A 53133-nucleotide genomic window follows, 5' to 3' on the forward strand; every position below is an offset into this window, starting at 1 on the left:
GGCACATAGTTGGCAATCAATGTTTGTTCTCTATCAAATAATGTTGTTACATAATAAGAACCTGCCATCCCAGAAATACTAAAAATTACATCATTCAGATTCCTCAAAGAACAATTGTCCAAATGGGAACAGTAAAACAGTATACTTGAAAGTTAAGTATACAGCTAGGAAAGGGGGAAAGAAAAGATAGCGAGGAAGATAGAAGTTAAGAAATCATAATGACTGGGCATTTGGTTAAGAGTGACCCTTTGAAATGCACGGTCTGTATAGCCGGTTTCAGGTGACACACACTTACACAGTTCGGATCTTCCAAGTTGTTCCCGATGTCAGTCATCACTGAGAAGCTGTCAAGTAGTCTCTTTCCTCTCTCCATTCTCTACATATTGCAAGAGAACTTGTAGTAATGAATAAAAGTACTGTAAATTAGCCCAAATTTAATTTAAATATCTAATTTTTATAACCATTAAATTTTACCTATCAATCTCCTGGTTCCAGGTGCTAATGGCAAATCCAAATGAAAGTCAAATACAATCATTTGCATAAAAGCATTAGGTGATTAATGGGTATTTTTCATGCAGCTGTGATCAACTCTTCAGTTCTAGAGCTGAATAATTTTTAATTGAAAACATTTATGTATGCTAATCCACATTAAATTTCATAATACCCTTCAGTTTCCCATGCATACAGCTTCAGATGCTTTTCACGTTACTGGGATCACATTTCATATTTCCCGATTTTAAAAGGCATTACTATTTTGTACTTTTGAAAATTAGACTGATTCTAAGTGATCCCATGAATCTTAAAATACAGAATCTTTTGTTATAAAACGAGATTAGAGTTAAACCTACCCGTATTAATAAATCCCCATTTGTGTGTGTTATCTCAGCTTGCTGAATATACGCTAATTACAAGCAGTCTGAACTTGTGGCTCTCTGAGACATAAGTCATGGGATTTAACTAGAAAAGCATTTTCTGAAAAGCCATTTATCTACAATGACTAAAGCTTAAGCATCAGTGGCCTGGCTCCAGTTATGATTGGGAAGACATGTCCAGACTGGTTATCTTATGCCTCTGCAGGAATTTAGGCCATGCATTAATACACTGCAGATAAAATCCACTTGAAAATTTTCTTCCACCAGCAGGACGAGAATAACACTGCCTGTGTGTAGAACTAGCTAGGAGCAATAAAAAAATCAACTGTAAAAGACCGTAAAAAACCAGTGCCCTAAAAACTGTAACCAGTTGTAGACTTCATTGTGGCTGGTCTGTACAATTGAAATCAGATTCTTCAAAGAGGATTAAGGAGCAAAAACTTATTCTAAGAACAAGCATGAAAATTAGTAGGTACTCAAGGACAGAGCATAAAAGCAGAAATCCATAGCATTTTTGCTTTCCCCTCAAAACTGATGGCCCAGGCAGACCTACCTGGTAGTTTGCTGCTACCCTCAAGCTCTAGGTTAGCAAGGTAGTATGGAAAGGCATCATGCCTTTGGCACATGTGGTTCAAGGGATATGACCGCAATAAAATTTAAATATACCGGTCAGACCACGTCTGAAATATTGTTCAGCTCCATTCTGGGTACCATATTGTAGGAAGAACACTCATAAGCTAGAGGAGATGGAGTGAAAACTCCTTACCTCTGAGGAATTAAAAGTCTTGAGGCAGTTTGCTTAAAGACGATATATAGCCTATCTTCAGATACTCCAAAAGCTTATGTGAAAAAGTGAAGATATTCTGCTTCACACCAAAGAGGGCAAGTCCGGTGGGTTCAAGTCACAGAGACTGATTTTTGCTTAGTGAAAGGATAATTTTATTGACAAATGGTGTTGTGTGAAGGCAGTCTGGCATTTTGGGAGTGTTCTTGCCCACCAGACTGCAGAAGGCATTTGAAAGGGAAAGAGAAGCCATGAGAGATTCCTAAAGTCCTTGTGGGAGTGTCCTCTATGAAAAATATACTTGGGCTTGGACAAGCCTCCCTGCCCATCTGCCCTATCTTTGGTCTCCTGAATCTAGAATCTACACCTTTGCCCCACTCTCTTTCTTATATTACTGTGGAGGCAGGGCAGAAATAAAATCCTTTCCCCAAGGTTTAATAAAACCCTCAAATGAAAAAACAAAAACAAAAACAAAAAAAACTGGTGAGGGCATTGGACTAGGTGACCTCTAAGGTTCTCAACACAGATCCTGTGATCTGGTCTACGTGCCAACACTCTGGCTGATGAACTCAGAAGGTACAGCATAACAGAGAATAAAGTAACTATATCATCTGAGCAGCTTCTATAAAAGGACCAAAAATAATTGATATGGGAAAAACAACTAGGATTGGATTTAATGGAGCTAATCATTTACTCCACTGTTAGTAAATGTGGCTCCCCCCCCTCCTCCTCCCCTCCCATCCATCCATCCCCTCTAGGACCTCACTGTCTTTTGGGAGCTCAACAACAGTAGTCAAGCTTGTGAAAAGTCTATGAAATAATTCTCTAAAACAGTGAGGCAAGATGCGGGACAAATTCCTATTGCATTGTGCCTAAGAGCTGAACCAGGAAAGGCGACAGATTCCAGTTAAACTTGTCCAGATTTCATACCTGAGCTGCACAACATTTTAGTGCTGCTTACCAGGCTCTCAACTCATCTCTACTCACTTGCAGCCTGGGGCCCAGAACAAACCTTTAAAATAACAACCTTCCCAGAATAACAAATCACAGCAAAACGAAGAGGAGAACAAATGCAAAATAGGCAAAGAGCATGTAAAATATGTTTTATTGTTCTTTAAAAGGGTTCAGAGTTTGTTTGGAATCAGGTTGCACACCTCTCAATCAGTCCGACATCTCTCTTACCATGTCAAACTAGCTTTAGCTAGCAATACTTCATTAAATTCAAAAGAAAAACTTTTTAATTTCACCAAAAAAAAAAAAAATCCAGTTCTGAGAATAGTTAACATTAGTCTGTAGTTCAAAACAAAAAGAGGGCTAATAGTGACTATAGCCTGTACACCCTTCTATTAGACAAAACACGGAATGTTCTCCTAACTAGGCAAGCACGAATGCTGCTGAACTCTATACTGCCCTACCTCTTAGCAACAATGAAAATAAGTTTTCCAAAGGCAAGAGGTTTATCATGGTATTGATGAAATAACCTTTGAGAAAAATAGACAGTCTTGTCTAAGCTTGGAGGGGTGCTGTTTTGATCTTAGGCCTATGTTAAAAAGGAATCTATTGGCATGTTCTGAAATAATAAATTTTGGATAGTACCATCATTTTTTTTAAACTTTAAAACCCTAGGAACAATTTAAAATGCATTATTTTGTGTTTTCAGGGGAAGGAGGAAGGGGGAAAGAGAATAATCTGCAGTTTTGCATTTAGCTAACAATCAAAACAGAACTCTGGGAACAGGAAAAGAGGCAGTTCACATAGCCAGCATCTGAGGTATCAGTGTGAGACAAGGTGCCGGCCAGTCCATTCCCACTGACCCAGCTGCTCTAAACAAATGAAGTTTTTGGCTCTGCACAGCAAGACACAGCAGGACAAGGCAACCTTAAGCCTGTATCTCAAGCCTCAGAAGTGGAACGATGTTACATATACAATGTTAGGTGAAAAAGTACAAGGGCCCCAGTCAGGACTTTCCAACTGTTCTATCAAACCAGCCTGGCTAGAACTGTTGCCTGGGAAAGAGCAGAAAGTCTAGATTAGCACATGGAACCCAGCAAGGACTATGCACACATGTTACATTGATTCACAAGCAATCCATTCCATATGCCCTAGGCTCCAATTCATTCAAGGTCTCTTCTCTACCCTGCCATGGCCTGTGGACTAAATACTCAATAGGCATTGTTGGTTTTGAACCAGTGATTTTAATCTCAAAAAAGAATCGAGTAAGAAAAGAACAAGGCAATCAGTGGTTAAACTGAAACTGTACACAAGGGCCAGTTTGGGAATACCCACACCAGGCATTTATTTATCCTCAAATCCACATTTGTGGACTGTCTACTCTGACTATCCAAGAAAACTCACCCACAATACACAAACTAATCCTGAAAACAGGCAATTCAAACCATTCATGGGCTCTGACATTGTCCGACATCAAGTCTGAATAATGGCTACAGCTGGCATGTCTTGTAAGGGGTAGAAAAAAGTATGCTAACTCCCTGCCTGGAAGGGCCTCTCCAACAAGAGGACCAGTCTGACTTAGAAGGAGGAGGCCTTTCCTCCCATCTAGTAAACAAGTTCATCTTCCCACATCCACTTAGCTTTTGCTCCATATTCTTACTTAGGCAATAGAAGGAAACAGTTCATCTCTCAGCTAAGATCTTTGGACAAGTATGAATGCACACATAAGATATATTCCTCTTAATACTACCCTCACCTTAATTAAAAAAAAAAAAAAATCCAACACAAAACCAAAAGCCCAACCTTCAAATCACCCTCCCCCTTAAAAGGGTTCCTTGGCCACTCTGCCTAATGGTAGGCTGAATTTTCAGGAAAAGAAAGACTACAAAGAGCATCTTCCTGTTACTCAAGACTAAGAATCAATCCCCCGGGGGCCACAGAACACAAATGCCACTGTTATTTCTAAAAGTGCCCACTTGGGCTTAAGGCTGTCAGACTGTACACACCCAGAGCAAGCAGGGTTCCTCCTAGCCTCTGTGTGTATACACATACACACACACACACACACACACACACACACACACACACACACACTCTCCTTTCTCCTTTCTTTCTCTCTCACTCACACTCTCCTCTCTTTCTCTCTCTCTCTTTCTCTCTCTCTCTCTTTCTCTCTCTCTCACTCTCAAGTACAGATACACAGAAATGGGGGGGGGGAGGGGGGACAAGAGAAAGACAACTAGAGAGGAAATGCCGCAGGGAGGTGGTTGGGCCAGGCCTAGCTGTCAGGTGTGTTCCCCAAACAGATGATTTTTGCACAGGCCAATGTTCTGCTGGTTTTCCTTAGAGACCCAATTTTGAAAAAAGTTTAAAAATACAGGAGGTTTAGAAATGATTCACTCCTGGCAGAAATTCAATCTGCAACATTGGGAGAAAATCATCCTTCACTGAATTCATCCTTTTTTCCCCTCTCTCACTTTTTAAATTTTTTATTTCCATGTTATAGAGGGTTTTCTTTTTGCTTTGTTTTGTTTTTAAAACATTAGGACAGAAGTTGAGGAGCAATGACTCCCATCACTATTTTGATGACATAGATTCCAGATTCACATTTCCAGGTACCAAGAGTCCCCACAAAAAACACAATCAAATTCAGCTTTTTCTCTACTGAACACAGCAATGCCCATTGGTATCTCTGAAGCGTAATCGCATCTTAGGTCGGTACTTCTCAAGGTAAAGCAGCTGTTTGGAATTGAATGCTCCCCTTCTTTTTCTGAAAATAGAAGAATCACAACTTAATATGTGCAAAACTCTTCCTTGCTAATTAAGCTAAATGTGTTGTTGCTGTTTTCAGCCTAAAGCCTTTCTAAAACTCAAGACAACTAAATGCTAGCTGCTTTCTCCTGTGACATAACTTCAAAAAAGAAAAAGTCTGCAATGAAGCGTTATGGTCTTTCCAGTAGAAGAGATGGAAAAATTCCCTTTAAATCTCCATGGGCTGTCCATCAAATGGCTACACTAAGATCAGAATGGCATAGCTTAATAAACTTAAGAAAATAACTTTTGTTCGAGAGTAATATATTACTTCATTAGCTTATAAACTGGTATGCTTATAAACTAGGCGTTTCCTCCTCCCCCTCCCAGTGCAATATCCACTGAAGAATGGGGGAGAAAGAGACATGTTTCAAGATAGGAATAGGGAGTATTTTCTGGGAAGATACACTCCTCTGACCAGACACTGAGGACCATTTCAGGATTCTTGATTTAGTTAGAGAGGGACTATTTGGCTCTTCTGAAGGCTGGCACAATAGTGGCCACCAACATTTCTGGCCAGCATTACAGCACAGTCCAAGATATTAAATTATGAAACAAGACTTAGGTCCTCTCTGAAATAAGCTATAAGTTGCTGCACCCCAATTTCGGGGACAAATAATTGAGGACTGACTATTAACACAGCATCACAATTCTTCATACATAGGTTTGTTTTTTTTTTTAATCTATTCATAATGGTATTAAGAGTCAGTTTCTAGATTATCACAAGCTCTGTTAGAATATGAATGACCTTTACTATTTATTTATACTGTTTCTCTTCATTCAGATCATGTGAATAATCTGAATTTGCTATACAAATTAGAAAGTCCACAAGTCCTCAGGATGATATAGCCTCTGAGAGCTGAAATGTGTTTTTTTTTTTTCAGCCACAACTTTTTTAAGCCAAAGACAGCAAGTTAATATGTATTATAAATGAAATCTCCCTCTCTTCCACACTTCTCCTTAGCCCGTCATTGTGCTCAGGAGGTAAGACCATGAGCTTCTTGCAATAGCTTGCACCACAGGATTGCTAAACACACAATTCCATACTTACTGTCGGATAAATTGAACTGCATCTTCATACTTCATTCCACATTCAATTAAAGCAAGTGCAACCAGCACAGGTGCCCTGCAAAAAGAAACCGTCTGTAAATACCCACAAATGTTTTGGATTAAAGGATTTTTAGACACAGGATTGTCATACTCACTAAAGAAAGCAGCACTTTTTTTGTAGTACACAAAGTACTATAGCATTTCATTTCTTCTTAGCAAAGCACTAAATTTAAGGCTATGTCAAAAGATCTTTGTGTTTGAAATATCATTATTTGTATCGGAAAGCTCTTTAGGTGCACCATCCAAAATGTAAAATACTGGCCCTGACCATTATCAAAACAAAAAAACAAAAAACAAATACATTATCTAATCTTGCAAGAGTGCTTTCTAAATTCTCATTTTCAGGATGGTATTAATACTTCCCTTCACTAGGTGCCCGAAAATTGCTATAATTCTTTTTTGTGAGTTTAGGGAGGGAATACTGAAGGAATGGTAATTGGAAACACATCCCAATGCAACTCCTTTAAATTCAACACAGGTTACCAATTGCCATCCTAGAATTTGAGCACAGAACAGCTACCAAAATCCCAGAACTGAGCTGGAAAGTTCCCCTCAGCTTTAGGGGGCACAGCAGGAAATGCTTTCTAAGCACAACAAGTCTAGGGTTTGAAGAACTGAGTATGAGTCACCTTTATCTTAGGGCAAAAATAACTTCATCTAATGTTCTAAGGCCAAATTCTTATCATAAATAAGTATTTTACTCTGCTGACCAAAAAGGAGCTGAGCATTTTGGGATACTGCAAAAAGGAAAAGGCTTTTAAATCATAATGGTCACTAATCTTCATAAATCTCTTTAGGGAGATTAAAATAAAACTATCCACTCTCTTCTACTTTCTTCATTTAAAGCCAAAAACAATCATCTTTAAAGATGTGATGTAAACCTCTAGCTGAAAACAAGTAATAACTGAATAGTATAACAAATTTAAAATTTAATCATTTGGAAAAATCAAGGGAAGGGGAATGCTGGGAATCTGCAATTTTTTTTTTAATTCAGGGATATAAGGTAACTACATTAAGTTGATGTCACCAACAAAACAACTAATATATCAAACATAATACCAACATTAACCCTAATAGGCAAAATGCTAAAAGTTGAACCCAAACTGATACAACATCATAACACCAACCTTTCTTTACTCATTTTCCAGGGCAATTCAATATTATTTAGTGGTGGTGGTGTTGATGTTCAGGTTTCAGTTGTGTCCAACTCCTTGTGGCCTCATTTGGAGATACTGGAGTGATTTTCTATTTCCTTCTCCAGCTCATTTTATAGATGAAGAAACTGAGGCAGACAGGGTTATGGGACTAGCCTAAGATCACACATACAGTAAGTGTCTAAGACAGATTTGAACTTGGGTCCTTCTGACTCCAGGCCTGGTGCTCTTATCTACTGCACCACCCAACTGCCCATTACTTAGCATAATAAATGACAATTCCTGACAAATAAACCTTCAGCTAACTTACCTCAGCATGCTAATGAATTCATTGAGAAAAGGGTAAGTGCTTACCTTCCCAGCCCTGCAACACAGTGCACAGCAACACAGCAACCCGGCTCTTCTCGAAATTTGCTTTTTAATAGATTTAGCCAATCATCTACGATCTGATTAGGAGGTGGGGCTCCATCATCAAATGGCCAGTCCTTGGAAGTAATAAAATACTTGAACATTAGAGTTTATCCCAGAAAAATATCATACATGATGTGCACACACTACGAACAGGGAAAACTTAGCTACATTAAAAATTATTCTTTTCGTGCATACTACTGATCCCTGCTGGAAAATGGTCTCACCTAAATTACAACAGGTCAAATAAATTAACCTCAGTGTAAATCCAAAAAAAAAGTTAAAAAAAAAAGAGAGAGAGAGAGAGAAAATATGCCAATGATTTTGAAGTGACACACATGTATGAAGTCTGTTGGGTAAAAAGAATTACATGTCTGCAAATATCCTAAAGTCTTTAAATCGCTCTAAGTTATGAAAACAGGCCTCATTTGTACTACTATGACATCTCCAGTGATTCAATGGCTTTAACTAAAACATACTATTATCATGGTCTGCCTTCACCTAAGAGTAAAAGTGCCAAATATTCAAAAAACCCTGCCTGAACTGTGGTTCCTCAGCAGAGGACAGCCATATGGCAGAATCCAATGCAAAGAAGAGAACAATTTTCAAATGGTCCATTCCCTTTTCAAACTAGTCATGCATCTGTCCTGGCTTCAATTAAGAGTCTCCTGGAAACACAAGGGATAGATCAAGGTCTGAGTCTCTTTGCTGCCTTGTGGGAAGGAGTCCTAAGAAAATAAAGCCTGGCAGCTTTACTAGGAAAAGCCCAGTAACAGCCTAACCTGTTTATAAAATCCTTTAAAGTTTACTACAGACATTTCATTTGATCCCCAAAACACCAATCTATAAAGTTTAAAGATACAAGTATGAATCATCTCATTTTACAAATGAGGAGACTGAATAAAGTAGACAGAGGTAAAGGAATTTGTTCTAAGTCACTTATCTACTTGAGGATCATGCAAATCTTGGCCCTTAATTCCAAACACAGCACTCCTTCTCCTATACACTGTCTTCCTAGTGAAGGGGTAGCATGGTATCAGTGACAAAGGCAGAGTGCTGGACTAATTGAGACAAGAGAGATCGAAATTCAAATCCTAGCTGACACCAGTTGTGTGACTAGAGGCAAAACACACTCTAGCACTCAAAAGGTTGATAACAATACATGTAGTTTCTTATTTCTGCCTAGAGCTCTACCATTTTTCTGATCACTCAGGTTCACAACCTTAATGTCCTCACCAATCCCTTATTTTCATTCACCCTACATATCTAATCAATAATAGATATTGAATCAAACTTTTTGTTTCTACCTCCACATTTCTTCCATCCATTCCCAGGTCTCTAGTCAGAAAGGCCTTCCTAACAACTAACCTGCATAACTGGAAGGGCCATTCATTCCCTTAAGGATCCAATGGAAATGCCAAGGTTTGGCACTGAAAGCTCTTCACCGGGTGGCCATGACCTTCTCTTCCAGGCTCACACACTCTGTTCCCTTCTCAGCACACTTTCCACTACTACAGACACAACCAAAATGGCATGACCTCGCCTGTCTCTAGGCCCTGGCTGGCTGCCTCCAGAACTACAATTCAAACCCTTTCTCATCATCACCTAATGGAATACCTTCCTTCTATCATCTGAGAGTAATTGCCCTTATCCTCCATAATCTTGGGAGACTTACACAGGTCATACTGGCTTTCCTCTTTGCCAAAAAGGTACAAATGAAATGGATTTAGAAAAACATAGAGTAGGCAAGGAAAGGGTTTTTAACAATTAACAATGGAAAAAAGAAAGTTCCCTCATGGAATTCACAATTATAACTAGAAGAAAGGGAATATGCCATGGAACAAATGCCCACTGACTGGCAGGCTAAATCCATAGAAGAATTTAGCACCCTAAAAAACGTTAGTTATAAAAAGGAGAAAGATACCATGAGGCATGGGGGAGGAATGGGGTAAGGAGACACCACAAGGCAGAATGCCACGGTGGGCTAACCCAAAAGGGATTCAGCAAAGATGGTAGAGACCATGGACAGATTTATCAGGGAAATTTAACCCTGAGAGTTTGACATAATTTAGCTTTCTGACTGGATACCGTAAAATGGAGTTACCAAGATCTCCACAGGGCATGGGATTGTAAGGTTGGGCTGATGAACATTAGTGCCCTTCCCTGTCTGTCTCAGGGCTTAATTTTATCAGTACTTCCTAGATACCCAAGATCTCATCAGTTATAATAAATGAACTTTTTCTTTGCTTTTATATTCTTAATTATAAGAGATGGTTCTCTGGGAGGAAGGAGAGGTAGAGCTTGTGGGGGAACACAATTAAGCAATTTAGTTAAAAACAAAAGATATTAAAAAAAAAAAAAAAAAAAAAACAAAGCTCCCTAAGGGCAAAAGACTGCTATATAGTAGGTATTTAATAAATCTTTCTTGATAAGGATCAAATGAGCTGAAATATACAAAGTACATGGTAAATTTAAAGTACTTTGGGATTCAACTGGGTGGCAAAATGGACATCAATTTTTTGAACGTTTAAGTCCAAAGACCTCAGGCCTAGTCATGACCTAAGGCAAGTCACTTTAACCTCCATCAGCCTCAATGATCTCATCCATGAAATGGGAATAATCATCTCACCAGCCTCTCAGGGTTATATAATATAACTTTGTAAACTTTAAAGCCTATATAAATGCTATTACTGTTGTTTTGAATCATTTCAATGTTTCAGTCTTATTCCAGTTCTTCGTGACCTCATTTGAAGTTTTCTTAGCAAAGATACTATAGTGCTTTGTCATGTCCTTCTCCAGCTCATTCGACAGAGGACAATGTTATATGATTTGCCCAAGACTACACAACTACTGTCTGAGGTCAGAGCTAAACTCCAGGAGGTGAGTCTTCCTGACTCCAGGACCAGCACTCTATCACTGATCACTGCCTGATCATCATTATCACCAAGCTTTTATAAAATCATCCCAACAGCTTCCTAATTTGGTCTCCCTGTCTCATCTCTCCATTCTCCAACCAATTTCCACAGTTACCAAATTAATATTCCAAAAGCATAGATCTCTCCTCAACGCAAAAAGCTCCAATGCTTACTGCCAAAACTTCTACTTGGCATTTAAACTTGTTCACAAACTGGTTCCATTCTACCTTTCTGGACTTATTACAAATTACTCTTCATTATAAACTTTCTATTCCAGCCAAATGGTCCATTGCTAACCCTCATTTCTAACAACCATGAATAGGCTGTCTCCTACATAGAGAAGACCCACTCTTGCCTCTACCTCTTTCACAAACCTAACAAAGTCCTACCTCCTACCAGAGGCCTTTCTTGTTTGCCATCTTCAACCTTTGATATTACTATGTTAATATTGGATGACTGATCAATTGACACTCAATTATTATGACTCTTCAAGGAGGATAATGGGCAAGAGGCAGGGGGGGAAGATGCAGTATCCTTAAGGACTCTCCAATGACACAACACAAAAAGGCAGAGAGAAACCAAAAAGTAATAAGCCACTGAGACTCACTGCATTCATCACCAGGACCCTTCATTTAGTCTATCAGCCAGGCTGGCACATTACTACAAGCTATCAACTGCTCCCCATAATTAAGGGCCTATAGGAATTCTACTCTTCTAAAATTTTAACTGTATGTAGCCATGCCCCCTATCTTGATTCATTTTTTGTATTTGTCCCCAAAATATACTTAAACATCAACATGAAACACAGTGCACTTGTGCTCTTTTATTCTGAAGCAGTTTCCATCAAAACAGCTTCTCACCATTAAAATAACAATCTCTGAATCTCAAATCATATTTGAAATTATTTTCATTCTACCCTAGTATATCACAAATCTGAAGAATTCTTTAATGGGTTGTAATTTTAAAACTACTATTAACTAATTTTATAGAATTACTTCTAAGGACAACACTCCTCGCAAGTGCACAACAGCACATTGTTAATCAATAGAACCATGAATTATCTTCTGATTCACCTTAAAACAACTAGATTTGAAAAGGAGAGAAATTCTAGACTTTGCTCTCAACATATTTAGTTTTTCAGTTTAAGTTAGGCATTTAATTTTACCTATCACAAATGGTTCCCCCCCCCCCTAAAAAAACTAGCCAGTATCAACCTTTAAAGTAAATTGAAAGAGGCAGCTAGATGGTTCAGTGGATAGAGCATCAGCCCTGAAGTCAGGAGGACCAGAGTTCAAATCTGGTCTCAGACACTTAACACTTCCTAGCTGTGTGACCTTGGGCAAGTCATTTAACCCAATTGCTTCAGTTCCCCCCCCCAAAAAAAAGAGTAGATTGATAACTGCTCTAAACCAGTTTAATTTTAATTTTTTAAAAGATGTTTACCAGAACTACTGATTTAAAAGATGTTTACCAGAACTACTGATTCAAAAGAGCCACAATCAATTCTATCTTCTCACCCTAACTCATGTCAAAAAAAACCCCAAAAACACCTAATTTCCCATACTCCTGGTGTAGATATACTAACAGAGGAGAATAAATTTATAGAGCTCAATTTTGAAGTAAAAAACTAGTCTAATATGTTAAATATTAACATATATAGGACTGCTTGCCATCTAGGGGAGGGGATGGAGGGAGAGAGGGGAAAAATCGGAACAGAAATGAGTGCAAGGGATAATGTTGTAAAAAATTACCCTGGAATGGATTCTGTCAATAAAAAGTTATTATAATATAATAAAAAAACTAGTCTAAAGCACTGTAACTAATTTGATCATGCAATATTTTGTAGTTTAGTTTCTACATTTTAAAAATAAAGTTTTATTGTATTTAAAAATGTAAAAGCCATTCTTTGCTCAAAAAACCAGGCTGCTACATCTTCAACGCAGTAGTTGCTAATTATTGGAATAGCTACATTCTGTTCAGAAGAGTGGCACAGGTGTATGTATAAATTTTTACTTACCTACACATTCTGAGGGAAAAAATTTTTAAACTTTCACATATTAAGTACTGATACATCATTTCATATTGATTACCTAGAGAAAATGTTGCTACTATCATCAACCTTTTCATTTGACAAACGGAGATATCTATATACTGAAAATACAAAGTAACCTAACCTAAGGCCTCCTGCACAAAGCAGAGATTAAGTTCAATCTTGAGAGAAGTAGAGGTGAAAGAAAAGCATTCCAGGCATGGGGGATGGGATAGTTGTAGTTGAGCAAAGATACAAAGATGGGGATTGAATCAACTATCTGAGTAACAGCAAACAAGCCAATGCAGGCTAGACTGAAGAATACATAAAGGAAATAATCGAAGAAGACTAGAGAATGATGAATGGACCAGGCCGTTAAAAGAGCTTTAACTTCTATTTGATCCTAGAAGTAATAAGGACTCAGTAGAGTCCATTAAGCAGGAGGATGCCATAGTAGGATTAGCACTTTAGGACAATTATCTTAATGGCTGTGTAAGATGTGTAGAACAGGGAAAAGCTTAAAGGAGGGAGACCAATAAGGAGACTATTGCAGTAATTTAAACAAGAGGAGATGAGATTTGAATTAGGGAGGTGATTGTGGGTAGGAACAAGTAGACCCATATAAGGCTTGCTGAAGAAATCATATAAAAGACTGGGCTTTGTCTCCTGCCTGCTACAAGAGGCAGCTGTTGCTAAATGGATATAACTAAGATAAGTTCAAATCAAATCCAGCCAACCTCAGATACTCACTAGCTATATACATGGCTTAATGGAGGTAGAGTTGAGGGGAGGGAGGGATAAAGTCAGACTTGTACTTTAGGAAAATCAGTTTGTCAGCTGAGTGGTAAGTGAAGTGGATTGAGGAGAGACTTGACACAAGGTGACCAACTAGCTGCCAATTGTGATTTTCCAGGCATGAAGTGATTAGAAATGCATAAAAAGTCCATAATAAATGTTATATACATATATTTTCCTTCCTCTACCCCACTATGTGAGCTGCAGTCAGAGTAGTATCCTAACTCTTCTGCTCCTATACATGTTAGGACAGTTTTTCATTAAAAGATATTAAAAGTGTCCTAAAGATTTGACTGGTTCCTCTGACTACAGACTTAGGCTACTGACATCACCTCCTGGTCACCTGATATAAGACTTCTTTAAGTGTGTTCTGTTGTCTGTCCTTTGTCTTTGAAGAAGACCATGACATCAGGAAGCTGATACCATGACATGCACATGGATTTTTTTCATGCACATGAATTGGATTTCCATATGGGAGGGCTGTACAAGGTCACCTGCCTCATTTTCTAGAGGCCATCTGGGTCCAGTGGCTAAATAGAGATCAGGGTGGTTGGAAATGGAGACCTAAGCCTTTTAAAGCTAAGGTCTCACTTAACTGAAGCTAGACCTCTTTAACCTAGTCCAAAAAAAAAAAAAAAAATCTAAATAAATAAATAAATCTATGAGGGGAAGACCCTCAGGATTTCTGGCCAAAACCAGAAATTACTGCTATCTGCATTTACTCTGAATCAATTAGGACCCAAACAATGACCAAATAGGGCTTGGTCTGAGACTTAATGTTGGAGGGAAGGAGGAAGGGAGGCAGGAAAGAAGAGAGGGAGAGAGGAAGGAAGGAAAGGAGGGAGGGAGGGAAGAGGCAGAGAGGGAGAAAGGGAAGAAGAAGAGAGGGAGGGAGAAGAAACAAGCTCTACTCACAAAGATTAAGTATGAGGGGCAGATAGATGGTGCAATGGATAGAGCATTAGCCCCTGAAGTCAGGAGGACCTGAGTTCAAATCTGGTCTCAGACACTTAACACTCCCTAGCTGTGTGACCCTGGGCAAGTCACTTAATCCCAATTGCCCCAGCAAAAAAAAAAAAAAAAAAAAAAAAAAAAATCAATACACAGGTAAATGTGTTCTGATGCTAGGCTGGCATACTACATTGGCTAACTTGGGCAGAGGAACTTCACTAAGTCAATCTGCTTGAGCTCTCAAACATACACTTCTTGAATATGCTTCTGTATAGCTAAGTAAATCTTTTACTTAACTACTGAATGACTAGAGTGTTTCATTTCTTTCCAAAATCAAACATAAGCTATTAGCGTACTAGCTTGATTCAAGATCATCTCAGAAGATGAGAATAATGGCTGAGGTATATAGGATGACAATGCAGAGGTGGGGTGGAGTGAGAATATAACTTTATGGACGAATGTAGCTTTAAATACTCAGTTTCAAATACCTTCATCCATGACGCCAGACCAAAGACCTAGGCTAATGGAGATCTGAAGCCATCCTCCATAGGTAAGATAAATCAATCAAAAAGAGCTGTTAAAGAGAGAAGAGACAGGAGGTGGTGCAATAGACAGCTGGTTAGGAGTGAGGAAGACCTGAGTTCAGAACCAGTCTCAGATAACATGTTAGCACGTGTACATGCTATGTACATGAGATAACATGTGTAAAGCACTTATTAGGATTTAGCATAGTAGCTGGCACTTAAATGTAATAAATCCTTCCTTCTTTTGTCAGTCTACCAGTTCAGACTATCATCCTTGCATTTCTATGCAGATATCAAATCAGACTCATTTTTTTTGTTTGTTTGTTTTTGTTTTTCTTTGTATCCCCAGCATTCAGTATAGTACATAGGACATAGTAGGCACTTGTAAATTCTATCTGAATGATGAGCATGGAAATGTTTAGAAGAACTGCATGTTACCCTTTGATCCAACAATGAGTTTATATCCCAAAGATCATTAAAAAAAAGAAGAGGACTTACATGTGCAAAAATGTTTGTGGCAGCCCTTTTTGTAGTGGCAAGAAACTGAAAACTGAGTGGATGCCCATCAATCAGAGAATGGCTGAATAAATTGTGGTATATGAATGTTATGGAATATTATTGTTCTATAAGAAACAATCAGGAGAATGATTTCAGAGACTAAGTGTCTCTGAACATGAACTGTTGCTAAATGAAGTGGGTAGAACAAAGAGAACATTGTACATAGCAATAAGAAGATTATGTGATGATCAACTGTGATGGACATGGCTCTTCTCAACAATGAGATGATTCAGGTCAATTCCAATAGATTTGTGATAGAATCATCTGCACCCAGAAAGAGGACTGTGAGAACTGAGTGTGGATCAAAACATAGCATTTTCACCTTCTTTGCTGTCGTTGGCTTGCTTGCTTTTTTTCTTTCTCATTGACATTTTTTGGTGCAGCATGAGAAATGTGGAAATATGAGAAAATTCCAAAGAACTGCACATGTTTAAACAATATCAGATTACTTGCTGTCTAAAAGAGGGGACAGAGGGAGAAATATATGAATGTTGAAAACTACTTTTGCATGCATTTGGAAAAAAAAAAGCTATTAAAAAAAAAAAAAGTAGAGCATTACAAAAAATAAACGAATTAATTCTAGTTGACTGATTCCCCCTGTGCTGCTATGTACTAAGTTCCCTATCTCTCCTCATTCTGGTCTATCACCTTTCACAAAGCTGCCAAAGTGATATTCCAAAAGCATAGAAAAAAACCAGGTCACTCCCCTGCTCAAAAAGCTCTACTGGCTCCCTATTAACTCTAAGATCTTCACAATTAGATTCTAGCCTCCCTTCAAAGATTTATTACATACTACTCCTTTTCACATACATTCCACATTCCAGTCAAACTGGTTTATCAGCTGTTTCTCCTTCATAACATTCTTTTTTTTTCTATCTCTGTACTATTGTAGAAGTTGGCCCCAATCCTTGGAATGGTTCTTCTCCATCTCTCAGCATCCCTGATTTACTTTAAAAACAAGGTTCAAGCCCTTTCTAAAAAAATGTCTTTTCTGAATCTCCTTGACAGAGTAGTGAATTCTTCCCCTACTGCCTTGTATTTACTTTTGCATTTTTGTTATATTTCCTTATGGAACAGAAATTTCTTAGAGGTAAGAACAGTTTTGTTTTTATCTCTGGATGACCACTAATCAGTCAAGTTCTGGCATAATAGGCTCTTAAGAAATACTAAATTTACTTATTTGTTATGGGTCAGAATTCTGAAACAAGGATTCTTACAAGATGTTAAGTCAATGGAATTGATGATACAATGGTTATCTAGTTTAGCATGGTGATTAATAGTTCTCTAAGTTCAGTATGATTGATTTAATCTTACAACAAATAATAGTTTCCTAGTGATATAATGATTGGTTTATAACTCAGTATAGAGAATATGAGCTGGGAGCTCAAGCTCTCGGAGGTGGGAGGGGGAAGCAGAGAGAGATTCAATTCCATCTTCATCAGCCTTGTGATGTCCTCCTGCATTTTCTCCACTGAAACCTAGTCCTCTCCGAAGGCCACAAGAAAACTAGCTGAGCACCAAGCGAAGGAGACAATAAAGACTTTTGGACTTTAACACCTGGCTATTCTTGTGGTGACTGCTCTACTGAAAAGAAGGCTGCCCCAAAGAACTCCAGAAAACCAAACAAGAACATTACACTTATTGGTTAACAGGGACCCATGTAAGCTCTAACAAGGATTCTGAAAGGTAGGAATTCTTTCAAGGTATAGGGGAGGTGATGGAATTTCAGATTCAGGGGCCAATTTAACTGGAATGTAGACTATATGAAGTGGAATGTGAAACAAGACTGATGAGAAAGGCAAGATAAAACCAGACTGGTACGGGGCCTTAAGTGTCTGAGTAGGAAGTTTGTATTTTTCCCTAGAAGAAATGAGAAGCCACTGAAGGTTTATTTTGATCAATTGATTGACATGCAGAAGTATGCTTTAGAAAGATATTCTCAAATCTGTGGGAAGGATGGATTGGAGGAGAGACTAGAGGCCGAGGATTCAATTATGAAAGCCTGTACTGGGGTGGTAGTCATCTGAGAATAGACACTAAAGATGGAAGACAGAAAAACCAAAGGATTTTGTTAAGCTGTTAAAACTATGCCTTTTCTTTTTTCTTTTTTGGAATGATGGAAAAAAGCCTATTCAAACTAATTAAGTAAAAAAAGTAGCCTAGCAATTTTCTTCACAAAAGTTAGAGAAAATATGGTACAGCCAAATGAATACAGAACTTGGAATCAATAAAGACCTGATCATTTTACTTCACTAGCCTCAGTTTCCTCATCTATAAAATAAGAACATTAACCCTCTATATACTGTGTTATAGCAATCAAAGTTATTGACCTATATAACTAGATTTATAGACCTATGTAATTATTATAAATATATAATGATATAAAGTTAGGAATATACATATATTTAAAACATAATTATAAAATTAGAGACCTACATAAATGTGAAATATTATCACAATAAATCATAAAGATAATATTGTATTCAATTCTCCAGAATGAAGTCTTGACATCAGCATAGTAATTTTAAAATTAAGCAATCTATTTATCTATAACTCACTTTGACAAACTAAGTAATTATTATATGTAAGATTCAGATAAGTAAATACAAAGTACCAACTATGTTATACAAAGTAATTTCATGAAGACAGAAAGCACTAATAAGATAGATGGAGGAAGGAGGGATGGAGATCAATAAAGGCTGCTTTGAAGTAATTGAGCTGTGCTTTGAAGAAAGCTAGAAGTCTTAAAAGATGAAGGAAGAAAAGTAGATTGAAGGCACTCTGGGAGAAGGAGTTCACTAATGCAAAGGTAGAGAAGCAACATTCTGGGGGGACCAGCTAGCAAATTTTCATGTAACTTAGTAGATCCTCCATTGAAATCTTCTCCAATGAGTAATCATGGCATAGAGAAACCCTGGAGCTCAAAGTTTTCACAGGCCCCAGACCCAGTAAGGGTCTGTGAATTTCATGAGAGAACCAGTCTAGCTTAATGAAGTGGAAGATGCCTCCTCACCAAGAGGTAACCATCACCTCATGGCAACTCTGAACAAGACTTCTGGCTGAAACAGCTCTCTGAACAGAGATAGACTGTCCAATTATCATATAGATGGCATTGTAAAACCTTAAAATTTGCACCAGACTGAAAAGGACCAAGAAATCCAATAAGAAACTATAGTGACTTTTCCCACCTAAGAACTGCACAAAAAAAAACAACTAGAAACCCATGGACAAGAGGTCTGTCAAAAGTGCCAGGGCAGGCAGCCAGGCTTAATTTTCCAGAGCAACCAAGATAGTATAGCCTGTAAAGTTGTATTTAGAGACAGCAAAAATGTACTGAGGTCAGAAAGCCCAGAAGAGAAAGCTTAAAAGCTGAAGAGAACAGCCCAAGTAAAATGGCAACGATGGGGGGAGGGGGGGGGGAGGAGAGGGGGGAATAAGCATTCCTTTAAAACCTTAATGTCTTCAAAGAAGGGAAAGGGGTGAGGGGGAAGAGAGAGGTCCTAGAGATAGAGTACATCTGTTCTTAGGATTTTAAGAAAGGAAAGAGAAGGAAAGGTAAAAGAAATGCACCAGTGTAGAAAAGGAGAAAGTGGAATTTGCTATTACTTTATAATTTGGTGGAATTTGCCAACTTTAAAAACTGCAAGAGAGAAGCACATACAAATATTCTTGAGAAGAAAGGGCTGAGGGTTATCAGGTAAACCTCATTCTTGTTTGAACCAGACAAAAGGAGGGCTGCACACTGGCTTACACCTCGACTTGTATACATCTCTCTCTCTCTCTCTCTCTCTCTCTCTCTCTCTCTCTCTCTCTCTCACACACACACACACACACACACACACACACACACAGTCTGGTGAACTTCATCAAAGTTGTAACAGGAGTATGGCTATGGAAGGAGATACAATTAAGAGGAAGAATAATATCAGGTAGAGAATAGCAAGAAGCAAAACAAACTTCCTGACCCTGAAAAGGTAATTAAAAGAGAAAAAGAAAACATCTAGATTCTTAGGGAACCAACAACTGGAACATGCCTGAACAAACTGCTATACGAACCTAAGAGAATATTACTATATCATGGGAGATGACCTACAGACATAATTTCAGAAAATCTCTGGTAATGAACTGATTCAGTGAAGTGAGCAGAACCCCAAAATTAATTTTTGCAAGGAAAACAAAGAAAAATAATTTTGAAAGACTTAAGAATCTTGATCAATACAATGAACAACAATGTATCCAGAGAGCCTATGACAAAACATGTTACATACCTTGTGACAAAAGCGTGATGGACTCAAAGTAGATACAAAAAAGGACTTACATTTCTGGACATAGTCACTGTACAGATTTGTTTTATTTGACTATTTCATTTGTTACAAGGGTGGTTTTTTTCCTCTCAGTCTTTTAACTAAGGGAGTAGGGAAGATGTCTGAAACTAGAGAAATGTTTGAGCAAGAAAAGAGCTTGAAAAGAAGGCCAACAAAACTTTTTAAATTCATGAAAAACAACCAACAGCAAAAAGCTCACAAACAGGAAAGTTTTGAAAGTAAAGTAAAATTTATAACATACTTTTTTTAAACCAAGCTATTACATACAATTCTCTTTTGTAGTCTGATATATATATGGAAATGTCCTTTTTTGTCCCCAAAGTTCAAAAATTTTAAATAAATTTTTAAAAGATCATATACTAAGAAGAACCAAATACTTCGGACATATGAAAGCTTATGGAAGAAATTGACTTTACTATTTTTAATACAAATTTTATTTCTACTGGTGATTAAAAACTACATGACAAATTTTCATGAGAGGTGATACTGTCAAAACTCCATCATTACCATAACACTTTCTATATAGATATCTGACAAATATTCTACATAATCTACAAAGATGATACAGTGCTGCTTTTATTAGAAGTCAGATAAATGAAAGAGAAGTTGATTTTCAGTTTAGTAATAGTGATTTATCATCAGATTAATTATCTAAAAAATTTAATCATGATACAACTGCTCTGAGACCTAACAATGTCATCATCTAGGCTGATGGTGAAGGTAAAATTGCTTTCTGATTTTTCTGATCTTTTCCCTTGTCTCCCATGCTATCAAAAACTTTTTTAAAAGGAATAATTTTGAACTTGTGAAAGAAATACTATTACCAAAATAATTTATGAATACCTGATGGAAATTACTTCCAGATTGATCTAGAAATGAAAGTTAAATATCACATTTATTAATATCCAAAGAAAAATGCAAATTTGCATTTTCTTGAGATAAATTGGGACTTTTAGCTCACATATATTCAGTAAAAATACTCTGCAATTCTAGACTTTTTATAGTATAAACAAATTAAAGTTTTAGTAATTTACTAATGATCCAGGAGTTAGATTGCTAGAAATTATTTTTAGTACTATATTGAATCTTAAATATAAAAAAATCTTGAAAAACAACTTCAATTTTTAACAATCTAATTTGGATTATTCCTTAAGTACTATATTTGCATTTCTATTTACTTAATAACAGAAAATTATCAATACTACACACTCACTAGAACCTGGATTCCTTCTTTTTCAACTGGAGCTTTATCATACGTAGCATCACAAACGCGGACCAAAGTTGTCACACCATACTTCTTAAGTTCCTTTAAAGAAAAACAAATATAAATATATTTGCTATCTGGATCTAAGATTAGGACCATAAAAATTTAGAAAAGTGGAAGGAATGCTAAAAATTTTATAATCAAGCCTGCTCATTTTACAGATGAAAGAACTAAGGCCTAGAAGGAAAAAATTATTTGACCAAAATCATTCAAATAAACTCAGTTAAATGCAAAAGCCATTTATTTCTTAGGTGCCCATTATGAACAAGGCACTGTACTAAGGATACAAAAATGAAAAAGGTCACAATTCTGAATTCAGAGAGTTACTAAGTGAGGTGGATGTTTGACTATAAAATAAGTTATCTGACTCCTAATCCAGATCTGGATTAGGAATGCCTTCTTAAAACAGCACTCTTCTGAAATTCTATTTAAGCTTTAGAAAAGCTATGAGGTATAGTAGAAAATAGTAAGTGCAATCACAGCCTGGTTCCCTACTTGTTCTTTATTCTAATTTCATCTGGCACCTCTACCAACCATCACAGTAAAAGCTGCAAGAGGTGAGGGAACTTCAAAGACAAGGTTCCTTTGCTATCTCTGAAACGGCTGCCCTAGAACTGGAAATAGGAGACATTATTAGGCCAGACCTAAAGTCTTAGGCCACTGAAATGCCATGACTCTACTACAAGTCTCTGGGCAACCTACAGACCATGCACAGCAAACAAAATAGCCTAGAGTTATATATAAATGAGAACAAAGATAGCCTGTGAGGAACTTAAATCATTTACATAATCATAGTGATAGTATAACTGTTGATGGACTATGTTTTGGAGTATAAATCCAAGAAGTTTGGAACCACTCTATGGAATCAGCAATTTAAAAAACAAACTTCAAAATACAGATAAAATCCCATTATAGTGAACTCTATAGCACTTGATCATTTGGCAATTGTATTCATGATAAAAAAAAAAATCATATTCCTAGCATCTAGGACATGGAGATTAAAAAGAAGAAAAATTTAGAAACAAATTAGCCCATAAAAATAATGTCGAATTTAAGCAGGTACAGAAAGAGGTTCTGCAAACATTAATACCCAGTCCTGTACTTCTATCCCAACACTACCCCCTGAGCTCTAGAGTAATCTTTGGGTGGTAGTGCTTTAGGTGAATGGTCCAGGGATTTTAGAAAGTTTCAAGCCAGGGCACCTGGGAAAGAAAGGGCAATTGCCATTTTCAGACACAGAAAAAGAATCAGTGATTGTTATGAGACCAAGACCCAGAAAAGACCATACTAATTTAGACTGAAATCTTTCTGGGAGCCCTTTTCCAGCTCTAAAAGCCATGATTATGTTGTAAACAGGTCAAAGAAGACTTACATCCATCCCTCATGGATGGAAAAAGCTTTGAGGTACAAGAACCTCTTTATAAAAACATTCACTATGATGGGTTTTTTAACCTGCAAAATGAAAGCCCCAAAGTGAACTAAGCCATTCTCTTACCTCTGTGAACTTGTTGAGTGTTGCATTGGTAGGATTGTGGGTAATCAGAAAACGCATGTTCTCATAAGAGATCTCCACAGGGGCTGGACGGTTCATTATGGCAGACAAAAAAAGTGTGTGTTGAAGTGTGTGAGTGTGTGTGTGTGTGTGTGTGTGTGTGTGTGTGTGTGTGTGTCAAAGAGAGAAAGAGAGTGAGAGAAGGAGGGGGACAAGCTGGTATGTGTAGGTGGGTGTTTGAGGAAAAGATGGGAAAATGGGGGGGGGGGGGGGGAATCAATAACCCTTGAAACGTTTCACAGCAGAAAACATTAAAAAGACCACAAAAATGCCTATTATTGATCAGTGTCTTCTCTAGTCAGCTTGTTCCTTCCTTAAGGAGTTTCTTCAGGATAAGCAGATCTATTTAGAATCCACTGGAATTCAGATTCAACTTGGGCCTCAATGACTGCAGATGGTTACCTTCAACCTCCAAAAATCCAACTGCCTGCAACTTCAGCAGCCTTTCCTACATTTAGGCACTGGTGAGGCAAGGTGAAAGTATAGACCTGCTCTGCACTTGTGTTTTCTTGATCCTTTATTTTGCTGGAGTCGTTAAAGGGAATATGCTTCCAATATGAAAAAAATATAGATATATGCCAAATATCTCTGAGGCCAATCTTGGTGTCCGGAGTCTTCAAGGCAATGTTAATTATGGCACATAGAAGCCTCAAGCTCACTTGTCAGCGAAAGCACTGTGCTGAGCCTGGCAGAAGTCTGCCTGCACGCTCAGAATCGCCATAAATGTGCAGCGTGAATTCCAACAGAGAACCTAACAGAAAAGAAAAAAAGGCCAGTGTGAGTAACTAGTTAGATGAGAGCATTATAGCACACAATACTATGATTAAAGAAATTAATTCAATTTAACAGGTATTGGAAATACAAAAGCTTAAATCTCTACCTCCTTGCAGGTTACATTCTAATAGTGTAAAACAACATGAACATAATGTATTCTTTACTATTCTAAGTTATCATGTTATCATGTTAAATGCTATTATGGAAGAGTACTGAATATACAACACTAGATATATAAAAAAATAATAATAATAAATTCTAAAACATACACAGATATATCTTGCTTTAAAATATGTTGGGAAAACTACCAAATGTTTATATGTGCTTTTCACTGCTTAAGGCAATAACCACTACTCCCTTCCCCCCAATAAGGCAATCACCTTCCCCACCTCATGAGCCTTGCAAGCCAAGTATTCATGTTTCCTATTTCTTAAATTAGATTGTACTAGAAAACTGGGGAGATAAGTTTAAATATTTATCCTTGAGATTGTAAAAACCTATTTTACTACTCACAAAATAAGCACTGGTGCCCAACTAGAGTGATCACATATACATACATACATACATACATACACACACACACACACATATACACACCATCACACCATTAGAGCTTTTATTTATTTCAATTGCTACTTCACTGGGTTAAGAGCATAAAATCCCAAAGCTGATAAAATGCAGTTTTATACTTCCATCACTAACCTTCCCCTTATCCTAAACAAATTTTCACAAAAAATAGCAAGAAATTAAAAAAGGCTGTGTTCCATTATTTTAAACCAGAATAATTGTACTGGGACTCTTGAGATATGGAGACCTAGCTGGTTAAGATTATTCAATTTCTTTGAGTACTTCTAGGCATGTTTGGTTTCCCCTAGATTATCAGCTCTTCTAAATATTATTTTCTTCCCATCCCCCTTAACATTCTACCACAGTATATCTACAAGTCTTCTACCAGTTTTCAAGAATAGATATGATCAAAATAACTCACCTCCCTTCAGCCCACCTATAATGGACCCCAAAATTAATTAGGCTGTCTCCCCTCCCCCCAGGGCCACTTGCTGTGTGACACACAATCTTTCACCCAGCTCACTCCAAAATCCCTTCCAGAGCAAAGCACCCACCTATGAGGAAAAAGAACCTACCTAGAGCTACAGCTACAGTTATGAGGCTCCATGGAAAACCCCAGTGAACTTTCCACTCCTTGAAAATCCTTGGTTTTACCAGTTCAAGTGCTCCTCCACTGACAAAGACAGCGGATGGTTAGATCAATAAATAATCTAGGAACAATTACTATGCCTCCAAGATCCTTCACCCAGAAGTCAAAATGGTGATATATCTCCCCATCTGGATGGATCCAGATGTGGTTTCAGCTGCATGGAAAACTTCCCATGTGGAAATTCCCTTGTGTAAATACTAATCTTAAGAAAATTGCCTGGCACACCAGAAAATTAAGTGACTTAATCCCCATTAGGATGTGTCAGAGGCAGGACTTCAACCCACATCTTTCTGACTCCAAAGCCAGCCTTTCCATCCATTGCTACCCCTCAAGACACTTACAAATTTATTTGTTAATTTATTCTCCCTAATATTCAAATCTTCCAGAACTTAAGGAGGAAGATGCAAGGAGTTTTTTCCCCATTAATAAATAAGAATAAAGTTTATAGGAATAGTCACAAAGTAACTCAACATCATGGCCAGGAAAACCCTCATCTCCAAACATTTGATGTAATTCTTTACTCAGTCTTTTATGACTTGTTTTAATTTCATGGATTCTATTATCCTAGATAAAAATACAAAAATAAAATTTTTAAAATTAGAAGATACAAGAAAGTGGTATTCTTAATGTCTTCATATCACTATCTTATCCCATTAAAGGCATCCAACACTACAAAAGGAAAATTTCTAAATTTAAGAAGAGTGCAAACATATATACTACCACTCACACTTCTCAGAGATTTGTAATTTTAACACAAACTAAAAATGTCTATCTCAAATTATCCCACCAGATCTATCTTTCAAATACTGGCTATAGAATCACAAGCACCTAGATTCGGAAAGATGTTAGAGATCACTTAAATTCAATCCCTCCTCAAGTGAGGAAACAGGGAGGAAGTTGGCCAAGGTCATAAATGTACTTGGAAAAACAAGGGTCAGGGGTCAGTCTCCTAGAGCCTCGTCTTCTGGCAGTGAATCCAGAATTCTCTAAGTTAACAAGGTGCTTCTATTATCATATGGGACAGCTGGGGAAAGGAGGGAATAGGTCCCGACCAGAGAGAAAGAATTAATCACTATCTTTTTCATTCAAGCAAAAGTTTTCTGCACCACATATTTGCTTGACTTGTTCATCTATTACTGCAAATTCTTTTTATAAGAATAACTATTCAAAGTGGTTCACAGCAAAACATAAGGAAATTCTAATCTACTTTGAAGCTTTTTAGAACCACAGATAGTATCAAGGTTAATGTGTCTTGTCAGTTGAAAAAAAAAAAAAAAGTAATGAAAAGGCTTCATTGTACTGATGGTCAGGCTTTAGAAGTAAAAACTTCTGGAGAATTAAGTTTTGTGCCTGGATACTAGCATTTGTCTGCTTAGGGAACAGAGTTTTATCCCATATTTCTTCTCCAACTCCTTTCTGAAAGGACTTCCAGGCCCAGATGATAATTTACTGTGACATTTTCCCCCCTAATGCACAGATCCCAAAACAACATGCCAAAAGAAAGTGTTTTATAGAGTTCATAGACCCATGATAATAAAGCTAAACATCTCTATATCCCAATCCCCAAAGTGTTTGGCTACATCAATGGTAAACCTTTTGCAACCTGTCAGTTAATTTAAACTAATGCAAGTATCTTTGGAACTCAAAATAATTCAAAGTAAAAAGACTCTTAAGAGATCATGAACAATCTACTATAGCTGGGAAGAATTGAAAAGCTTAAGAATCCCATGGTTCAGCAAATGGTTAGAACCTGTAAACTCACCAGGAAAACTTTTAAAAGAAAGTTGTATTTCTGGCATTAATTCTGCTTTGTACATTTAAGGAAAGGATAAAAAAACCAAAACAAAACAAAAATCTGTTCAATGACTAAAGAACCTGGATTACTTTAAAGCATCTGCCAGCCATCCTCTCAGTAATTTTTTAAGCTTTTTGTACTATGCTAAAATTTTAGACATTATAAAATCAAATCTAAGACTAGTTAGGTGACACAGTAGATAGAGCACCAGTCCTGAAGTCAGGAGGCCCTGAGTTCAAATCTAGCCTCAAACATTTAACACTTCCTAGCTATGTGACCCTGGGCAAATCACTTAACCCCAAATGCCTCAGCAAAAAAGCCAAAAAAAAAAAAAAAAAAAAATCAAATCTACATCTCCCTATCTCTTTTTTTTTTGGGGGGGGGGCTTTTAATTTTTACAAATATTAACTTATTTTATCCTTACAACAACCCTGGGAAGTAAGTTATTTTGCTGATGAGGAGAGAGATTAAGTGATTTACTCTACATCACACCATAAGAATAAGTCACATTTGAACTTATCTTCCAGACACCAGGTTCAGTGCTCTTACCCACTGTACCACCTTGATGTCTAATGCCTGTCTGTGCAATGTTCTTTTAATGTTGTCTTCTCTAATTTAAAGCTAAATGAGGGGTGTAGTATTTCCAGAATAACATGCCAATACTTCATAAATGGAATAAGTGAATATAGCTTTGCTGAAATTTAAACATAGTAATTTTGAAGAAGTCCTTTAAATTTTTAAAATGAAAAGATAAAATCTAATCAATTAATTTGAGATGGTATGTTGTCAGATGGATTTAAATTCATGAGAGGAGGTGGGCACTCAACAACACAATACAATACAATACAGGATGTTCACTTAACCACTTAATGAAGGCCTGTTGGAAGCTGCTTAATGTCAGACTGATGACAAAGCTTTGTATAAGTTTGAGAATGTAAAGGCTAAAATAATGAGCCATAAACTATCCTATCAACTTTTTAAGATAAAAATAAGTATTGACAAGTTCATAATGGGTAAAGGAGATTGTAAACAATCTTAAGAGAACCTACACCTAGGGTAAAGTCCCAAATAAGTTGAAGTCACTTGATACCCTCAGTGGACCTCAGTTTTCGCTACAGTTTACCTACAGTTTACATCTGTAAAATGTGGGGGTTGGGCTACTTGATCTCTAAGAGGTCTTTTACAACTGTAATAATATTTGTTTAGAGATCACTTAAATTCAATCATTCAATTGTTTCAAGAAGCAATATGTTGCGCTGGAAACTGGACCTGAAGTCAAAAGGGTGGGCTTGAGTCCTAACTCTGCCACTTTAGTTTTGTGAATTGAAGCTAATCTCTCAATTTCTTTAATCTGTAGTTTGGTATTAATATTTCTTCTCAGCATTGCTGAGGAGTTATTATCTGACCATGCAGTAGAGCAGATACTATATTTCCTGGCAATTAGCCTGCTAAAACCAAATATGATTACAAAAAATATCAGTGACCTTCAAGACAGTCCCATACCTCACTCTGCAGACATTAAAAAGTGAACTGTCCTAAATTTCATCAAGTCCCACACTAAGAAATTAGCTTTATTTCTAAAATTCAAATGAATGACAAAATAACCAGAGAAGCCTCAATTTTATGGACAAGCACAGTTTTCATTAAACACAAACTTTCTATCTTATGATGTAAAGAATGAATCCTAGTTTGCCGATAACATTAAAGGTTATGGATGTGTGAAGTTAGTTGATATACAATTAAAGCTTTATGTTCTTATAAGACACTTAACAGGAAGTCATGCGAATTTGAGTCAGCTCAGTTTCTATACTATGCAACATTATAGCAGAATATTTTTCAAAATACCAACTTAGAACAAAAGTTGTCAACAACAAGGCTTTCTCTAGAGGTAAGATTATAAATAGCAACCCCAGCTTTTTACCATAATAGTAGTTTTTAATTCTTTCATTTACTCCCACCTTTCTACTTCCTCATATGAATAGGAAACAAAGTACTACCAAGGAAATCTATAGTCAAAGTTTGTTCCCAGAGATGAGAAAATACGTAACTTTCCCTTCAATCGAAAGGTGGTGAGGTGTAGAACACTGCATACGTGATAAGACTCAGCTAAGATGTTCATTAGTTTTGTTGAATTGCATTTTTTTTCTGCTTAACTTTTGCATATGCAATATGGTTTGCATATGAGTTTGGTATGAGTAGAGAAACAGGAGGGGCATATTCAGAAACTGATATGATATAAAAACAAGTTATAGTAATACATTTTTTAAAAAATCAATAAAACCACTAATATCACTACTGGGAACTTACCCCAATGAGAACAAAAGAAAACGTCCCCTATATGCCAAAATCTTTATAACAGCTTTTTCTGTAGTAGCAAAAAAAACCAACAAACCCATGGAAATAAAATAAGTAGCCATTGATTGGGGCATGACTCAACAACTTAAGATTATGGAAATGTAATGAAATGTTATTGTTCCATATTTATATCAAATATGAAGAATTCAGGGAAACTGATATAACACAAAATAAACAGAATCAAGAAAACATACACAATGACTAGTCACAATAAAAAACAACAACAACATTAAAAAACACGAGAATGCAGATCAATACAATGATTAATCTTGACTCCAGAAGTCTAAGACAGACTTTCTCTTTGATAGAAAGGAGATGACATGCAGGTACATAAAGTATATTTTATCAGAAGTGAGTAGTGTATCAACTTGTTTTGCCCTAATTGTATTTAATTATATGAAAAAGTGGAGGTTAGTTACTGGGGGGGAGGGGGAACCAAAAAGAATGAAAGCATTTCAACAATAAAAATCCAATAATGATGTGTGATGGAGAAAAACTTTAATAATTCAGAAACAGCATAAGATAGATCTTGACACTCAAAGGAGTAAAACAATTAACCAACAGCCACATCAGATTCTGAGAAGAGTGTCAGTTATATGCCCAAGTTTCTCAGTAAGCATGGATCAAAAGGGAGTGGTTACCAAATTTGTATGTTCACTAGTGATTAGTGATCCTTGTAGGTTTTAGTGTGAAACAGATAAGTGAACTATAAGATTAAAACTTAAACTACTACCCACATACTTAAGTCCCACTTTCAACGAGTTCTTCAGATTCTGTTACTTTGTTAGCATCTAGCAATTTCCCAAGATGAGCTTTTTTTTCTTCTGAATTGTACTCTATATCCTTTTATTCTTTCCTCAATATTTCTATTCTTTAAGGACTAGTGATTCTGTTAATATAAGTATTATCTTCATTAATGCAGACCATAATTCACTTATAACTTAAATCATCTGAGTGTTACCATAGCCCAAAGTTTTATCACCTTGGTGCTAACTTCTCTCCAAATTTAGGCAGGTTGGTCTATAGACAACGCATTAATCTATCAGCAGACCTATACTTTCACTCATAAAACAGAGATAACCATGACTGACAGATATATACCTCCTTTTTTAAAAGATCATTTGGGTAGCACTATTATACTATACTATACTATACTATACTATACTTTACTATATTATACTATAAAAATCATGACAATGGGAATTAATGGTTTTTTTCAGGGAATGTTTTTTAATTAAGTTAAATGAGTCTAGTAACCTGATTCTATTTGTTCATATTTCCATTTCCAGTCTGAGGTATCATGGGGCTATCCTCTGAATTGGATTTTAATTTTTAAGACTATTTTCCTGTGTTTTAAAACTTTTTAGGCTTCCTGTAATAGATTTTTTTCCAAAAATCACCAATAGTATGCTTCATTCTAAATAACCTGCTATATATACAAAGTCTATATCCAATTGAAGTTAAATCCTGAGGTTTTTTAAATCTCAAAAACATGAATTTCCTAGAGAACAACTTAAGCATCAATAGTTTTATTTTGTTTCCAACTCCATAAGTAGGGTTATTCAAAGGCAATGACAGAATGTACATTTCATTTATACTGGAATACACTTGGAATTTTCAACTGAAATCTGAACTACCAAGCAAACAACCAAGAGACACTTGGACTCTCACTCACACCAATTCTCAATTGTTATCTTGGCTATAATCAAGGAGATCAGAATGACTATAACAGTTGCAAATTTCCTAAAGTTGCAAAAGAGATATTTCAAAAAAGGTTATTTGAATCACTTCACAAAAAGCTACAACATAGCAACAGCACATACAGGATGCAAAAGATGACATTGTCCTAGGACTATTTGTTGAATTGAATTATATATGGCAACATCTTTTCAATAGCAGCATATAAAGCATATAAAGACTGGGGGAGGGGGGGAGGAAGAGAGAGGGAGGGAGAGAGGGAGGGAGAGAGAAAGGGAGGTAAAGAGGGGGAGAGAGAGAGAAAGATCACATAGTTAATAAATGTCTAAGCTGGAATTAGAAACCCCAGGTTTCCCAATTCCAAGTACAGAACTAAATGAGTTCACATTTGATTTCCTTTTTCTTCTCAGAGGATATATGGTTGCACAGACTTCAGAGCCCTATTCCTTCAAGTGCCTTCAAAGATGGAGAAGCAATATGGCAATTCTATAACCAGACCAATTTAAAAATACAGGACTTCTTAACTGGCCCATTTAAAAAAGATTTGTTGTGTACACACACACTTCTCTCTCCTCCTCTCCATCTCTTCTCTCTTCTCTGTCTGTCTCTCCTTCCCTGTGTGTGTGTGTGTGTGTGTGTGTCTGTCTGTCTGTCTGTCTCTCTATCTCTCTCTCTCTCTCTCTCCTCAATAAGTCCTGTGTAGGATGCAAAACAAAAATATAGCTGAGCTGGTTTGATGAATTAAATTAAGGAGTTTACAATCTAGTTGAGAAAAGGTATGACCAACATCTTACTAATGATAGCTAAGAAGTATTTTGTGGACACAAAGTAAGGGAAACATTGGTTTAAAGGAGGGATAAGAAAGGTTTTTTGGAAAAAATTAGTATAAAAGTGGTAGTCATGGACTGCTGAGGAGATGATATGATAAGGAGGTGGGGAGGACTGGTCAAGGGCTGAGCAAATGTAGAGATCTCAGCTGAGTCTTCCTATCTAAGATGTATTCCTATCTGGAGTGTACAAGAGAAATGAGCTCATATGATCTCTCAACCTAGCACAGAGCCTAATATGGTAGGTACTCTGTATATCACAGGGATTTAAACATTTGTAAGACTTCAAATTCATTGAGTCTGGAAAGGCTATAAGATGGATAGCTTTGAAAACAAACCTTGAATCATAAGGCAGTAACATATCCACTGAAGACTCTTAGGACTTTGTAGAAAACTGGGATCCAATTTAGTAGCAGTTCGCTTATTCTAAGATCAAGTATGAAAGGGATGTAGACATTCTTAATGCTGGCCCTTTCAAAATCACCAACTGGGTTCACAATCACCTGAGCAAATTCTATTTACTTAGGGAGCTATTTTTCCTGATAAGATCAATCTATCCAAATTCCAATGGAGACACAGCAATATATCCAACTGAAGATAGCCATTCATTTGGAACATAACTGTGAGTACTATTAATAGATTTATGTTTTCTTCAGAGAGACCTACACATTTTTTGAACAATTTTAAAAATTGAAAAAGGGAAGTTTATTTGTAACTACTCATACAAAGTGAAAACTGTTAAGAATAATGTCATTATAGTCTATTGTTTCTCCATCAGCTCCTTCTCAATTTGCTGACAAATCTTGCTGATGACTCATTTCCTTTGCACTAACGAAGTCACCCCATTCTTTAATGATAGGCTTTTCACCAGTAATAGAAAGGAGAAAACAAATGTCAACTTACTTTGGAATACTAAAAGCAAATAGCAAATATTCTTTAAACACCAATATACCAAACAACCAAGAAGCACTTCTCAAAAGATGCTGCTTTTATAGACAAAAATGAAATAGTCACTGCCCTCAAGAATCTTTCCTTCTATCCAGAAGTAACATGTACATTTAAGTAAATGTAAAATATACAAAGTAAACACAAAATTATTTCTGGAGTTGGTATTGACAGCTTAAGAGGACAAAGGAAAGGTCTCATATAGGTAGGACTTGAGCTATACAAAGAGCATGGAGGAAAATGTACCCAAAACTTCAAGTAAAAACAGTGCTGATTTAACGTCCAAGTCCTGACCAAAATAAATAAATAAATAATAAGTTTACACTAAAAGAGCTCAGAGAGACTTTTGCAAATCTAAATTCTTGTCAAATACATTAGTTTAAAAGCCAAATTTTTGGCCACAGCAGCAATAAAAATAGAAGTACTATACCTGATCTTCTAAAGCAAATATATCACATGTGCATTTTGTGCCAAAAGAAATTAACATTTTCTGAGAAAGACGAAATCTTAACCCAAAGACACTATGAAAAGAATTAAAATACTGCTTCTCTAAAGGCAAGCCTTTCCAATGGTCAAAATATTTTTTCAAAACAGGCTCAGCTAACAAAAGGGTCACTGAAAAGAGTAATTTTATAACTCCCTAAAGTTTGAAAAGTCAATATTGCACAAGATAAATTTATATTAAAATGAAATTAAATAGGGTTTGTGGGTTGTTTAAACTACAGTAGACTCCATGTTACTGGTTAACAATTTCAATTCAGGAAAACCAAAACCATATGTATGTATATCACATATGTAAAAAATTGCTGATTATGACTGCTTATGTCCTCACAGGTATTTTGCTATTGAATCTTACAGAATCCTTGAGTAATGGTGATGTAAAGATCTTCTTTGAAAAATTCTAGAAAGGGGGATGTAACTAGGTGGGGCAGTGGATAAAGCACTAGTTTTGAAGTCAGGAGGATCTGAGTTCAAATCTAGCCTCAGACATTAAACAATTCCTAGCTGTGTGACCCTGGGCAAGTCACTTGACCCCAATTGCCTTAGCAAAAAAAAAAAAAAAATGCTAGAAAGGGGGTCCACCTCTTCACCTTCACTCTGATTAATTCCACAAAGGATAATTACAGAAAATGGGACAGAGCCAGTACAGATCTAGAGTCACTTTTGGAGGGGCTGCTTGGACAACAGAGGAATCTAGTTTGGGCTAAGACCAAATAATTCCTCAAGAGAATATATTCACACACAATACCCACTTCAATTCTAAATCAAGCAACTCTGCAAAGCTTTAGGACAACCAACCAGAAAGAAAAAAAAACTGAAAAATGTGGTTCTACTAACTCAACAAAGAATAATTGCAGAAAATCATCAGACATCTTCACATATACAATATTTGTGACGTTTAGTGGGGGAGGAGAAGGGAGCAGGAAGGTTAGAATTCTCCTAGTTTCCCCCAAAGATTAAGAGAATTAAATTATCATTTCACAATCCAATGAAATATGGCTCAAAACTAAGATAACTAAGTAAACTGTTTCATCAAAGTTCCATAATTTATACCAAGAGACTATGCATCAATTTCTAAAGAATATTAAGTTGAATATCTCACACAAAAATCACAAAATGAATATGCCAAGAAAAGACTTTACATGCTTTTAAAAGAATAATAATAAAGTTTAAAACAAAAATCTCTATTTCAAGGAGAAAAAGACAATCTGGGCACCTAAATCTCTCAGTAAAGCTCATCCATAGCTCTCAGTAAAAAATGGAATGACTGAAAACAGGTTACTATAAACTAGGGCATAAGCAGCTAGGTGGCGCAATAGAGTGTTGGGCCTGCCGTTAGGAAGGCCTGAATTCAAATCTAAATTTTTGATTTTGTGGCCCTGAGCAAGTCACTTACCTCAATTTTCAGAAACTTCCTCATCTGTAAAATGAGCTTGGAGAAGCAAGTGGTTAAAGCATTCTAGTATCTTTGCCAAGAAAACCTTAAATGAGGTTTTGAACAGTTGAACACAACCGAACAACATAAACTATGACACTAAGAAAGGAAAAAAAATTTTGGATGTTTTTACTTGGGGAAAAAATGGTGACATGATCAACTTTTTAAGATTATAATCCTAAACCAGCAATAATAATCAATAACTCATTTTTATATAGTGCTTTAAGATTTACAAAGTACAACCCTGCTAGTCAACAAGTCTTCTCAACAGCAGTGGTTTTGTCAAATAAGACATATGCAACACAATTTAGGAGATGGGATGCCACCCTCATCCTCTTCAGTGTAGAAATCGGTCAACAAGAATTAGTCTTCCAAAGTGAATCCTTTTATCTAGAGGGACCTTCAGTTTTTAAATGAACCCATTGTTTTCATATAACTTTGGGGAAAATACCTATATTAATTTAGACCAGCTCAGTGATGATAAAAAAAAAATCTGTTTACAGTGTTCATTCATTAGTGTCCATTCCTTTGTATGAAATATCTCAATATTTTATTTGTAAGTTCTTAAGAAAGATCAATTTGATTTTTTAAAAAAATATTCTGGAAAATGATCCCACTAAAAATAATACTTTTAACCTTCAGGTCTTTATTTTTTCAATTACATGTAAAATCAGTCACACATTTACTCTTTTATAATGTTTCCAAAAGTTCAATGACTACCTTGTAAATGGTTTCTTTCCATCAACTGTGTTCATGAAAATTAAATATTACTTGACTTTTGAGTCATGGAGGGAGTGGTTTTACTTCTGCAATTCTGAGTCACAGCATACTCTCTCTGTTCAGAAGTTCTCAACTATTTGTCATTTACACAGGTGTCCTAAAATTAGCCAACCATTCCCAGAGGCAAGGCCATTGCTAGCTGACCCACTTTCCCAGAGGCAAGACCATTTCTGGATGACCCCGACACTCTCAAAGTCACAAAAATTCATCCATTCCCTTCCCCACTCCAACAAAAAAATTACATATCTGCCTGCAAACTTTTCCAGCTATACTATCCTCTCCCAGCCACATCTCAGGTGCCTCATAAAAACTGAGTATACCAGCACAAGGCACATACCCTGAGGCCCCAAGAGAGTTTGTAGACAGAATCTACTCCCACACAAAAGCCTATACTTAGGCCCTAAAGAGTCGCCAACCTGCCTTTCCTTAAAAAAAAAAAAAATGGCCTTGCCTTGAAGCCTCTCTATTCATTGCCTACACAGACTTCAGAGGAAGAAATCCCCAAGGAAGCTCTACAAAGAAAAATTCACTTTTTATTTTTGAAGTGGGGCGATTTGGAAAAGGGCCAGTACCCCTCCAAGGTTTATATGAATTTTATATGAAGAGTCTATCACATTGGGGTGAAGTTGTGTTAACAAAGATGGTTTTTGTGAGAGCAAGGCCTCCAAGGGGCAGTCACCAAGTTTAAGGGTTAACCCAAAGTCTGAAGCACTAGAGCCATTAATTATCAAGCCTTAGAAAACACTTGGGATTCAAGAACATAGAACCAATGATTCCCACCAGGATCGGGAAAGTACAACACAAAAGAGAGTATTCCTACATTAGCAGAACATCAATCAATTAAAATACATTTATGAAGTATCCACTAGTTCCAGGCACTAGGTGTATTAATATATGGCATCAGACCAATCAATTCTCAAAATTCCAAACATAAAAAAGAATCTGAATGTTGAACTGTTCACTTGTCCCCATGTTGCACAGTGCACTTGCCACTGGTGTATATAGACAAGTGATTTTGAGGCCTCGATAATGTCATTCTGCTTCCTTAATTTCCGTTTGTACTTTCAACAGGACATAACTTCACTGACTTCCTGTCTGAAACTACTGCACATCATATGGAACACAGCAGCAAATAGCTCCCATGTTCCAATCCAGCAGTAGCTCCTTTTTTGATAAAAGGGAAAGCGCTAATCTTTCAACTCAAGGAAATCTACAAAGTAAATGTCCTCTGGAATTTGTTTAGATATTAAGAAAGTTGTGTGTTCAGGTTTTCTTGCCAGGAGTAGGGAATGGAAAACAAGTCCTAGACAAGGGGTAAAATGTAATTCTATACAATCTTGCATTATACATTTCTAAAATGCCTTTCACTTAAAAAAAAAAAAAAAAAAAACCCTCCAAGCCCTGTAAAAGCCTCCGAAGTCCAGTACAGAAAAGGTCAGTCCTGAAAGATTTAGGAGGCAGGGGCCGGAGAAAGCCAGAAAGGGCAGGACCAATCATTAACAAACTTTTAAATGCAAAGAGATACAAACAGCACAGGGAGAGGGAATTAAAGCAAGAAAAAAGCAGCCGCAAGTCTGCTTCCCAAGGCTCCAAGCTCGGAGAAACCAGAATGCCTCGGTTAGACAGCTTAAAAGTTGCCTCCTCCCATGACCACTTCGGGACTCACGGAATGCCCCTGCATTTACAAGTAGCCATCTAAAAAACACACTCTCACACACGGACGAGTCCCCTCCCCCAACCCCATCCGACAAACCACCTGAAGACCCAGGAAGGCTTCCCCCTCTTACAATGAAGGGAGCGACCACTTGAAGACCTCTACGTAATAGAGCGACCACCTGAAGACTCACAAGACCCCCCCCGCAATAAGTGGCTGCCGGGAGCCCCACGATGGCACCCATCTACAATAAAGTTGTCACCTGAAGCCCCCCCAAAACAAACTCGAAGCCCTCGGAGGCGCCCCCCCTCACCGCCGCCCCGGGCCGCTCTCCTTCCGGGGACGTGTCTAGGGCCTGGCTAATGGCTGCGCTGCCCTTCTCCGGCCGGGCCAGCGTGAGAACCGGCCCCGGCGGCCCCTTCGGGGATAACCCTCCCCCCGGGGTCTCACTCACGCCGGCAAGCTGGGGGCTGGGCATTGAAGTCCGGCGGCGAGGGCTGGCGGGCGGCCGGGGGGCTCCTCTTCAGTCACCTCGGCGGCGGCGGCGGCGGCGGCGGCGGTGGCGGTGGCGGCGGCGACGACTCCCCCCCAGCCTCCCCCTGGGCGCGCGACCCCCGGCCCGGCCTGGCGGCGGCTCCGGCCCCGGCCCCGACGGCGGCTCCGGCTCGGGCCCCGGCTCCGGCTCGGGCGGCGGCGGCGCGTGCCAGCGAGTCCGTCTTGCTGCGGCGGCGGCGGCTCCGGCTTCGGCCCCGGCTCGGGCTGAGGCAGCAGCGGTGGGGGCTGCGGCTGCTCCCCGTCTGGAGGCAGCGCTGGGGCCTCGCCTCGCGCCGCGCCGCCCGAGGGCCTGCTCCGCGCTCGGGCTGCTGGGGCTCCCGCCGCTGCTGGGGCTCCCGCGGTTCCGGCTCCTGCCGCCGCCGCCGCTGCCGCTGCTGCCGGAACGGTTACGGCTCAACCCGATCGCGCCGCCGCCGCCGCCGCTGCCGCCGCCGCCGCCGCTCCTGCTGCGCGCGCAACCGGAACCACCTCGCCTTCTTCCCCTCCCCCTCCCGCGTGTCCCCTCTCCGGCGAGCGCCCCCGCCCTCCCGGGCCGTTGGCCCGCTCCTCAGCCCTCCACTCCCTTCGCCCTCCCGTCCCACCCGCCCAGCGGCCGTGCCCCCCGATCCGCCCCCCAGGCTCTCGCCTTTGTCTTGACCTCTGCCCCGAACTCCCCCGCTTCTCCCCATGGTTTCTTCCACTCGGAGCTCAAACCCATCGAGGCCTGATCCATGCGGCCGCGGGAATGGGGGAAGCCACAGCACACGCGCGCGCGCACACGCGCACACGCGCACGCGCACACGCCCACCGTGCAGGAAGCTGCACCCTCAGGCCTCCCGGCCTTTGGCCTGCTTAGGAAGGGCTCCCGGCAGCCTTTGCTCCTGGAAGTCTTGGCCATACTGCCAGGTGCCAGACCCCGGCGGGACGTGGCAGGGGAGCCAGAGGGCGTCGCAGAGGGATTCCCAGCCTTGGGGACTGGCGGAGGCCGAGCGGCGCGCAAGCCAGAGCTGCCTGCCCTTGGCCGAGCCTCCTGGAGACGAGGGTCTCCCCGCCCCCGGCCCAGCAGTGCCCGGCAGCCGGTCTCCGGCCCGAGGACTGGCCCAGCGGCGGGAGAGATTTCCTCTTTGGAGGCTGGCTCTCTTTGGGGAGGGGAAGGACACAAACAGCAGGAAGCTTGACCAGGCTGATTGCCAGTTGTCATGAAGAACAATCGCTGGAAGTCTGCTCAGAGGGGAATAGAAGTAACTTCAGGATCTTCATTACTTCTAAAGACCCCCGATCTCATCCCTGCGGGTCTTCCCCTCATCAGGGAAGGCTCGGAACCTTTAAACCTTGCTTTTCTTAAACTGCAAGTGACAAAACAAACCAACAAAAAACCGCGCCCTGGTAAGGGACCGCCAGGGCCAACTTCTCACAGGCCGCTCTTGGGAAGATTGACACCTGTCAATTATTGCCCTCATGTCAGAGCTGCCTCCCCTCTCCCGCATTGGGAAGACCCGCCAGGGATTGTTCTGCATGTGCACCTAGTCCCCTCCACTGCAGGCAGAGGCTTTGGGGAGGACTTTGCTGGAGGGGTTCAGGATCAGGTCTTAGGAAACATGTCTCTTAGGTGAAAGTGTTCTATCCAACCAGCCCCAAAACTAGGTACCAGGAACTCCCCAGGTAAAGGAACTGTCCCATTTTGTGTAATATTCCCAACACCCAGCACAGTGCCTGGGATATTTCACTAATGGAGAAACCCTGGCCACTTCCTGTTCTTTCCAACCCTCAAAGCTGCCTCATAGACATGGGGCCTTCCCCTCCTGTGCAGGGCTCTGAAGCTACCTAATCTTTAGAGAAGCCCAAAAAACCCAATAATGAATGCAAAGAAGGGTCTGTCTCATAACTGGACTTCACTAACTCTGTCAAAGGCCCCAGGAGGGATTACTTCAGGACAAGACAGGTAAGCCAGTCTTGCTCCATGCTACAAGTCCCGAGACAGGTCCATCCGCCCAGTGTCATAGGGGAAGCTGGCTCTGCGAAGTCTGCCCTTCCCCTGCCCTCTCTCATGTCCATGAAGCACAGAATACATGTCTAGAAGGGATCAGAGGCACGATGCCCTCCTAGATAGAGCATCAAACTCACCTGGGATTTGGGGAAAACATCTCCTTTCTCTAATGCAGACCCTGGAAACTTCTGAGGAATGACAGTGGGAAATCATCCATACCTACAGCAGGGTCCCCAGGAAGAAAGAAGAAAATCTCCCAATATAGTGGGACTTAGGACCTTATCAAAAATAGCTGCCTGAGTAGGGCTATAACAGTTTGTCTCCACACCTTAAACAGCTTAAGAACTGGGCTTGGGGCACCTATATTATACAGCGTGAATCATTCTTGGCACTGAGTTTAATACATAATAAATGCCTTCAGTTTAGTGGTGCCTTTTTCTGAAAGGCTCCAAGTGTCATTAGTTTATTAATCCTGGAGACAGCTCTGAGAAGCAGGCTGTCACTATCCTTTGCTCCAGCTTATAGAGTATTAGCGCTTCTTGGGCAAAAAACTATATAGTATATTCTCTGCATATCTTTTAAGTCTCACTGGACATTACTTACCAATTACATGCTGAAATCCAGCCAGACTAGATTTTTCTTTCCTCACAACTGACACTCTATCTCTTATCTCTGTGACTATGCTCCCTACCCCACTTGTCTGAAATGCACTCACTCCTTACTTCTATCCCATAGAGTTCAAATGCGAAAATATTTTTTAACAAATAATAATAGCTTTTTATTTTCAAAATATATGAAAAGACAGTTTTTAACATTTGCCCTTGTAAAACCTGGTGTTACAATATTTTTCTTCCTCCCCTCCCCTAGATAATAAGTAATCCAATATTTGTTAAACATGTGCAATTTGAGATAATATTTTTTAAAATACTTAACACAATACCTCTTGGTCCAACAGTGTCCCTACTGGGTCTATATCCCAAAGAGATCATAAAAGAGGGACCCACATATATAAAAAATGTTTGTAGCAGCTCTTTTTGTGGTGGCAAGCAATTGGAAAGTCCATCAGAAAGGAAATGGCTGAATCAGTTATGGTATATGAATATAATGGAATATTATTGTTCTATAAGAAATAACAAACAAGATGGTTTCAGAAAAGCTTGGAAAAACTTACATGTACTAATGCTGAATGAAGTGAGCAGAGCCAGGAGAACATTGTACATAGTAACAGCAAGATTGTATGATGATCAACTATGATAGGCTTAGCTCTTCTCTGCAATACAATGATTCAAGACAATTCCAAGAGACTTAGGATGGAAAATGTCACCTGCATCCAGAGAGAAAACTATGGATTCTGAATGAGGATCAAAACATAGTATTTTCACCTTTTTTGGCTTGTTGTTTTTCTCATGGTTTTTCCCTTTTGTTCTTATTTTTCTTTCACAACATGACTAATAGGGAAATATGTGGAAAATGATTATACATGTATAACCTATATCAGATTGTTCACTGTCTTGGAGAGAGTGAAAGGAAGGAAGGAAGGGAGGAAAAAAAACCCCTTGAAACTATAAAATCTTACCAAAATGAATATTATATTGGATTACTTGACATTTAGGGGAAGGGGTAGAGAGGAAAGGAGAGAGAAAAAAAAATTTGGAACACAAAGTTTTGCAAGGGTGAATGTTGAAAACTATGCATGTGTTTTGAAAATAAAAAAGCTTTATATAAAAAATGAATGTTGAAAACTATCTTTACATGTAATTGGAAAAATAAAATACTATTAAAATTTTAAGTACAAGGTACAGTACCTGGTACATGATAGGTGCTATATAAATGCTTATTCCCTTCTCTCTTTAAGATGACAATCCAGAACCATCTTCTGCTTGAAGGCTTTCCTGCTATCCTCCTCCCTCCCAAAATACCTGTCAGGAAAACTACACACAAAAGGAAGATAAAAAGAGGTAAAGGGGATGGAACATGATGGAGAAATGCAAAGGAATGTAATCAGGTGGGCAAAGATTTGTATTTAACTACTTTGTATATGTTTGTATTTAATCTGTATATATTTTATAGGTGCCTGTTGTCTCTCTGATTAGCTTTTTTACATTTAGGGATTGGTTTCTTTCTTTGTACTCATATTCTCAGCAGGGGCCTTTGGCAATCATCTTGGCCTATGTCTTGCCATTGAACCCAGATGACTTTAGAGGGAAGAGTGAAGCTGATGACTTTACACAACTCTGCTTCACTTAAATCCTGTTCACTTGTTAGTCAAGACATCAGGATAAATGATCATTTTCCTGATGTCATGGACCAACCTCCAAGAAGAGGTTAACACAAGTTTAAATTTAAGTTGCAGTTATTAACACATTTCTCACTTTCCTGAGTCTAGACAATCAATAAAACAATGAAACAAGGCCTGATTTGCAGCCAATGTAAAAGTTCATGCTAAAGATTTAACAATGGGGATCTAACTTCTTATCTATCTTTCTATCTTTCTCTATCACCTATCCATTTACCAATCTACTTAGTTATTTCTCCCTACTTATTTATCTACCTCTTTGAAAGTATTTTGCTTCCAACTACCACCTCCCCCAATCTTGAACACAACAACAATCCCCAACATTTAGCATAGTGCCTGGCACATGAATGAGCATTTTAATAAATTAGTAATTGGTAATTTAATTGATTGACTGATAATACCTGCCCCATGCTGATGTTCAGTGTGCAATTTAATTCAATAAACATTTATGGAGCCTGAGACATTGAATGCTTGATTGTTGCTTGCTGTCCTTCATCCTCAAAGAGGAACAAAATATCACTATATTGGAGTCAGTGTGTAGTGTGTCCGACTGTGGCTGATCAGACCAGTACAAAATCAGAAGGCTCTACCTCAGGTCAGACACAAATAGTCCGTATGAACATTCTGAGTGGAGATGTCTCTAAATGTGTATATATCACATTTCTTTTGAACTACAGCAATTCTGCTATGCTCATAGAGCATAAAATGTTCTCTGATGCAGGCACACCATACTGGACAGTCCTATGACAAAGTCTCCTATGACTCACAATCAATTCCAAAGTTTTTCAAAGAAACCTTGAGAGTGTCCTTGTACCACTTCTTTTGCCGTCTGTGTGAGCACTTACTTTGTATGAATTCTAGGTAAAATAGTCTTTTAGGAACACCTGCTTTTGGCATTGGAACAATGTGGCCAGCTCCTTGAAGGTGCATTCTCTGCAGCAGAGTTTGAATGCTTGATAGTACTGCTCAAGAAAGGACCTCAGTGCCCAGGACCTTATCTCATCAGACCATCTTTAGAATCTTCCTAAAACAATTCAAATGGAAGCAATTCAATTTCCTGGCATGGTGCTGGTATACTGTCCAGGCCTATAACAATGAGACCAGCACAACAGCTTCATAGACCTTCAGTTTGGTAGGCAGACTATACTTCTCTCCCACACCTTCCTTTGGAGTCTTCCAAACATTGAACTAGCTCTGGCATTGCATGCATCAATCACTCTCATCATCTAGTACTATCAGGGTAAAACTGAATTTCATCTATCTTCTTCCTGAACCAAAAATTCTGCTTTTCTCTAAGCTTTGTTTGCACTTTACTTCTGATGGAGTTAAACATTGCCTTCTTAGAGACAGATGAACTATTCTGCTGGTAAATCCTGTGGAGTTCTCATTTTTCATTTAACAACTTCTGAATTTCCTCATTGTTTTCATCAAATCAATCCTTGATGCTTGTGAGTGTTCTGGTCCAGATGAGCAAATACCATGTTCTAAAATCTGCCCACTCTTTTTCTGCTCCAAGATTGCCATGTGCTGACTCAGCTTTCCTTCCAGATCAGCAACAAACTGTGTGGGGAGATAAGCTCTAACCTTTTTAAGTTTTCTGTAGTTGCCTTGTACTTTTGCTGGATGCAGTTGTTTACCCTGGAGAAGATAAGTCTATGCTCAGTCCAGCACTCTGCATCACACATTGCCTTCAATTTCAGGCCCTGTCTATCTAATAATCACAGTCTATTAAATATCAATTTTTTATTTTTTTTATTTTTTTTTGTTTTTTTTTTTAAATATCAATTTAAAAAAATATATATATATATCAATGTTTGCTGCAAGAGTGCAGACCGGAAGTTTTATTGCATTTAGCTAAATAGAGACAGTGTAAATAATGAGTAGGCCATAAGATGCCCAGGATTTTAGTAAGTAGCCATAGCTGTTGCTGTTTCTGGCTCCATTCCTCCCAAGGACTTCCTGTCATGTCTGATAGTCTGTGCCTACTCTAACATTAAATTTACTCATAATTGTAAACTTGTCCTCTTTCAGCACATTGATACTGTGCATCTCCAGATCTTCAAAATTTTTTTTCTTTGACCCCATCAGGGTTCCTCATGAGAGATCATATACACTGATCATGGTGGTGTGGCACTTTCTTGCAAGTGGCAATCACATTGTCATGAGCCTGTCCTTTGACTTTTTTGGAGATTTATGAGCATGATGACTAGATTAAATTTGATTTCAAAACCTTTGCCAGCTTCCCACTACACTTAGCACTCAGTGCTAAGGATATGAGGACACCCCAAGAGGCTTACATTCTACTGAGGAGATAAAAGCACATAGATAAATAAATACATACCATAGGAAGGGAAAAATATTCACAAGTGTGATGATGTCAAAAAAAAAAAAAAAAGCTTATCATAGAAAACAGCTTGAATGGAGCTTTGGAGAAAGCTGGGGATGCTAAAAAAAAAAAAAAAAAAAAAAAGGTGAATAGGAAGGGTATTCTAGGCCTAGGAAACAGCCTCTGAAAAGGCATGGCTGCTAGATATGACTTGTTGAATTCGGGAAACAGTAGGCATGGGGGGCATAACAAAATGTTTATGAAATAAATCTAGAAAAGGCAGACATGCACATATAACAAGTGTCTTTGTCCCTTTGCATTCAGTTTCAGAGCTAGATAGGCGACTCTAGGAATTTTTAAAGGAATATGGGTTTGCTTCTCTAATGCTATAGATTTGAGTTCCCACTGGCTGCATTCCCCTCACTGTTAGGAATCAGTGATTGGAACCCCAAATCTATGTAACTACTAAACAACAATTAGCTTTCATAAAGAGATATTTACTTTGAAGATACAGCAGTGGCAAAATTACAATTTCCACCCACCCAATACCTGGAATATATACTTTCCCTTATCATACCTCATTTTGGGGGGAGAAGGAGCTTACTCTTAGCAGAATTCCTGTATAACACTGACTCCACCAAGTTCACATATGTTAGTTGATGAGTTCTGGTCTCAGCTACTAAAGATCATTGTCTGGAATGGGTCTTTGCACCCATGACATCAGTGCTGTGTTAGCTGTAAAACTCAAGCACTGGTTTCTTAGGAAGTCACTCTCCTTTCACCCAAATTGAAGAAGAAAAAAGTGCCATGGCAAGCAAATAAATAATCAAGGCTTTTGTTCACAGGCCACATGGCCTCAAAGAGAATAAGGCCCCAAGGGAAGAAATCAATGAAATCTACTAAGATGGAGCATCCAGATAGAAATGTATCAAAGAGAAATGGTGGAAGCCAAGGAAAGCTTTTGAAAAACTCTTGAGGAAAAGGGACCCACATGTGCAAAAATGTTTGTGGCAGCCCTTTTTGTAGTGGCAGGAAACTGGAAACTGAGTGGATGCCCATCAATTGGAGAATGGCTGAACAAATTGTGGTATATGAATATTTTGGAATATTATTGTTCTGTAAGAAATGACCTGCAGGATGATTTCAGAAAGACCTGGAGGGACTTACACAAACTGATGCTGAGTGACATGAGCAGAACCAGATCATTGTACATGGTAACAGCAAGATTATGTGATGATCAATTCTTATGGATGTGGCTCTTTCCAACAATAAGATAATTGATGCCAGTTTCAATGCTCTTGTGATGAAGAGAGTTATCTATATACCCAGAGAGAGGACTGAGGGAACTGAGTGTAGATCAGAACATAGCCTTTTCACTCTTTTTTGTTGTTGTTCACTTTCATTTTGTTTTCTTACTCATTTTCTTTCTTTTTTGATCTGATTTTTCTTGTGCAGCAAGAGCATTATATAAATATGTTTACATATATTAAATTTAACATAAAATTTAACATGTATGACATATATTGGATTGCTTGCCATCTAGGGAGGGGAGTGGGGAGAAGGAGGGGAAAATTTGGAACATAAGGTTATGTGAGGGTCATTGTTAAAAAATCATCTATGCATATGTTTTGAAAATAAAAAGCTTTAATTAAAAAGAAAAAGTCCTCTTGCTGCTGATTCTGCAGTCAATCAAAGAGTCTTCTCTTACCCATGTAGTTAGCAAATCAGAATCAGCTACAGGATGTCCACACTTGCTCCAGAGTCTCTCCAGGCATTCCCCATTCCCTATCATCATGGCCATCCCTGGAGCAGGGTCCTAGTGTCTACAAGTGAGGAGAATCTGTCAAATGCACAGTGCACATGCCCCAGATCCCTATCATACACATAATAAGGAAGCTACACTAAAGTTCCTCAGAAGGAAGAAGACTTGCCCATACATAGCTAGGCACCGAACTCCAACTAGGACCTTGAAATGCTGCATATTACCTTGCATGCTTTTAGCATTTGATAATTATTTGTTGGAGTCAACAGACATTTACTTATTATGTGGTTAAGGATAAAACATCATGCTACAAATGACTCAGGTCCAACTCTCAAAGGTCACACAGCCTAATAAAGGGCTGTGATTAATAAAGGGAAAAATAAACACACAAGTAGCTGTGTTACAAGGGATAGAGAGATTAGAATAAAGAAAACCTGGGTAGTGTTTTGAGAAGCCTGAAGCCCACTTCAGGCCCACTGAGAAGTGGGGGAGAGAGGCACTATGTTGTCCCTGGAGCTCTGGAGCTGGGGCAGGAGAAGGTTAGAAAGGCCTTGAAGGAAGAGATGGTTTTCAGGAAATGCCAATCCAATAAATGAGGGACAGCTCGAACAAGGACATGGAAGGGGGAGAGAATGAATTGAGAATGAGATGAAAAGTCATCCAATCTGACTGAAACTTGGAAAGCATGAAGGAGAATGGAATAATCTAAAGCTGAGCAAATCTGCTAGAGCGAGGGGGAAGGTAGGGGAAGATGACCTTCAATACTCAAAATTCCTGCTTAATTCATTAAGCAGTAAGGGACTAGAGAAGTGTTATAATTCACTTTCTTATAATGATCCTAGGTTTTATAGAGCACTTTCCTCACAACTTTGGGAAGTGGGTACTAGAAATATTATTTTTCCCATTTTGTGGGTAAAGAAGCTGAGGCTAAGGTGGAAGTAGTGTCAGTGGGGAAAGAACCTACTGGAATCACCCAGTTTGAACCCTAGTTTGGATACCACCTGTGGGACATCAGGTGAGCATTCAGTCTTCCATTCCCTCATCTCTAAAATGAAGGATTTGAATAGAATGGCCTCTAAGGTCCCTTCTGCCCCTAAACACTATGTTGCCATGATCCTACAAACTATGATTCCTAGGCCTTCATTTCATTGTCTCTATGATGAAGGAACTGGACTTCCAGGGCTTCTGAGCATCCTTCCTAGCTCTTGTTGTTAACTTGGACTGTCTCTAGGTCCCTAGATTCTAAGACTGAGTTTTCACTTTGTCCTGTCCAGAATCTCGCCTACCTTTCCTGGCCATGTCCACCCAACAAAACCACGGTGTGCCCCATCCCCCTTCAGCATCTCTCAATTATTGCCTTCTCCATGAAGCTCCCTGAAGGCAAGAACCAGTTTGCTTGTTTGTGCTTAGCTCCAGGGTATAAAGCACTTAATTTATAATATCTACCTATCTAACAATTCAACAACCAACCCTCCCAGAAAAGGTCTATATGACACAAGTTTAAGTTGTGTTATTAACACATTTCTCACTTTCCTGAGCCTAGACAAATAATAAAACAAGTCCTGATTTGTAGTCACATGTAAATGTTCCTACTGATGATTTAACAATGGGGATCTCTTAAATTGCACTTGCTCCAGCACACTCTACCAACCTTACTTATATATCTACAGTCATTTATCTATCTGCCATCTATCCATTTACCTACCTACTTAATTATCTCCCCCTCCCTATTTATCTACCTGCTTGAAGGTGTTTTGCTTCCAACTCTCACCTCTCCCAATCTTCTCTCCCTTCTATTTCCTTCCCTTCTCTTATTTCCTTCCCCTTCTACTTTCCTACAGGGTAAGAGATTTCTTTTTTTTAAATTTCATTTTTATGCTTTTTTTTTTAGTTTTTTATTTTCAAAATACATGCATAGTTTTCAACATTCACCCTTGCAAAATTTTTTGTTCTAATTTTTTTCTCCCTCCCTTCCCCACAGCCCCTCCCTTAGATAGCAAAGTAATCCAATATATATTAAACATGTACAATTCTTCTATATAGTTCCACAATTATCATGCTGCATGAGAAGTCAGATCAAAAAGAAAAAAAAAAAGAGAAAGCAAACAAAAAGCAAACTAACAACAAAAAAGGTGAAAATACTATTTTGGAATCTACATCCAGTCCCCATAGTACTTTCTTTGGATACAGAAGGCTTTCTCCATCACAAGACCATTGGAACCAGCCTGAATCATCTCACTGTTGATAAGAGCCACATCCATCAAAACTGATCATTATACAATCTTGTTGTTACCGTGTACAATGTATAAGAGAGATTTCTATGCCCAAATGTTATGTATGTTATTCCTACTTTGATCCACTTCCATAGACAGTAAGGTTCATTTACTCTGTCCCCACCTACATTCCCTATCTTCCCCTCCATTATAAAAGCTTTTTCTTTCCTCTTTATGTGAAATAATTCACCCCATTCTGCTTCTCCCTTTTCCTTTCTCCCAATGCATTCCTCTTTCTCATCCCTTAATTTTATTTTTTAAAAGATATTATCCCTTCATATCCAACTCACACTGTGCCCTTTATCTATCTATATTCCTTTTAGCTGCCCTAATAACAAGAAAGTTCTTATGAGTTGCAAGTATCATCTTCCCATGTAGGAACAAACAGTATAACCTTATTGAGTCCTTTATGATTTCCCTTTCCTATTTATCTTTTTATGCTTCTCTTGAGTCGTATTTGGAAGTCACATTTTTTATTCAAGTCTAATCTTTTTATCAAGAATGTTTGAAAGTCCTCTCTTTCACTAAATATCTATTTTTTCCCTTGAAGGATTATACTCAGTTTTTCTGGGTAAGTGATTTTTTGGATGTAATCCTAACTCCTTTGCCCTCCAGAATATCATGTTCTAAATCCTCTGAACATTTTTTATGTAAATGTTGTTAAATCTTGTGTTATTCTAACTACAGCTCTATGATGCTTGAATTGTTTCTGTATGGCTGCTTGCAATATTTTCTCCTTGACCTGGAAGCAATAAAATTTTGCTATAATAGTCCTGGGAGTTTCGTTTTGGGATCTCTTTTAGGGTGTGATCAGTGGATTCTTTCGATTTCAGTTTTACCCTCTTGTTTCAGAATATCAGGGCAATTTTTTTTAAAGTAATTTCTTTAAAGATGACTTGCAGACTTTTTTTTGTTTTTTCTCATGGCTTTCAGGTAATCCAATAATTTTAAAATTATCTCTCCTGAATATATTTTCTAGATCACTTGTTATTCCAATGAAATATCTCATGTTGTCTTCTATTTTTTCATTCTTTTGGTTTTGTTTTATTGTTTCTTGACTTCACATAAATTCATTAGCTTCCATTTGCTTTATTCTAATTCTTAAGGAATTATTTTATTTTTCTTTTTTTGACTGAGACAATTGGGATTGAGTGACTTGCCTAGGGACACAATAGCTAGAAAGTGTTAAGTGTCTGAGGCTAGATTTGAATTGAAGTCCTCCTGACTTCAGGGATGGTGCTCTTTTCACTGCACCAACTTTGTCCTGAAGGAATTACTTTCCTTAGTGAGCTTTTATACTTTTATATAGTGAACTTTTCATTTGCCCAATCTTACTTTTTTGAGAGGTTTTTTGTTCAGTGAATTTTTGTGCTTCTTTTTCCAATTGGCCAATTTTGCTTTTTAAGGCATTCTTCTTCTCAACAGCTTAATCTATTTTTATTTAATCTATTTTACTTTCTTTTGTGTGTGACTCCTTTACCAAACTGTTGACACTTTTTTTTTAAAAAAAGGATTTTCTTGCATCACTCTTATTTATCTTCCCAATTTTTCCTCTACTTCTCTTACTTGATTTTCAAAATTGCTTTTGAGCTCTTCCAAGGCCTGAGACCAATTCATATTTTTCTTGAAGGCTTTGGATATAAAACCTTTGATTTTGTTACCATTTTCAGAGTGTGTGTTTTGATCTTCCTTGTCATCATAATAACTTTTTATGTTGTTTGTTCATTTTTCTAGCATATTTCTCAACTCTCCATTAAAGTGGGTCTTTACACAGCTATTTTCAGAGATACTTCTAGGGACCTGTAAGTTTTCAGTTATTCCAAAGTGTGCTTTAAGGAGAGGTATGTTTACTATTCCTCTGGCCTGTATTCTGGTCTTGGAATGACCACAAGCATTATTTTCTGCCCTGAAGGGTCCTGTTCCACTGTAGTAGGTTGCAAGTTTTTAGTGTGCTAGTGCTTCTCCTCACACTGGGACTGTCACCCTGGATTGTGACCCAGAATTGAATATGGACAAAACAACAATGTCCTGCCCCTACTGTCAGCAACAAGACCCCACAATTTCCTGATTAGCCCTTCAATCTCCCTGCTGTCCTTGGGTTGAGAGCTTGCAAGGAGCTACTGTCTCTGCTGATTCAGTGGTTGTAACCCTAAACTCCTTTGCCCTCCAGAATATCGTGTTCTAAGTCCTCTGAACCTTTGATGTAGATGCTGTTAAATCTTGTGTTATCCTAGCTGCACCTCCATGATGCTGGAAAACAAACCAAGGTCATATCCTGGTTTACTGGGACTGGGTCTGCATTGAGCAGCCTGTGCTGGACTGTGTGCTCCCTAGTATGACAGACCTTTCCTGCAAGCCTTTTAAGTTGTCTTTGGCTGGAAAATTATCTCACCCCATCTTTCTGTGGGTTCTGCCGCTCTAGGAATTTTTTTTCTTTTTTTTTCCTGAGGCAATTGGGGTGAAGTCACACAGTTAGGACATGTTAAGTGACTTAGGTTGGATTTGAATTCAGGTTCTCTTGATTTCAAGGCTGGTGCCCTATCCAAATAGCTGCCCCTCTAGGAATTTTTATATGGTGTTCAGAGGAGTATAGATGAGAGCTCAAGTGAGTGGCTGCCTTTTCTCCATCATCTTGACTCTGCCTCCATCTACCTATTTTTCATTTATCTACCTATCTATATCCATCCATTTCTCTCTCTCTACCTATCTATGATCCTTAAGAGGTTACCTGATCAGAGCAGTACTTTTGTTGAATGAATGCTACTACTACAGATGAACAAGTTCAATTAGATAAGCATTGATTAACCACCTACTATGTGCTAAGTAAGCCCTGAGAATATAGAGGAAGAAATGAAAGTTTATATTCTCAAGAAGTTTACTGTTTCCTGAGGGAATAGCATCTGTAGGGATAAGCAATCCACAGTACGATGTAGTCAAAGTGACTGGGGAAGGAGCAGAGCTTGGACAACCCATAGTATTAGGGAAGGCCTTTTGTTGGAGATGGTCCTTGAGCTGAATGTTGAAAAAAATTAGGGATTGCCAGAAGTAGAAATGAAGGAGGAATTTGCTTCAGATAAGCAAAGGCAGGAGACAAAACGCAATGTATGGGGAATAGCCAATAGGCAAATTTCTGGAATGTCTAATTTGTAAAGGGAAGTCATGTGAAATTGATCTGGAAAGCTGGGACCCAGCTGCCTTGTGAAGGGCTTTGAATGCCCAACAAAGTTTGCATTTTATCCTAGAGGAACCTCTAGAATTTCTCATGTCCAGTCTATCCTGCCTAGATCTGCTTTGTCCATAAGACTGTGCTGTCCTTGAAAGCACAGTGTCTTACTTTCCTTTGTAATGCTTAGCGCAGGACCTGGTACACAGTAGGTGATTAATAGATGATTATTAGCTGATTGATTGACTAACTGAATAGAGAGTAACATGGCCGTGTGGGAATGGGGTGGAGATGAGCTTGGAATGGAGAAAATACTTGGAGCAGGAACTCTTTTAGGAGGTTATTGAAATAGTCCAGATGAGATTCCTAACTAGGATCTGTGGCTTCCAATGTTCAACACCCTGGTCAACACCACTCTAAGAGCTTCAAAGTCTTATGGTTAGGGACTGCTGGGGGGGGAACAAGGGTAGAAATTTTCCAAATCATAAACCAAATGAGACCACCACGGCCTGGGAATTTTCTCTCATAGTCAGTGGTCGATTAATGGGAGACCAGAAGGAAGGAGAAGAAAGGAGTGTTTTTGCACTCCTCAGCTAGTCTGGAATTCTGCTTAGATTTGAAAAGATCTGCCAGTGGGTCCTTCCATTACAAGGCCCACACCCTAGCAGAGTGATAACCCACGAAGGAGGGAGATGGGGGAGGAAGGAATGCACTGATTCACTGCCCCACCCATCCCTTGCCTCTAATCTACAGTCTGGAATTTTACAAACCTCTTTAAAAAAAAAAAAATGAGTGGGTGCCCAGATTCCCCAGAAAGCAGCAGCATCCCCACTTGCCATCAGTTTTTGTAACTATCCAGAAGGTTTTCAGAGAGCTACAGAAGCTCCCAGTGGTCTCAGTCACTCAGGGCAATCACTACCCCACAAAGCCGTGACAACCTCCAAGTAAGTTCCTGCTATTTGGGGAAAACCCAGCCGGGGAAAGAGGGAGAGGAACCATAGATGTTCACAAATGTCATGGTTGTTGGAGTTTTGGGGGGGAAGGAGAAGAGGGAGGGAGATTTCCCCTCAACGGTGAATCTGGAAAGTTATAGCCTAATAATAATTATAGGGGACAAAATGGACCCAGGAGACAGCAGGACTGAGATTTCTCCAGGAATTTCTCCCTCACTGAATTGAGTCCAGAGGCTTCTCTCCTGTCTCAAGCAACAGCAGCCTTAGGTTGGATAATGCACAGGAAAAGATCATTTGATTTCCCTTCCTAGGAGAAAGGTCCAGAGGTTTTCAGAACTGGAAAGATCTTTGAATCAAGCAAAGGATTTCATTTAACAGTTGAGGAAATAGAGGTCGAGAAAAGCCTTGCCTAAGATCACACAGAAAGCTAGAAACTGCACTCCCAAGCCAGAGTCAACCCATCTCATCTTCTCATCTTAAGGGCTATACCACGTCTAGATTTATGAGCCTATTATCCAAGAGCATGCTGGAGTCAGCTCATACTGGCTCTCAGCAGACATTTAAGTTTTCAGTGTGAATATTTACACCCCAGAAATCAGCAGATCCTACAAATCATGGCTTGATTGATTGTTCCATTGATTCCTTAGACTTAAGAAAGTAATGCAGAAAATGTTCATAATTGCAGATTAGATTTTAAAATATGTCATGAGTATATATATTTTTTTTCTTCAGAGAGCCTCTAGTTAAACATTTACCAACATGTCCCTGGTATGAGCCTATGATATCAAAGGTCCTTTCCAGCTCTAATATCTATATTCTTCTGTGCCTCAGATTGCTTTCCTGTCCTTAGTGTTAA

At 38.6% G+C, this 53133-nt stretch overlaps 1 protein-coding gene across 2 annotated transcripts; it reads right to left on the bottom strand.

The window, feature by feature from the left end:
* Positions 1 to 4901: 4901 nt before the first annotated feature.
* On the bottom strand, positions 4902 to 38261 carry PTP4A2 (protein tyrosine phosphatase 4A2). Of its 2 annotated transcripts, none has more exons than XM_031962268.1 (6): positions 38176 to 38261; positions 22947 to 23754; positions 21401 to 21493; positions 8037 to 8167; positions 6470 to 6544; positions 4902 to 5377 (listed from the first exon to the last, which is right to left on the bottom strand). In XM_031962268.1, exons 2-6 carry the CDS (start codon positions 23040 to 23042, stop codon positions 5269 to 5271), a joined length of 504 nt encoding a protein of 167 aa, XP_031818128.1. In that variant the 5' UTR covers positions 23043 to 23754; positions 38176 to 38261; the 3' UTR covers positions 4902 to 5268. The 2 variants fall into 2 exon arrangements, with proteins under 2 accessions (XP_031818128.1, XP_031818127.1); XM_031962267.1 differs by lacking the exon at positions 38176 to 38261 and adding an exon at positions 37438 to 37616.
* Between the last annotated feature and the right edge of the window lie 14872 nt (positions 38262 to 53133).

Source organism: Sarcophilus harrisii, chromosome 3 (assembly GCF_902635505.1).
Source record: "Sarcophilus harrisii chromosome 3, mSarHar1.11, whole genome shotgun sequence".
NCBI lineage: Eukaryota > Metazoa > Chordata > Mammalia > Dasyuromorphia > Dasyuridae > Sarcophilus > Sarcophilus harrisii.

Excerpts from the sequence above, each read along its gene's own strand:
- PTP4A2 (XM_031962268.1), bottom strand. The coding sequence starts at position 23,042 with ATGAACCGTCCAGCCCCTGTGGAGATCTCTTATGAGAACATGCGTTTT. Across the intron at positions 6,545-8,036 it reads TGTGTTGCAGGGCTGGGAAG|GGCACCTGTGCTGGTTGCAC; the intron begins GTAAGCACTTAC and ends TTCTTTTTGCAG. Across the intron at positions 5,378-6,469 it reads GCAGTTCAATTTATCCGACA|AAAAAGAAGGGGAGCATTCA; the intron begins GTAAGTATGGAA and ends TTCTATTTTCAG.